At 43.5% G+C, this 72,089-nt stretch overlaps 1 protein-coding gene across 2 annotated transcripts; it reads left to right on the forward strand.

Annotated features, from left to right (window-relative positions):
• Positions 1 to 1,324: 1,324 nt before the first annotated feature.
• Positions 1,325 to 40,490, forward strand: LOC132820938 (diamine acetyltransferase 1-like). 2 transcript variants are annotated; one of them, XM_060833327.1, is made up of 6 exons: positions 1,325 to 1,506; positions 29,631 to 29,682; positions 29,762 to 29,845; positions 32,654 to 32,755; positions 36,653 to 36,693; positions 39,908 to 40,490. In XM_060833327.1, the coding sequence occupies exons 2-6, from the start codon at positions 29,652 to 29,654 to the stop codon at positions 40,076 to 40,078; spliced, it is 429 nt and encodes a 142-aa protein (XP_060689310.1). In that variant the 5' UTR covers positions 1,325 to 1,506; positions 29,631 to 29,651; the 3' UTR covers positions 40,079 to 40,490. The 2 variants fall into 2 exon arrangements, with proteins under 2 accessions (XP_060689310.1, XP_060689308.1); XM_060833325.1 differs by having other exon boundaries at positions 1,327 to 1,585.
• The last annotated feature ends 31,599 nt before the right edge of the window (positions 40,491 to 72,089 follow it).

The following is a 72,089-nucleotide window of genomic DNA, read 5'->3' on the forward strand; positions in this document are numbered from 1 at the left end:
TGCCCATTCCTCCCAACGGACTCAGGAAAGGATTCAGTACAGCATATGGACAAGAGAAGGTACAAAGGCTGCAGATTTGATCAGGAATCTTTCTAATTGCTATCCACCTCTCTCTACAAGAATCTCAGGGAGTCCCTCTCCCACTGCAACTCCCAGGTCATTTCCTACTCTATGCTACTTTCTCCCCACCCTCCTCTAGCTTATCTCGCCACCCTTCAGGCTCACTGCCTTTATTCCTGATGAAGTGCTTTTGCCCGAAACGTCGATTTTGCTGCACTTTGGATGCTGCCTGAACTGCTGTGCTCTTCCAGCACCACTGATCCAGAATCTGGTTTCCAGCATCTGCAGTCATTGTTTTTACCTCGTTGATTTTAACTGAAAATGTGTTGCTGGTTAAAGCACAGCAGGTTAGGCAGCATCTCAGGAATAGGGAATTCGACGTTTGGAGCATAAGCCCTTCATCAGGAATGAGAGAGAGTAGCCAAGCAGGCTAAGATAAAAGGTAGGGAGGAGGGACTTGGGGGAGGGGCGATGGAGGTGGGATAGGTGGAAACCTGCAATCTCCTTATTGACCTCTCCGCCCCCACCCCACTCCGGCCTATCACCCTCACCTTGACCTCCTTCCACCTATCCCACCTCCATCGCCCCTCCCCCAAGTCCCTCCTCCCTACCTTTTATCTTAGCCTGCTTGGCTACTCTCTCTTATTCCTGATGAAGGGCTTATGCTCCAAACGTTGAATTCCCTATTCCTGAGATGCTGCCTAACCTGCTGTGCTTTAACCAGCAACACATTTTCAGCTGTGATCTCCAGCATCTGCAGACCTCATTTTTTGCTCGTGGATTTTAACCCTACTGCGAATCCTCTTGCAAGGATGCCTGCCTTGAAGAAGCTTTCCTCCTCTCTCTACAAGAATCTCAGGGAGTCCCTCTCCCACTGCAACTCCCAGGTCATTTATGCTACTTTCTCCCCACCCCCACCCTCCTCTAGTTTATCTCTCCACCCTTCAGGCTCTCTGCCTTTATTCCTGATGAAGGGCTTTTGCCTGAAACGTCGAATTCGCTGCTCCTTGGATGCTGCCTGATCTGCTGTGCTCTTCCAGCACCACTGATCCCAGAAGCTGTACAGGAATGGTCAACCCTGAATTCTGTGAAATAGGACAACTGAATCCACAATTTCGCGTCTCTGCATCAGCCACACCTTGTCTTTTCCGAAGTGTCCGCGCTCAAAGGTTTCTGCAGCCTCTTAGTTTGTCCTCAAGTTCTGGGCTGGGAGGCGGAGACTTCCTTTGAGTGTTGGGAGGAGCCGAGTCTGCGGCAGATTTTATAAACAGCAGACTGGAGGAAAACGGGAGCTCACACTGGGAACGGAGTGTATAGTGCAATAACACGCTGATTTTCCCCCCCACGACACGAGGAGTGGTCCCAGGCTGACTAGTGAGACGCGGATGAGGAAAAGCCTGCTCCTACTTTACAGTTACCGCGCTCTCCAGAGAAAGGGCAAGAAAAGTAAGAGGCGAAAATGGCCAGTTACACTGTCCGACCAGCTACTCCCCGGGACTGCGCCGACATCCTCCGCCTCATCAGGGTGAGCTTCCCGTGTTGATCAGGACGAGTGCAATCCAAAAGGCGGCCTCTCGGCCCGTCCTGTCTGTGCTCGCTCTCTAAGCAGCAGTCGGCTTCCCCTCCATCCTTTTCCTCCCTCCGCCTCTGACCCTACAGTATTTTCTCCAGCTCGGAATGGTCTAAAGCTCTTTTGAAAACGTGGATTGAATTGGCCTCCAGCTCAAGTCATTGGAATCCCTTGCCTCCAGCTTACCCCCACTGGGGGAGGGGAGAGGAACCCTTGGCTTTCCCTCATGTGGTCTCGGCTCACCTTAACCAGGGAGACCCACTGAGTCTCTGCCATCCAATGAGATCATAGCTGATCCGATCGTCCCTGACTCCGTTTTCCTGATTTTGCCCTACATCCGTTGATTCCCTTGCTGATGGTAAATATCTGTCTCAAAGTTGAGTATACTTAATGATCCGGCCTTCTCTGGCAAAGCCTTTCACAGATTCACTAACCTTGAGAGAGAGAGAGAGAGAGAGGAAAATAAGTCTTCCTCATCAGTCTTAAATAAATTTCACCATTTGAGATCTTGACCTTTGTTCCTTGGTGCTGCCACTGAGTAGGTAGGGAGTGGGGAGAGCCGGAGGGAGGGAGGGAGCCACTAATGTCTCTGCAGCTGCTGTGCCAAGTCACCTAAGAATCTTATGTTTCAGTAGGATACCCACTCATTCTTCTAAACTCACTAGAACAATCCCAACCTACTCAACCTCCTCTCATAAGAAAATAACTGGAATCAACCCATTCTCCAAACTGCTTCCAATGCCAGTATATTCTTTCCTTGGATAAGGGACCCAAACTGTTCATGGCATTGCACCTAGTGTCTTTGGCAAGACTTAACTATTTTAACACTTGGAAGTAAGTGCTGGCAATTTATTTCCCTTTCCTATTACCTATAGATGCTCATGTTTTGTAATTCATTTCTCAGGACACCCAAATTTCTCTGTGTTCAGCTTTCTTTGGTCATTCACCATTTATGTAATATTCAGCTGTCTTCTTCTTCCTGCCAAAGTGCATAATCTTACATTTTCCTACATCATTATTATGCCTATTCAATCTGCTCTGACCCTCTGTAGACTCTGTATCATCATCACAACTTAACCTTCCAACCTAGTTTTGTCTCATCTGCAAACTTAGTGATATTCACTTCAGTCATCGAATCATCGATATATGTTGAAAATAATTATAGTCCCAGCACTAATCCCTGTGGTACTCCATTAGTGATAGGTTTCCATTCTGACAGAGTGTGGTGCTGGAAAAGCACAGTCGGACAGACGGCATCTGAGGTGCTGGAGAGTCGACGTTTTGGGATAAGCCCTTCACCAGGAATCCAGATTCCTGATGAAGGGCTTATGTTCGAAACGCCAACTGTACTGCTCCTCGAATGCGTCCTGACCGGCTGTGCTCTTCCAGCACCGCACTCTCTGATCTCAAGCATCTGCAGTCCTCACTTTCTCCTTTTTATTCTGACAATGCCTCCTTTATCGTAATTCTCAGTCTTCTGTTACTGAGCCAAGTATGTATCCATGGTAATAATCTACTCCAACAAACTCAAGCCTTTGTCAAGGTTCTGCATGATGTGGAAGTGCCAGAGTTGGATTGAGGTGGACAAAGTAGGAAGTCACACGACACTCTGTGATCATCCAGCTGGTTTATTTGAAATCTCGAGCTTTCATCGGTGACCTGATGAAGGTGCGTTACTCCGAAAGCTTGTTATTTCAAATAATCCTGTTGGAATATAACCTGGTTGAAAATGTGTTGCTGGTTAAAGCACAGCAGGTTAGGCAGCATCTCAGGAATAGGGAATTCGACGTTTGGAGCATAAGCCCTTCATCAGGAATGAGAGAGAGTAGCCAAGCAGGCTAAGATAAAAGGTAGGGAGGAGGGACTTGGGGGAGGGGCGATGGAGGTGGGATAGGTGGAAGGAGGTCAAGGTGAGGGTGATAGGCCGGAGTGGGGTGGGGTGGGGGCGGAGAGGTCAATAAGGAGATTGCAGGTTAGGAGGGCGGTGCTGAGTTGAGGGAACCGACTGAGACAAGGTGGGGGGAGGGGAAATGAGGAAACTGGAGAAATCTGAATTCATACCTTGTGGTTGGAGGGTTCCCAGGCGGAAGATGAGGCGCTCCTTCTCCAGCCGTCGTGTTGTTGTGTTCTGCCGGTGGAGGAGTCCAAGGACCTGCATGTCCTCAGTGGAGTGGGAGGGAGAGTTAAAGTGTTGAGCCACGGGGTGGTTGGGTTGGTTGGTCCGGGCGGCCCGGAGGTGTTCTCTGAAGCGTTCCGCAAGTAAGCGGCCTGTCTCACCAATATAGAGGAGGCCACATCGGGTGCAGCGGATGCAATAGATGATGTGTGTGGAGGTACAGGTGAACTTGTGGCGGATATGGAAGGATCCCTTGGGGCCTTGGAGGGAAGTGAGTGTGGAGGTGTGGGCGCAAGTTTTACATTTCCTGCGGTTGCAGGGAAAGGTGCCGGGGGTGGAGGTTGGGTTGGTAGGGGGTGTGGATCTGACGAGGGAGTCACGAAGGGCGTGGTCCTTGCGGAACGCTGATAGGGGAGGGGAGGGAAATATATCCTTGGTGGTGGGGTCCGTTTGGAGGTGGCGGAAATGACGGCGGATGATACATTGTATGCGGAGGTTGGTGGGGTGGTAGGTGAGAACCAGTGGGGTTCTGTCTTGGTGGCAGTTGGAGGAGCGGGGCTCAAGGGCGGAGGAGCGGGAAGTGGAGGAGATGCGGTGGAGGGCATCGTCGATCACGTCTGGGGGGAATCTGCGATCCTTGAAGAAGGAGGCCATCTGGGCTGTGCAGTGTTGGAACTGGTCCTCCTGGGAGCAGATGCGGCGGAGACGAAGGAATTGGGAATATGGGATGGAGTTTTTGCAGGGGGCAGGGTAGAGGAGGTGCACCTGCCTAAGGAACCGACTGATCCCACACGGACTCCGAACTACATTCCAACCAACAAAATTTGGACTTGCAAGGAATATAACCTGGTGTCATGTGACTTCTGACAATATTCTGCATGGTTGACTACATGGTTAGATTACATGGGATTCAGGGTGATCTTGCAAATCGGATACAAACTTTGGCTTAACAGCAGGAGTCAGAATGATGGTAAAGGATTGTTTTTCATACCAGAGAAAATTAAAAATCACACAACACCAGGTTATAGTCCAACAGGTATATTTGGACATACAAGCTTTCGGAGCACTGCACTTTCGTCAGGTAGTTATCCACTAGCTATCTGAAGAAGGAGCGGCACTCCGAAAGCTTCCAAATAAACCCCTGTTGGACTATAACCTGGTGTTGTGTGATTTTTAATTTTGTCCACCCCAGTCCAACACCGGCACCTCCACATCTTTTCATATTGGAGCTCTGTGACCAGCAGTGTTCCACAGGAATCAATGCTGGATCCATTTCTGTTTTTCATTTTTATAAATGATTTGAATGAGAATATGGAAGGCATGGTTAGTAAGTTTGCAAATGACAACAAAATTGGTGGTATAGTGGGCAGTGAAGAAAAGCAGTCTGAGAGACCTTGATCAATTGGGTCAATCCAATGAAGAATAGCAGATGAAATTTAATTTGGATAAATGCAAGGTATTGCATTTTGGTTTTATTAGAAAGGGCAGGATGTATATAATTAAAAGTAGGACCTGGGGTAGTGTTGTGGAATGGAAAGAGGTGCATGTAAATTATTCTTTGAAGTCTGTGTCACATATAGACAGGGTGATTAAAAAGGCGTTTGACAGGCTTGCCTTCATTGCTTAGTCCTTTCAGTGCAGGAGTTGGAAAGTCATGTTGAGGTTGTATGGACATTGGTAAGGCCTGTTCTGGAATATTGTGTCCAGTTCTGATCGCCCAGTTATAGGAAGAATATTATCACGCTGGACAGGGTCAGAAGAGATTTACCAGGATGTTGCTGGGACTGGAGGGTTCGAAGTTTTGGGAGAGGTTGGATTGGCTGGTCTTTTTTTCACTACAGTGTAGGAAGTTGAGGGGTGGCCTTATAGAAGTTTATAAAATTGTGAGGGGTATAGATAAGGCTGGTGTCTTTTTTCTAGGGTGGGGAATTTCAAGACTGGGGACATATTTTTAAGGCAAGAGGAAAAAAATGTTAAAAAGACATGAGGTTCGTGTGCGGAATGAATTTCCAGGGGATGTACAGATCAACATTTAAAAGACATTTCAATGAGTACACGAGGGTGGATATGAGCTGAAAATGTGTTGCTGGAAAAGCCCTTTTCCAGCAACACATTTTCAGCTCTGATCTCCAGCATCTGCAGTCCTCACTTTCTCCCAGAGGATGGATATGAGCCAAGCACAGGCAGATAGGACTAGGTTAGTTTGGGATTATGGTTGGACCAAAAGATCTGTTTCCGTGCTGTATGACTCTGATTGTATAACATCAGGGACTTGGATCTTAAGTGGCTAATGTGCAGTAACTTAATGAATGCCATTTGAAAATCCAAATATTTTACATCCATAGGTTCTCTTTTACCTACCCTTCTTGTTACCTCCTTAAAGAACTGTAATAAATTTGTCATGTATGATTTCCCCTTCATGAAGACATGCTGACTCTGCTTTATTGTAATTATGTATTGCTAAATGTTGGGTACTGTTACTTTTATTATAATACATCCGAACATTTACCCAATTGCAGTTGTTCAACTAACTGATGTATTGTTGGCTTTTTTTTTGCCTTCCTGCCTTTATGAATAAGGGTGTTACATTGACAATTTTCTAATCCTCTAGGACATTTCTGGAGTCTAAAATCTTGGAAAATGACGACCAGGGCATCTACGATCACTGCAGCTACTTCCTTTGAATACCTGGATACAGGACACTTATCAGCCTTTAGATCCATTAGTTTCTATTCTACTTTTTCTCAAGCGGGCAGCATCGTAGCTCAGTGGTTAGCACTGCTGCCTCACAGTGGCAGGGACCTGGGTTTGACTCCAGCCTCAGGCGACTGTCTGTGTAGAGTTTGCACATTCTCCACATGTCTGTGTGGGATTCCTCAAGGTGCTCCGGTTTCGTCCCACAGTCCAAAGGTGTGCAGGTTAGGTAAATTTGCAATGAGAAATTGCCCATTGTGTTCATGGATATGTAGGTTAGGTACATTAGTCAGGAGAAATGTAGAGTAATAGGGAAGTGGGTCTGGGTAGGATATTCTTCGGAGGGTCTGTGTGGACTTGTTGGGCCAAATGGGATTTTATGATTCTATACTAGCTATTGTATCTATCCTGCCCCCATCCCCACCCAGTGTTCCTTGATTGAGTATTTTTGAAAATAATGTTAGAGTCAGAGTCACAGAGATGTACAGCACGGAAACAGATCCTTTGGTCCAACCCGTCCATGCCGACCAGATATCCCAACCCAATCTAGTTCTACATGCCAGCACCCAGCTCATATCCCTCCAAACCCTTCCTATTCATATATCCATCCAAATGCCTTTTAAATGTTGCAATTGTACTAGCCTCTACCACTTCCTCTGGCAGCTCATTCCATACACGTACCACCCTCTATGTGAAAAAGTTGCTCTTAAGTCTCTTTTATATCTTTCCCCTCTCACACTAAACCTATGCCCTCTAGTTCTGGACTCCCCCCCCCCCCCCCCACACCAGGGAAAAGACTTTGTTGATTTATCCTATCCATACCCCTCATACTTATATAAACCTCTATAAGGTTATCCCTCATCCTCTGATGCTCCAGAGAAAACAGCCCCAGTGTGTTCAACCTCTCCCTATAGGAAGGAGACCAGAATTCCAACAGTGGCCGAACCAATGTCCTGTACAGCTGCAATATGACCTCCTAACTCCAGTCCCCAATACGCTGACCAAGAAAGGAAAGCATACCAAATGTCATCTTCACTATCCTATCTATTTGTCACTCTACTTTCGAGGACCTATGAACATGCACTCCAAGGTCTCTTTGTTCAGCAACACTCCGGAGGGCCTTACCATTAAGTGTATAAATCCTATTAGATTAGATTCCTTACAGTGTGGAAACAGGCCCTTTGGCCCAACCAGTCCACACTGACCCTCTGAAGAGTAACCCACTCAGAACCATTTCCCTCTGACTAATGCACCTAATACTACGGGCAATTTAGCATGGCCAATTCACCTGATCTGCACATCTTTGGACTGTGGGAGGAAACCGGAACACCCGGAGGAAACCCATGCAAACGCAGGGAGAATGTGCAAACTCCATACAGACGGTCGCCTCAGGTTGGAATAGAACCTGGGACCCTGGTGCTGTGAGGCAGCAGTGCTAACCACTGAGTCACCGTGTCGCCCTAAGATTTGTTTTTCCAAAATGCAGCACCTCGCATTTATCTAAATTAAACTGCATCTGCCACTCCTCAGCCCATTGGCCCATCTGATCAAGATCCCGTTGTAATCTGAGGTAACCTTCTTTGCTGTCCACTACACCTTCAATTTTGGTGTCATCTGCAAACTTACTAACGATACCTCTTAAGCTCACATCCAAATCATTTGTATAAATGACGAAAAGTAGTTGACCCAGCACCGATCCTTGTGGTCACAGGCCTCCAGTTTGAAAAACAACCCTCCACCACCACCCTCTGTCTCCCACCTTTGAGCCACTTCTATATGCAAATGGATAGTTCTTCCTGTATTCCATGAGATCTAACCTTGCTAACTTGTCAAATGCCTTACTGAAGTCCATAAAGATCATGTCTACCACTCTGCCCTCATCAATCCTCTTTGTTACTTTTTCAAAAAATTCAATCAGGTTTGTAAGACATGATATCCTAAGCACAAAGCTATGTTGACTATCCCGAATCAGTCATCGCCTTTCCAATATATCCAGGGAAGTTATTTGTACGGAACTGAGAAATAAGGAAGGAATGATCACCTTATTCGCAGTGTATTATAGACACCCTTAATAGTCAGAGGGAAAACAGGAAACAAATTTGTCAGGAGATTTCAGTTATCTGTAAAAATAATAGGGCAGTTATGGATGGGAATTTTAACTTTCCAAACATAGACTGGGACTGCCATAGTGTTAAGGGTTAAGATGGAGAGGAAATTGTTAAGTGTGTACAAGAAAATTTTTATGATTCAGTATGTGGATGTACCTACTAGAGAAGGTACAAAGTTTGAGCTACTCTTGGGAAATAAGGCAGGGCAGTGACTGAGGTGTCAGTGGGGGAGCACTTTGGGGCCAGCGACCATAATTATATTAGTTTTAAAGTAGTAATGGAAAAGGATAGACCAGATCTAAAAGTTGAAGTTCTAAATTGGACAAAGGCCAATTTTGAAGGTATTAGGCAAGAACTTTCAAAAGCTGATTGATGGCAGAAGTTTGCAGGTAAAGGAATGGCTGGAAAATGGGAAGCCTTCAGAAATGAGGTAATGAGAATCCAGAGACAATATATTCCTGTTAGGGTGAAAGGAAAGGCTGACAGGTATAGGGAAGGCAGGATGACTAAAGAAATTGAGGGTTTGGTTAAGAAATAGAAGGAGGCATATGTCAGGTATAGACAGGATAGATCGAGTGAATCCTTAGAGTATAAAGGCAGTAGGAGTATACTTAAGAGGGAAATCAGGAAGGCAAAAAGTGGACATGTATATAGCTTTGGCAAACAGAGTTAAGGAGAATCCAAAGGGTTTTCACAAATATACTAAGGGCAAAAGGCGCCCTATTCTCTCCCAATATACTTGGGAGAGAATAGGGCGCCTTAAAGATCAGCAAGGCGGCCTTTGTGTGGAGCTGCAGAAAATGGGAGAGATACTAAACAAGTATTTTGTATCAGTATTTACTGTGGAAAAAGATATGGAATATATAGAATGTGCGGAAATAAATGGTGACATTTTGAAAGCTGTCTATGTTACAGAGGAGGATGTGCTGAATGTCTTGAAATGCATAAAAGTGGATAAATTGCCAGGACCTGATCAGGTGTACCCTAGAACTCTGTGGGAAGCTGGAGAAGTGATTGCTGGGCCTCTTGCTGAGATATTTGCATCATCGATAGTCGCAGGTGAGGTGCCAAAAGACTGGAGGTTGGCTATTGTGGTGCCTCTGTTTAAGAAAGGTGGTAAGGACATGCCAAGGAACTATAGACTGGTGAGCCTGACGTCAGTGGTGGGCAAGTTGTTGGAGGGAATCCTGTGGGACAGTATGTACATGTATTTGGAAAGGCAAGGACTGATTAGGGATAGTCAACATGGCTTTGTGCGTGGGAAATCATGTCTCACAAACTTGATTGAGTTTTTTGATGAAATAACAAAGAGGATTGATGAGGGCAGGGTGGTAGTTATGATCTACATGGACTTCAGTAAGGCTTTGAGAAGGTTCCCCATGGGAGACTAGTTAGCAAGATTAGATCTCATGGAATACAGGGAAAACTAGCCATTTGGATATAGAACAGGCTCAAAGATAGAAGACAGAGGGTGGTGATGAAGGGTTGTTTTTCAGACTGGAGGCCTGTGAAGTGCCACAAGGATCAGTGCTGGGTCCACTACTATGCGTCATTTATATAAATGATTTGGATGTGAACATAGGTTGTATAGTTAGTAAGTTTGCAGCTGACACCAAAATTGGAGGTGTCATGGACAGCGAAGGAGGTTACCTCAGGTTATAACAGGATCTTGACCAGATGGGCTGAGAGGTGAATGATGGAGTTTAATTGAGAAAAATGTAAGGTGCTGCATTTTGGGAATGCAAATCTTAGCAGGACTTATACACTTGGGAGTGTTGCTGAACAAAGAGACCTTGGAGTGCAGGTTCATAGCTCCTTGAAAGTAGAGTCGCGGGTAGATAGGATAGTGAAGACGGCGTTTGGTATGAATTCCTTTATTGGTCAGAGTATTGAGTACAGGAGTTGGGAGGTCATGTTGCGGCTGTACAGGACATTGGTTAGGCCAAGTCTGGAATATTGTGTGCAATTCTGGTCTCCTTCCTATCAGAAAGATGTTGTGAAACTTGAAAGGGTTCAGAAAAGATTTACAAGGATGTTGCCAGAGTTGGAGGATTTGAGCTATAGGGAGAGACTGAACAGGCTGGGGCTGTTTTCCCTGGAGCGTTGGAGGCTGAGGTGTGACCTTATAGAGGTTCATATAAGTATATGGGGTATGGATAGGATAAATAGATAAAGTCTTTTCCCTGAGGTTGGGGAGTCCAGAACTAGAGGGCATAGGTTTAGAGTGAGAGGAGAAAGATATAAAAGAGACCTAAGGGGCAACTTTTTCACACAGAGGGTGGTACATGTATGGAATGAGCTGCTAGAGGAAGAGGTGGAGGCTGGTACAATTGCAACATTTAAAAGGCCTCTGGATGGGTGTATGAATAGGAAAGGTTTGGAGGGATATGGGCCGGGTGCTGGCAGGTGGGACTCGCTTGTGTTGGGATATCTGGTTGGCATGGACGAGTTGGACCAAAGGGTCTGTTTCAATGCTGTATATCTCTCTGGATGTCCCTCAGGATTCCCTCCAAAACTTGCCCACCACTGACATCAGGCTTACTGGTCTATAGTTCCCTGGCTTGTCCTTACCACCTTTCTTAAACAGTGGCACTACGTTAGCCAACTTTCAGTCTTCCGGCACCTCACCTGTGACTATCAGTGATACAAATATCTCAGCAAGGGGCCCAGCAATCACTTCCCTTGCTTTTCAAAGAGTACTCGGGTACACCTGATCAGGTCCTGCGGACTTATCCACTTGTATCTGTTTCAAGACATCCAGCACTTCCTCCTCTGTAATATGGGCACTTTTCAAGATGTCACCATCTATTTCCCTACATTCTATATCTTCCATGTCCTTTTCCAGAGTAAACACTGATACAAAATATTTGTTTTGTATCTTCCCTATCTCCTGCGGATCCACACGAAGGCCGTCTTTATGATCTTTAAGGCGCCCTATTCTTTCCCTTGTTATCCTTTTGTCCTTAATGTATTTGTAAACACCCTTTGGATTCTCCTTAATTCTATTTGCCAAAGCTATCTCATGTCCCCTTTTTACCCTCATGGTTTCCCTCTTAAGTATACTCCTACTGCCTTTACAGACTCCTCAGGATTCTTTCGATCTCTCCTGCCTGTACCTGACATATGCTTCCTTTTTTTTCTTTACCAAACCCTCAATTTCTTTAGTCACCCAGCATGAACTACAACTACCAGCCTTTCCTTTCACCCTGACAGGAATATACTGTCTCTGGATTCTCATTATCTCATTTCTGAAGGCTTCCCATTTTCCAGCTGCCCCTTTACCTGCGAACATCTGCCACCAATCAGCTTTTGAAAGTTCTTGCCTAATACCGTCAAATTGAGCCTTTCTCCAATTTAGCACTTCAACGCTTAGATCTGATCTATCCTTTTCCATCACTGTTTTAAAACTAGTAGAATTATGGTCGCTGGCCCCAATGTGCTCCCCTACTGACACCTCAGTTACCTGCCCTGCCTCATTTCCTAAGTGTAGGTCAAGTTTTGCACCTTCCCTAGTAGGTACATTCACATACTGAATCAGAAAATTTTCTTGTACACACAAAACAAATTCTTCTCCATCTAAACCATTAATAGTCCCAGTCTGGTTGGAAAGTTAAAATCCCCATTCATAACCACCCTATTGTTTTTACAGATGACTGAAATCTCCTGACAAATTTGTTTCTCGTTTACCCTCTGACTATTAGGGGGGGGTCTAAAATACATTCCCAATAAGGTGATCATCGCTTTCTTATTTCTCAGTTCCACCCAAATAACTTCCCTGGATGTATTTCCGGGAATATTTTCCCTCAGTACAGCTATAATGCTATCCCTTATCAAAAACACCACCCCCCTCCTCTCTTGCCTCCCTTTCTATCCTTCCTGTAGCATTTGTATCCTGGAACATTAAGCTGCCAGTCCTGCCCATCCCTGAACCACGTTTCCGTAATTGCTATGATATCCCAGTCCCATGTTCCTAACCATGCCCTGAGTTCATCTGCCTTCCCTGTCAGGCATCTTGCAGCAAAATAAATGCAGTTTAATTTATTAGTCCTACCTTGTTGTCTGCTTTAGCCCTGACTGTTTGACTCACTTCTTTTCCCAAATGTACCAGTCTCAGATTGATCTCTTTCCTCACTAACTCCTTGGGTCCCCCCACCACCTTACTGATTTAAGTCCTCCCAAGCAGCTCTAGCAAATCTCCCTGCTAGTATATTTGTTCCCTTCCAATTTAAATGCAATCCGTCCTTCTTGTACAGGTCACTTCTACCCCAGAAGAGATTCCAATGATCCAAAAATGTGAATGCTTCTCCCATACACCAGCTCCCCAGCCATGCATTCATCTGCTCTATCCTCCTATTCCTACCCTCACTAGCTCGTAGCACCGGGAGTAATCCAGATATTACCACTCTCAAGGACCTCCTTTTTAGTTTCCTGTCTAACTCTCTGTAATCTCCCTTCAGAATCTCAAACTTTTCCCTTCCTATATCGTTGGTTCCAATGTGGACAATGACCTCTTGCTGGCCCCTCTCCCCCTTGAGAACATTCTCTGAGACATCCTTGATCCTGGCACCAGAGAGACAACACACCATTCTGATATTTCGCCGCTGTCCACAGAAACATCTGTCTGTACCTCGGACTAGAGAGTCCCCAAATACAATCAATCTCTTTGAAGCCAACGTACCCCTCGTTCCAGTCTCGATACCAGAAACTTGGCTGTTTGTGCAACATTCCCCTAAGAATCCTTCACCCCCTACATTCTCCAATACTTGTTTGAAATGGGGATAGCCACAGAAGACTCCTGCACTACCTGCCTACCTCTCTTACCTTTCCTGGAGTAAACCCATCTATGTTACTGTATTTGAGACTTTCCCCCCTTCCTATAAGTGCCATCCATTACACCCCCTTGCTCTTGTAAATTCTTCATTGTCTCTGTCGCTCCAACCGATCCATTCAACCTGATAGGATTCCCAACCAACAGCATTTATTGCAGATATAATCCTAAACTCTCCCTAAACCCCCACATCCAACAAGAAGAGCATATCACTCTACTATGGACCATTTTTGCTTCTTCCAATCTGCAGACCCAGAAAACAGCACTGTCTTATTCCTCTACAAAACACTGCTCCAGGTTAACTTCATACTTATATTTTTAAGTTTAATCAAGAGACATATCTCAATAAAGCACAGAATCCAGAAAGAACCCATCCTACTCACTATTGCAGTCTTACAGCAAGGCTATGGGAGGGGGGGGGGAGGGTGGGGAGGGGGGGGGAGGGTGGGGAGGGTGGGGGACATGATGGCTCAGTGGTTAACACTGCTGCCTCACAGTGCTAGGGACCAAGGTTCGATTCCAACCTCGGGCGACTGTCTGTGTGGTGTTTACACATTCTCCCAGTGTCTGCGTGGGTTTCCTTCGGGGTGTTCTGGTTTCTTCTCACAGCCCAAGATGTGCAGGTTCGGTGATTTGACCATGCTAAATTGCCCATAGTTTTTAGGGATGTGTAGGTTAGTTGCATTAGTCAGGGATAAATGTGGGATGGTGAGGTGGGGTTGGGTGGGGGAGTGGATCTCGGTGGGTTGCTCTTCGGAGAGTTGGCGTGGACTTGTTGGGCTGAAGGGCCTGTTTCCACATTATAATTATAATTCTATACTTAAAACGATTCACTTATCTCTTTCTGTGCTTTGACCTCTCCCAAACAGGTTCCTCCAAGATCAGTTATGAATTTCACTGTTTGTTAATTTTCCTAGACTCACTCCGATATCCAGCGATACATGAATTCAACAGCAAAGGCACTAACTGTGCAGGTTCACTGCTTTGTCAGTTAGCAGTGTGGGGTTCTTTCTCTCTCTCTCTCTCTCTCTCTCTCTCTCTCTCTCCTGCACTGACCTGATCATGTGCTGCCTTTGTCTGTTCCTCTCCTTTTAAAAGTGCTGTTGTTTTGACTTTTTTTCTCTCCAAAGTTCCAAAACAATGCAACAGCATATAAAACAGTAATTGCTGTTTCTGGAATTCAAGGAAATCGTCTCCAACACCTAAAATACTTAAAAAAGGAGCAGCCTGTTATAGTCAGAAAGTTTTCCTGTCTTTCATGTTGGATTATCCAGAATCCTGCCTACTGTAAAGACTGCTATTTCCTGCTTCTCCACTATTATTTCTCCAGTCTTATTTTCAACGGCCCAATTTTCACTTAGCTTATTTTTCTTGTTAAAATGTTGAAGGAAGCTGTGCTATCTGTTTTGTATTACTTGCCATTTTGTCCTCAGGTTATTTTCTGCTCTTCTTGGGTCATCTTTTGTTGGTGTTTAAAACTTTCTCAATTCTCTGGTTTATCACGATATTTTTCCCACATGGTATGATTTCTTTCAATTTGATACTTTCCTTATTTGATTTGGTTTGTCAGTTTATCCACTACCTAGAATCCTTTTTCCCTCACTCAAATACACCTGCAGCGTGTCACGAGGATCTTTCAATCTTAGATCATTTAGTCAAACCTATCTCATTTATACCTCCCCAGATTGAAAAAAAATGCCTGAGTTTTGGTTGGAGTTACAACGTGTTGATCTTCAGAGGAAAAAAAACTCCTGAATAACCTCTATGAATTCTTTCTCATGGTTCCTTTGGCAATTTTATGTTAAATATGAAGATTACAGTCACCCATGATTCATGTACTGCCCTTTTGACATGCCCTCATTATTTTCCTACTGTTAGGAGGACCATATAGCAATATCATCTTCCCCCTTGTTATTTCTTACCTCCACACACATGTCTACTTCATACAATCGTAGATAATTTCTTGCATATCGTACTTATTCCATCCCATACTAATAAGGCTACCAAGCAACCTTTGCCCTCCTGCCTTTCCTTTTGAAAAGTTACAAACACCTGAATGTTTGATGCCCAACTTTGAGCTGCTTATAATCATGTCTCCTTAATGGCTATAATATTACACCCATCAATCTCTATTTGTGCCATTAATTCATTTATTTTTTTCTGAGTATTATATGCGTTTAAGTTGAGAGTCATTAATTTTGTCTTTTACCATCTTGTTTTCCCCCTTTTACTATGTATGCTATGATGTTTTAATGCTTAATCACTCAGTTCCTTCCTTTCTCACCCCGGGTGTCATTGTCAAAAATGTTTTCAGCATGCTGCCATAACTCTTTACTCTGTAAGTATAGTTCTGGTAAAAATTGATCTTTCCCAATACTGGTGCCAGTACTGGTGATTAAAACATATCTCTCCCCCACCAAAATTATTGACTTAATTTACTCTGTTAAAAATCTCACAACACCAGCAACTGACAGTGTGGAGTTTGCACGTTCTCCCCGTGTCTGCGTGGGTTTCCTCCGGGTGCTCTGGTTTTCTCCCACAGTCCAAAAATGTGCAGGTCAGGTGAATTGGCCATGCTACATTGCCCGTAGTGTTAGGGGCAGGGGTAAATGTAGGAGAATAGGTGGGTTACGCTTCAGCGGGTCCGTGTGGACTTGTTGAGCCAAAGGGCCTGTTTCCACACTGTAAGTAATCTAATCTAATCTAAAGTTTAATTGAAAGCACACTAGCTTTCGGAGCGCTGCTCCTTCATCAGGTAGTTGTGGAGGACACAATATAAGACACAGAATTTATAGCAAAAGTTTACAGTGTGATGTAACTGAAATTATACGTTGAAAAATACCTTGATTGTTTCTGGAGTCTTTCATCTGTTCGAATACCATGATAGTTTCATTTCTTTCAAGTGTAAATCACAAAATGTTTATTTAAAAGTTGCATTCTCAGGTTAACTGCAACAATTGGTGTTAGCTAGACAATATGTTGAGGGTGTTAGCCCCCTGTGTTCTCTGTCTGTGCCATCATGTTTAGACTGATTTTAATGTAAAAAGTGAGATAACAGAGTCTTACATAAATTCATGCAGTTTTTGAGCAAAGTACAATGTAACTCTAGGTACAAATTCACCCCACAAACATATATATGTGTGTGTGTGTGTGTGTGTGTGTGTGTGTGTGTGTGTGTGTGTGTGTGTGTGTGTGTGTGTGTGTGTGTGTGTGTGTGTATATATATATATAGTGCAATGGTGGTCAACTGTAGTGTGACATGAACCCAAGATCCCGGTTGAGGTCCTCCTTACAGGTACGGAACTTAGCTATCAGCCTCTGTTCATCCACTTTTTGCTGCTGCCTGTCCCGAAGTTCGCCTTGGAGGATGGTCACACAACCATTGAGTGACCATCCTCCAAGGCGGACTTCGGGACAGGCAGCAGCGAAAAGTGGCTGAGCAGAGGCTAATAGCTAAGTTCCATACCCATAGGGAGGACCTCAACCGGGACCTTGGGTTCATGTCACATTACAGGTGATCACCATTGCACTAAACAGACAGACACACTCCTATACACATACATGAACACACATATACACAGACATGCACACAGACACTCATAGACACCTTTACAGACACGCACACTCCCACACTCTCACATGCATCCTCTCAGAGACTTAGACCACTCTACACTCACGCACACATGTATACAGTCTCTCTCACAGACACTCACAACCCTCCAATCCAGACACACACACATACTTCTACAGACACACACACACTCACACATACACCCCCTCACAGATTTAAGACACTCTACACTCACATACACACACATATACACTCTCTCTTACCCTCCCATCCTCCTAACCCAGACAGACACACATACACAGACCCACATGCACGCATATATATATATATATATATATGTTTGTGGGGTGAATTTGTACTTGTAGAGTTACATTGTACTTTGCTCAAAAACTGCATGAATTTATGTAAGACTTCGTTATCTCACTTTTTAGATTAGAATCAGTCTGAACATTATGGCACAGACAGAGAACACAGGGGGCTAACACCTTCAACATATTGTCTAGCTAACACCAATTGTTGCAGTTAACTTTTATTTTAAAGTTGCATTCTCAGGTTTTGTGATTTACACATGAAAGAAGTGAAATTATCATGGTATTCAAACAGACGAAAGATTCCACAAACAATCAAGGTATTTCTCAATGTATAATTTCAGTTACATCACACTGTAAACTTTTGCTATAAATTCTGTGTCTTATATTGTGTCCTCCACAATCATCTGATGAAGGAGCATCGCTCCGAAAGCTAGTGCTTCCAATTAAACCTGTTGGACTATAACCTGGTGTTGTGTGATTTTTAACTTTGTACACCCCAGTCCAACACCACCATCTCCAAATCATAATTTACTCTGTGCCAGGTTTCCTGCAGCTGCTTCATTACCTTGGATGTTTTTTTCTTAATTTAGCTTCTAATCATCAGAAGCATCTGGGTGAACACCAATGTGATCAACAGCAACTGGATCCCTCCACTCCTCCTGCAAGTTTCCATCCAACCCTGAGGAGATTGCTAAACACTGACACCAGGCAGGCAACTTACTGCAGAGCTCATGCTCACAACTCCACAGAATAGTATCCATCCCCTAAATTATAATGTCCACTATTGCGTTTCTATTTCCTCCCACCTTTTGAATGGGTCCCTGCATTGTGGTGCCTTGATCAGTTTACTCAGCCTCCCAGTATTCCCCGCAGCTTGCAAGACCTAGTAACAATGAGATAATTGCTGGGACAGAGGCTCTTCAGGAGCCAGTTCCTGTACCTGCCTCACCTATAATCACATCCTGGTAAATTAGCTAATCTAAGGGTGTGACTACTTCCTGGACAAGAGTATTCATGTAAGATTCTTCCCCCCTCCCTGCCGTGGCACAATGTCTGCAGCTTAAACTCCAAACTCCGAACCAAATTTACACAAACTTACTGTAGCCGCAGTGACTGTGAATACCTTTCGTGTCCAGCCACCCCCACATGCTGCAACTCCAGAACATCACCCTGACCTGCTGTTTATACATTTATTTAAGCACTAAATCACACCATTATAGGTACTTTATAAAAATATTTTTAATTCACTAATCAATCCTGTACCGAAAAGCTATTTTTAAGAAAAAGGACAAAACTACAGACCTTAGTACAAACCGAATATGTTACTTTTGTTTTAAAGGACAGAAATACTCACCAATATTACACACTTGAAACTCTGATACGTTCAGATTCAGCACACCATACTAATTTGGCTACCTATATACTATTAAATCATAGCCACCTTGATTCAGTTCTTTCACTTCCTCTCAGTCCTGTTCACGTTTCTTTAATGCAGGCTAGAAGTGATCTAGTTTGTATCAATGGCACCATCCTCTATCTGTGTGCATTTCTATTGAATGGGTGGGGCTATGAAGGTACAACACATCACAGACAGTGTGTCCATACAGAGGTACTCCCAATGTTAGAAGCTGACAGACAGCAACAGAGGCTGTGGGAAGCTGGAGTAGACAGACAGCATCAGACAGAGAGGGGAGACATAGACAGGCAGCATCAAGAGATGTACAAGAGAAAGAGGCATTCCTCTGAAAACGGGATCTGTTGGAGAAAAGTCTGCTAGTTATGGAGTTAGTGAAGAGACAGCGACAGATTGGCAGGAACCTGGTGGGGTGTGAGGGAAGGAGATGGAGATACTTTTCCCCAATTCATTAACAGGCAGATCAAGAGAAATGAGGAGCAAATCCAGTGAAAGGAAGGAGGGAGGTTTCAGACAGTCAACTCAGGCTGCAGCTGAAAGAAGGAGACTATGCCGTGGAGAGGACTAAAGTAAAGACAAAGTATCAGACTTTCTGGTCAATGTTGAAGATATTTTATCCAATAGTCCCTACATTTTAAATTGCAAATATCCTGTATGCTGTTTTGTGTTTGAAGAAATTTGATTTCCAAAATATTTGTTCTCTTTGCACTTATTGTGTAAAGACAAAAGAGGTCTTCACCTTTTATTGTTTTTCATGACCTAAAGACATCTCAAAGTGCCTGACAGGAGTTCTGTTAACAAAGTTCTGAAGAAGAGTCCTATTGTTCTCAAAATTGTAACAGTTTCTGACTGCACGGATGTTGCCAGATCTGCTGAGTTTCTTCTGCACTTTATTTCTGGCCTCCGCTGTCTGCAGTACTTTTCTTTCACTTCTATGCTAAATCTGTACACCAGTAGATGAAATGTGGTGAACAGCATTGCTCATTAAGATGAACACTTAGCACATCCCTACCTTGTTCTAAAGTATCATATCCTCCAAATCACTTATGCATGTCACAACCAATAGTGGTCCCGGCACGGATCCCTGTGGGACACCACTGGTCACGGGTCTCCATTTTGAGAAACTCCCTTCCATTACTACTCACTGTCTCTTGTTGCCCAGCCAGTTCTCTATCCATCTAGCTAGAATACCCTGGACCCCATGCGACTTCACTGTCTTCATCAGCCAACTATGAGGAACTTTATCAAACATCTTACTGAAGTCAATGTATTTGACCTCTTCATCCCTTCCCTCATCAACCAAGTTTGTCACCTCTTCAAAGAATTCTATTAGGTTTGTAAGACATGACCTTCCCTTCACATAACCTTGCTGCCTATCACTGATAAGCCCATTTTCTTCCAAAAGGTATATATCTTATTCCTTAGTACCTTCTTCAGTAGCTTCGTATCACTGTCAGGCTCACAGATCTATAGTTACCTGGATTATCGCTGCTACTCTTCTTAAACAAGGGGACAACATTAGCAATTCTCCAGTCCTCTGGGACCTCTCCCGTGTTCAAGGATGCTGCAAAGATGTCTGTTAAAGCCCCAACTATTTCCTCTCTTGGTTCCTTCAGTAACCTGGGATAGATCCCACCCGAACCTGGGGACTTGTCCACCTTAATACCTTTTAGAATACACAACACCTCCTTGCTCCTTATGCCAACTTGACCTGGAGTAATCAAAGATCTATCCCTCACCCCAACATCCGCCATGTCCCTCTCCTCGGTGGATACTGATGCAAAGTATTCATTAAGAATCTCTCCTATTTCTCTGACTCTATGCATATCTTTCCTCCTTTGTCTTTGAATGGGCCAATCTTTTCCCTATTTACCCTCTTGATCCTTATATATGATAAAAGGCTTTGGGGGTTTCCATAACCCTGCTCGCTAAGGATATCTCAAGGCCCATTTTTGCCCTCTTAATTTCTCATTTCAGATTGGTCCTACATTCCTGATGTTCTTCCAAGGCTTCATCTGTCTTCAGTCACTTAGAACTTATATGCGCATCCTTTTTCGTCTTAGCTAGTCTTACAATTTCACCTGTCATCCATGGTTCTCTAATCTTGCCATTTCTATCCTTCATTTTCACAGGAACATATCTCTCCTGCACTCTAATCAACCTCTCTTTAAAAGCCTCCCACATATCGAATGTGAATTTACCTTCAAACAGCTGTTCCCAATCTACATTCCCCAGCTCCTTCCAAATTTTGGTACAGTTGGCCTTCCCCATCCCCCCTCCCCCAATTTAGCACTCTTCCTTCAGGACTACTCTCATCTTTGTCCATGAGTATTCTAAAATTTATGGAACTGTGATCTCTAATCCCCGGCTGAAACTTCAACCACCTGGCTGGGCCCATTCCCCAACACCAGGTCCAGTATGGCCCCTTCCCAAGTTGGACTACTTACGTACTGCTCTAGAAAACCCTCCTGGATGCTCCTTACAAATTCTGCTCCATCCAGGCATTTAAAACTAAGTGAATCCCAGTCATTGTTGGGAAAATTAAAATCTCCTATCACCATCATCCTGTTGCTCCTACATCTTTCCCTAATCTGTTTACATAACCGCACCCTTCCTATTTCTGAGCTCTGCCCATATTGCCTCACTGTTCAAGTCCTCCATAGTGCCCTCCTTCAGCACAGCTGTGATACCCTCCCTGACCAGTATTGCAACTCCTCCACCCCTTTGACCTCCCTCTCTATCCCACCTGAAGCATCTATACCCTGGAATGTTTAGTTGCCAATCATGCCCTTCTCTCAACCAAGTCTCAGTAGTAGTAATAACATCATACTCCCAGGTACTAATCCAAGCCCTAAGTTCATCTGCCTTACCAACTATACTTCTTACATTAAAACAATGCACCTCAGACCACCAGTCCCTCAGCATTCATCCTCTGCCTCCTGCCTACTCTTCCCCTTAGTTACACTGACTTCATTATCTTGTTCCTTACAGGCTTTAGTTACTCACTCCTTTCTGTCCACTAACCTCCTCATTTGGTTCCCATCCCCCTGCCACATTCGTTTAAACCCTCCCCATCAGCGTTAGCAAAAGCACCCCCAAGAACATTGGTCCCAGGTGTAGACCATCCAATTTGTAATAGTCCCACACCCCCGGAACCGGTCCCAATGTCCCAAAATATCTGATATCATGCCTCTGAGGTCCTACTTTTTAACTTGGTTCCTAACTCCCTAAATTCTTTGTGTAGGACCTCACCCATTTTTTACCTATATCATTGGTGCCTACGTGCACCACAACAATTGGCTGTTCACCCTCCCCCTTGAGAATGTTCTGCAGTCAATCGGAGACATCTCTGACACGTGCACCTGGGAGGAAACATACCATTTGGGAGTATCAGTCAAGACACAGAAATGCCTATTTACTCCCTTTACAATTGAATCCCCTATGACTATAGCCCTTCCACTCTTTTTTCCTGCCCTTCTGTGCACTTGCATTGCCTTCCTGCTCTTTCCCTGCCTTTTGGTCACCCATTCCCTTTCTCCCTTGGCGATCCTAATGTGTGGTGTGACCAATTCACTAAACATTGCTATCTACGACCCTCCCTCAGTATCATATATGCTCCAAAGTGAGTCCATTCCGCAGCTCCAGTGCTGTCATGAGGTCTAACAAGAGCTGGGTACACTTGCTACACGTGAAGGAGCCAGGGACATCAGCTGTGTCCCACACTGAGCAGGAGGAGCATAACACGGGTCTGAGATCTTCTGCCATTTTTAAACTTAAGCTTTACCTAAGTTGAGACTAAAGTTACGGTAAAGGTAGGAAAAGTTTTTTTTATCAACTTACCTTAACTTAACAAAACCTTTACCTTATGCACACACCATAGAGTCCTTTTTTTTTGGTTAGAGGAAGAGGGCGGGTGGGAGACACTACATGGATAGTGTCTTAGGTTCAGCTGCTGCCCGAATATATCAGCTTTTTAAAAAATTGTTTACCTTCCCGGCAGTTCCCTGGTCCTTGTTCTCTCCACCTTTGCTGCAATTAAAATGGAGGCCGCAGACTCCCGAAGGAAGCTTTTTAAACAGTTTGCTTACCATCCCAGCAACCCCGGTCTGCCCTCGCTGTAATTAAACAGGGACAGACATTGCTGGTGGTGGAATCCCGATGTGCACGTATCCCAGAATTGCACAGTATGCATTGCAACAGAATAGGTGATGCTGTAATGTTGTATGCAGGAACCTCGATTATTTGAACGAGATGGGCGGGCACTATTTCAATCAGATAATTGATTATTCGGTTAATTGATTCAATGCCTCTTCTCTGGGGCTCGGAGTTTTCTGAAATTTCTTTTTCCTCGCTCTGCCTGCCTTGCTCCCTCTCTCTGTCTCAGGGTTTGTTTCTGAGCGGACACCCAATTGTGTGTAAGAGACCTGCAGCATTGCTGAAGCCTCCCACCATCTCCAACCTTCGCCCCCACCCACCACCCCCAGTTCAATGGGATTGACACAGCAAGGACTTGTTAAGTCCGCTCCCCCCCGTTCAGGAGTCGAGGCAGCAGCATATCATGCGTGAGCCCCCGTTTCCCCTCCCACCCACCCATCTGCCACATCCCCAACCCCGTCCAACACTGTCCCCTGGCCATTCCACCACTCTCCTCACCCCCACCCCACCTCAGTCAGCCCTCATGAGCTCCCCCACCCTGTCTCCAGGGCAGCCGGACTGGACACCAACAGTCAGACTGCTGTTGCCTTTGGGGATGAGTGTCAAAATAGCGAGCGCAACCACACACACGCACACAGCCACACACGCAACTTTTTGACAAGTCCCACTTGTGTCCTGTACAGGACAATGTTGGAGAGATTATGTGGAGAAGGGGGTTAGGGTAGACCCCTGTGGAGAACTCCAGGGAAAGTGTGGGGAGAGGGTGGGAGGTCAGTCCTTTGGAGATGATGCCTGGGCTCTCATTGATGTCCAGGACTGTTCTTGGCCGCATTTTAATGAGCCGAGATAGTTTTTAATCATTGTACACAAAAGGCTCCGTCAATGTTGAAACAGCTCTTTGATGTAATGTTTCTATTGGGACCTTGAGATCATCTTCGGATAATCGAGATCCCTCTTTAACTGGTGTTTGATCCACACAAGGGCGGCACGGTGGCACAGTGGTTAGCACTGCTGCCTCACAGCGCCAGGGACCTGGGTTCAATTCCCGCCTCAGGCGACTGACTGTGTGGAGTTTGCACATTCTCCCCGTGTCTGCGTGGGTTTCCTCCGGGTGCTCTGGTTTCCTCCCACAGTCCAAAGATGTGCGGGTCAGGTGAATTGGCCATGCTAAATTGCCCGTAGTGTTAGGTAAGGGGTATATGTAGGGGTATGGGTGGGTTGCGCTTTGGCGGGTCGGTGTGGACTTGTTGGGCCGAAGGGCCTGTTTCCACACTGTAAGTAATCTAATCAAGCTTCCAGACTACTTATCACCATATTCCTCTCCTTATTCCTCATCTGACTTTCTCTTAAGTCCAGCAATGCCATGCAGATTTAACTGTCTCATTCTTTGTGAAGTGTTTTAGGAGATATCGTAAATGTGGAAGACACTGTTTAACTGTAAGTTACTTGGCCTGCGTAATTTGATCCTCTTTGTTTCCTGCGTCATCCCAAGTCCTGGGGTGGTACTCCAAACTTGCAAGCCCTGTTTGTGGAGCCACTGGACAAATGACAGATCCTACAATTTAGAAGAATATTGTTACTAGGATGTTACATTGAAAGGGAGTGTCTGGAGGCAAAGAAAGTGAGTTGTCATTTCAGGGCAGCAACTTTTTTTAAATGAGGAAGAGGTTTAAATCTGAGACTGTCATATTGAAGGTAAATAGTGTGAGGCCTTAAATGTTCTGTTCAGTGTCCATGACCAAAGCCTCTTGGAAACAGTGTACAAATGACGATCTTGTGTGTGAGAAAGAGTTTGAACTTCTCTATTTGCGGTGGCTCCCTGGTATCATTCTTTTCTGTCAGGTGGCCCTGGGTCTAACTCCCTCCCCAGCGTGTGGTAAACTTGCAGAAGGGCCGTCTTTCAAAGGAGACATTAAACTGAAGTCTTGTCTGTCTCTCAGATGTTAGTAAAGGATCCCAATTCAAAGTGCAGGGAGGTTCTTCCTGATATCCTGGCCCACATAATATTGTTTTGATCAACACCTAAGAACAGAGGGATCATTAACACTGTTCGCCGAGCTGGAAGTTTTTGTTGCAAACGTTTCGTCCCCTGGGTAGGTGACATCATCAGTGCTCTGGAGCCTCCTACGAAGCGCTTCTTTGATGTTTCTTCCGGTATTTATAGTGGTCTGTCCTTGCCGCTTCCAGGTGTCAGTTTCAGCTGTCCGCTGTAGTGGTTGGTATATTGAGTCCAGGTCGATGTGTCTGTTGATGGAGTTTTTGGATGAATGCCATGCCTCTAGGAATTCCCTGGCTGTTCTCTGTCTGGCTTGCCCTATGATAGTAGTGTTTTCCTAGTCGAATTCATGTTGCTTGTTGTCGGAGTGTGTGGCTACTAGGGATAGCTGGTCGTGTCGTTTCGTGGCTAGTTGATGTTCATGTATGTGGATTGTTAGCTGTCTTCCTGTTTGTCCTATATAGTGTTTTGTGCAGTCCTTGCATGGTATTTTGTAAACTACATTAGTTTTGCTCATGTTGGGTATCGGGTCCTTTGTTCTAGTAAGTTGTTGTCTGAGCGTGGCTGTTGGTTTGTGTGCCGTTATGAGTCCTAAGGGTCGCAGTAGTCTGGCTGTCAGTTCTGAAACGCTCCTGATGTATGGTAGTGTGGCTAGTCCTTTTGGATGTGGCATGTCCTCGTTCCGTGGTCTATCTCTTAGGCATCTGTTGATAAAGTTGCGCGGGTATCCGTTTTTGGCGAATACCTTGTATAGGTGTTCCTCTTCCTCTTTTCGCAGTTCTGGTGTACTGCAGTGTGTTGTGGCTCTTTTGAATAGTGTCCTGATGCAGCTTCGTTTGTGTGTGTTGGGGTGGTTACTTTCATAGTTTAGGACTGACTGCGACTACTGCGACCCTTAGGACTCATAACGGCACACAAACCAACAGCCACGCTCAGACAACAACTTACTAGAACAAAGGACCCGATACCCAACATGAGCAAAACTAATGTAGTTTACAAAATACCATGCAAGGACTGCACAAAACACTATATAGGACAAACAGGAAGACAGCTAACAATCCACATACATGAACATCAACTAGCCACGAAACGACACGACCAGCTATCCCTAGTAGCCACACACTCAGACAACAAGCAACATGAATTGGACTGGGAAAACACTACTATCATAGGGCAAGCCAGACAGAGAACAGCCAGGGAATTCCTAGAGGCATGGCATTCATCCACAAACTCCATCAACAAACACATTGACCTGGACCCAATATACCAACCACTACAGCGGACAGCTGAAACTGACACCCGGAAGCGGCAAGGACAGACCACTATAAATACCGGAATAAACATCAAAGAAGCGCTTCGCAGGAGGCTCCAGAGCACTGATGTCGCCTAGCCAGGGGACGAAAAGTTTGCAACAAAAACTTCCAGCTCGGCGAACAGAACCACAACAACGAGCACCCGAGCTACAAATCTTCGCACAAACCCTGGATCATTAACACGTTGCTGTTTGTTGAATTTTGCTGTGCACCAAGTGTCTATTGTTTCTTCCACTCCAAGGATATCTGCTGTTGAAGTACATCATCAACTGTACAATGTTTTCTGATTGTGAAAGATTTAATACAAATTCAAGTTTTTTTCCTGAGCCTTGAGAATAGGTAAATGGTGAAAACTGCTTAGAGCAACTTGGTGAGCAGGATTTCTTTAAATAGTAGATAGGAGAATGAAAGGACTTCAGATGCTGGAGAGTCAGAGTTGATAAAGCATGGCACTGGAAAATGCACAGCCGGTCAGGCAGCATCTGAGGATCAAGTGTTCTGAAGAAGAGTTATGCCCGAAACGTTGACTCCCTTGATACTGTCTGACCTGTTGTGCTTTTTTTTCAGTGACATGTTTTATCAAGTTTCAGCAGTAGTTATCCTTGAGCACAGTTTGAAACAACATTATCATTGCAAAACAGAGATGTAGGCTATAGATAGTAACTAGTAGACAAGGTCAGGATTGATGTCAGAAAGCACACTATAGTTCCCTTTTTTTTTGGAACCATGTTACAAGCAGGACAGTAATAAATCTTTGATTTTATTAATGGGGTCTTAGTTACCAGTGCGAGGAAGAAATTAAAGAATTTTTTCATAAACTTAATAGGCTTCTGGTGAAACTGAACTTGCTACCTGTTTGCAAAATGTCAAAGTATTTTGGTATTTGTTAGATAAACGACAATTATTACCAAGGTTGGGTGTACTTTGTGTACATCTGACTTGCTGCACACAGTGGGGGCTAGTATTCTGATGTCTGGGCCTTAAGCCTTGAATTCTGTTCCAGAACATCTTTAGCTCTCAGTTCCTTTCTATATGATGCTTCTTCCGATCTAACCTTTTTAAGCTTTGATACTCTTTTAATGATCTTATGTGGCCTGTTAACGGGAGTTGACAATCCTGTTACGATATTTTATTACAGTTGAACGTGTACAAATGCAAGTTTTTATTTTTGACCATCATTTTATGGGATGTGTTGCTGTCTAATATTTGTTTCCATCCCCAATCATAAGACCATAGGACCACAATCCCCCTGACCTGAATGGCTTGCTGGTCTTTTCAGAACCATTAGAAGTCAATCACATTGTAGTGAAGTCCAGAATCATATTAGGCCTGACCCGATGAGGATGGACAGTATTCTTTAATGAAAGGGAAATGACGTCTAAGGGTGCATGTAAGTTGTAAACCATTTTACTTAACTTAACTCCAAATGTGGTCTTCAAGAACAACTAGCATAGGTTTATTCCAAAGGAGTCATGATTATCAACATGCATAGGGTTTTTTTTGAAGAATGTGGTTAAATAGAAGAAGTCAATGCAGTTGATCCGAATACAGTTTCAGAAGGTAGATGGTGGTGAAGAAGGCATTTGCCTTCATTGGTCAGAGCACTAAGTATCGGAGTTGGGACAATATGTTGTGGTTATACAGGACATTGGTGAGGCCACTTTTGGAGTACTGTGTATTATTATGGTCACCCTGCTACACTGTAGAATATTATTAAATTGGAAAGGGTGCAGAAAAGATTTAGAAGGATGTTACCAGGACCGGAGGGTTTGAGTTATCAGGAGAAATTGGGATTTTTTTCCCTGGATCGTCGAAGGTTGAGGGCATCCTAATAGAAGTTTATAAAATCATGAGGGCCATAGATAAGGTAAATAGCAAAGGTGTTTTGCCTAGGGCAGGAGAATTCAAAATTAGAGGGCATAGGTTTAAGTTGAGAGGGGAAAAATTTAAGAGACCTGAGGAGCAACATTTTCACGTGGAGGGTAGTACATATGTGGAATGAACTGCCAGAGGAAATGGTAGATGTAGATACAGTTACAACATTTCTAAGACATTTGGACAGGTACATGAATAAGAAAGGTTTTGAGGGATATGGGCCAAATGCAGGCAAATGGGACTAGTTTAGTTTGGCAAGGTAGTCGGCATGGACTAGTTGGACCTAAGGGTCTGTTAATCTGCTGTATGACTCGATAAATCTAAAGAAAAGGGGCATTAGCAAACCAAATCGGTCTTTACCAAAATTGATGTTTACTGAAACTACTTTCAATGCATGGTTTTATTAATTGATTTTAAATTTTATCAGCTGCTGTGTTGGGATTTGAAACCCACTGTCAGAGCATTAGCTAGCATTAATTATGATTACCAGTCCATTGGAGTTACATCATGCCACAATCTTCTCCCATGTTGTAAGACACGGGTTTCCAATTTTGAGATGGGGCAGTAGTGGCAGTGGGGATGCCAATCTTGGGTGCTAAATGAAGATATCAGGTAGCCACAAGGATGTGAAAGTAGGGAATCCCTCGAGCATATTACAGGTTTGGTGATGACTATAGATTTGTATTCAAAGTTTGGGAGAAGATTTGTAGCTCGGGTGCTCGTTGTTGTGGTTCTGTTCGCTGGGCTGGGAATTTGTGTTGCAGATGTTTTGTTCCCTGTCTAGGTGACATCTTCAGTGCTTGGGAACCTCCTGTGAAGTGCTTCTGTGATGTTTCCTCTGGCATTTATAGTGATTTGTACCTGCCGCTTCCGGTTGTCAGTTCCAGCTGTCTGCTGCAATGGCTGGTATATTGGGTCCAGGTCGATGTGCTTATTGATTGAATCTGTGGATGAGTGCCATGCTTCTAGGAATTCCCTGGCTGTTCTCTGTTTGGCTTGTCCTATAATTGAGACAACACTACTATTATAGGACAAGCCAAACAGAGAACAGCCAGGGAATACCTAGAGGCCTGGCACTCATCCACAGATTCAATCAATAAGCACATCGACCTGGACCCAATATACCGACCACTGCAACGGACAGCTGGATCTGACAACCGGAAGCGGCAGATTCAAACCACTACAAATGCCGGAGGAAACGTCACAGAAGCGCTTCACAGGAGGCTCCCAAGCACTGAGGATGTCACCTAGACAGGGGACGAAATGTCTGCAACACAAATTCCCAGCCCAGCGAACAGAACCACAACATAGATTTGTATTGTTAGTTATCTTGAAACCAAATTTTGAAAAACAAAATATCTGCAAGCTAAGTGGAATAGAAGGAGAAATAAGAGGTTAACGTACTTCTCTTGGTACTATTTAAATGTGATAATTGTTAAAATCTGAGAACAGTGAGTTATGGAGCTGTTGTCAGTTTTTCCCCATCTCAATGTGTTAAGCTAGCTACCACAAGTCATTCCTCAAGCATGTAAGTTGGAATTGAACCCAGTGCTGTACTTTTATAAGAGAATAATTGAGGAGTTTTAGATCAAATATTCATGTTTGTGGTTCTTTTCTAGGAACTTGCTCGGTATGAAGAAATGGAAAATGATGTGATGTTGACTGAGAAAGGTAAATCAAATGTACTTGCAACGTTTTCCTCATAGAATCATTCAAGGTGTGGTGAACATGCTGGTAATTTGTTTTGTAGATCTGCTTGAAGACGGTTTTGGGGAGCATCCATTTTATTACTGCTTTCTTGCAGAAGTGCCAGCAGAAGATGCAACTCCTGAAGGTAGGCTTTGTTTTGTTTAGCTATTGACATGACTTGGCAGTTTTCGTTTTTGTTAATCTGTTTTAAATTTGGTGTTTAGTTGCATATCTGTTTGCAGATGTCCACAAAGGAAGTATGATTTTATATAACCCTACTGTGGCATAAATATTAACAAAAGGGCTATCAGAAAATTTGTTTTAGATCAATATTGACGTGGCTGTATACTCATGTTGGCTATAGGAGAGGTTGTGAAGGTTGTCATTCCAGCATTGATTGCAACAGGGTTCACCAGTCCTGCATATCAAACCAGCACTCATCTTGCCGAGTGAAATGTTGTTTATTTCCTTATTAACAAGAACGCTTCTTCCTTTTTCAGAGATGCAGACAAAGAATGAATATTTTTAATGTATTAAACCATATTGTTTGGTTAAGTAGTTGAGAGGCTACTAATATGAAAATATTTTTTCAACTGGTGTGTGTCTTGGTAATTATACTAATTCTTCTCATAAATATGTTGAGGCTTTTCATAGTGTCTTCCAAGTCAACATTTGAATCCAGTTTCTGCACACATTTTGAATGCAATGTTTGAACAGGATGTGCAAGTCACACGCTGAACTAACAAAACTAGATTTAATAGTATGAATGCAGAGAAACAACATCTCAATCTATTTTAAGACTAATCTGAAAGCAACTTTATGCAGCAGCAGCAGAAGATTCACATCCAAGTCTGAGTTTGCTGTGTAAGCGCATTAGTGTTCTTGTGAAGTGGTCCAAATGTTGAGCTAGATTAATTGAGTTTACTTAATTATGAAATTTACCTTTTTTATTGTTTAAATATCCACTTCTTATTTTTAATCATGTTGAACAACCTCCTTTTTTAAAACTTGACCCCCAATCTTCAGGTTACAGTCTATAGCTTTGCCATGTACATGGATCTAGGTATGTACATAGGTAGGCAGGCTGGTATCTGAAAGATCTATTAAACATTAAGTGGTCTTGATAAGGAGGTAAGGCACAGAGGGATGTGCTACTTGCAATTTTCTTTCAAAGAAGACAAAGCATGGTCGATCAGAACTGTTGCATGCACTCTCATTTCAGAGATCTCTTTAAATTGTTCGCAGGTCTCAATAAAACATTCCACCTCCTTGTGAAAACAAGGCAAAGTGATTAACTTTACAGTTTTACCAGAAATTGAAGATGGTAATTGGCAAAACAAGGATGGATTTGGGGTGGAAACATGGTACCCTTCTGATCTGCTGTGTAGAATCAAACGTTTGTTAACTTGCCATTTCAAGTATGTACTTAATGAGTAGTTTAGCTAACTTCTGATTTTAGTAGCACAGTATTTATTGAATCTTGTTGGCATGTACGTGTCTGATCTATTTTTACAGGTTTCAACCTGTCATTCCAGGAGATAGTCACCATAAAATGTTCACTTAGCTGTAAAATCCTTATTTTTGACCATTTAAATTCAGCAGTTTCTAAGCGTAGATTAAAATATATAAAATAGTATAATGGCTACATCACTAGTTATTAATAGCAAGGCATGAACTAATAATAGAGGGCAGAAGTGCAACCCATGCCATAGCATTTTGAGAAACTGAATATGATTCATGCATGTAAAATAAAACTTGGATATTGAATATCCAAACTCAGTTTTAAAAAAATGAATCTTTTGGTTAGTAATTTAGAAAAAAAAACAAAATAATTCACTAATTCTTTTTTGAACCAAAGAGGACTGTCATCCTTGGCTGCTCTCACCATTGTGACACCAGTTCAGAACAAAGTGGTCTATTTTAGTTACCTTTTTTAGGGCATCTCGGATCATTCAAATCTTGGGTCATCCAGGCATGGATAATGACTCTTGGCGTTGACAGCAACATTATATTCTACAAGTAATGTTTTAAAAGTTCTGAGGTTGAGATCTCATAAGTGGGGTAGTTCTGACCGATGTATATCCCTCCAGCAGGAATAGACAATCTGATCATTGGCCTCACTGGTTGTGTGACTTTGCTGTGAGCACACTTGCTTGTAATACCTACATCACATTGTCTCTACTCAATGGCCATGCTTGCAATGCCCTGAGGTTGGGAAAGGTGCTTAAAATGACCATGAAATCACTTCTTGTCACTGCTGTCTTTTTTTCCGAAGTGATTCAGTGCTACAACACCCATCCCACTCACCCCAAACTGCATTCTGGTATTAGCACACCCACCACCCCAGCTTTTTTACACTTTTGACAGCCGTACATTGAACCTTCTAAGTCCACACTCCAGATTTGCCTCCTAAATTTCTCAAAGGCAGCACTTGCAGTTATTTGTGAATCAGAAGCTAGTGCTCTCAGTCTGACTCAAGACTTGAGGCATGTGATCTAGCCTGACACTTCAGTGCAGTATTGAGGGAGGTGTTGGTTGGTAATAGATTCCGTCTCTTGGGTGAAATATTAAATTGAGCCCTGTCTTGTCCGTTTCGAGTGAATGTGAAAGAGCCTGTTGCACGAAACGATGAAGAAAACCCCTGACGAAATTTTATCAGGGCAGCAACATTATTGAAGTGGGTTATGAGTTGCTTATCGAGTTCACTGTGGCTATTGATCTATTCAAAAAGGCTGCAATATTTCCTATGTTGCAATGGTGACTAACTTCAATTCATTGTTTCACAGCCAATGTGGCACATCCTGAGCTCATGAAAGGCAATTTCACAATGCAAATTTATTAGTTCCCTTAAAAACTGCATATACTTAACTGAGTGCAAATGTGGACTCCACATAACGTTTTGGGGATGCATCTTTCATTCCTTAAAACTGTTGTATCTGATATCCTTTTTTAGGATACAGTATTGTGGGATATGCTATGTACTACTACTCATATGATGCTTGGACTGGAAAATCACTATATCTTGAAGATTTCTATGTAATGGAAGAATTTCGAGGTAAAGTAAAACTTTCTGTTTTGGAAAGAAGACTTGCTAAGTGATGCAAATGCCTAAGGGGGCACCCAGGTTTAATTGTCTGTATCATTAAAACTAATTTTAGCTAATGCAAGAATATCTTGCATTTATTATTGCATATTTCTCATGTGAACACATCGGAAAGACTGCAGGAAATTCATGAGAATGGTTCTGGGGATGAGGAACTTCATTTACAAAGATAGGAGTCAGGACTGTTCTCCCTCGATAGGAGAAGGCTGAGAAGAGATTTGATAGAAGTTATCAAAATAATGAGGGGTCTGAATAGAGTAGATAGGGAGAAACTATTTCCATTTGTGAAAGGATCGAGAATGAGAGGGCACAGATTTAATGCAACTGGCAAAAGAAATACATGAGAATTGAGAAAAAAATCCATTCCAGAAGTAGCTAAGGCCTGGAATACGCTGCCTGAGAAGGTAGTGGAGGCAGATTCAATTGAGGCATTCAAAAGGAAATTGGGCACTAATGTGAAAAGAGAATGAGCAGAGCTACAAGAAAAATGATACTGAACTGCTCATTCAAAGACCTGGTGCAGGCATTTGCCAATGCCCTCCTCTGAGAGCAATTCTATGATTCTTTTGATGGTAAAAATACAGATTAGATACCTCTAACATTTCTGTGTAGTAGATTTTAAGACCTCAATAGGGAACGCATGGTGCTCTGCTCTGCTTAACAATGAGTCAGAGGCCATGAGTACATATCCTGGACTAATGCTTCATTATGATGCTGACCAAGTGTTAATTTGCTGGAGATCTAGGACTCTAGAGATGTTGGTTCAATTGTTGAATGAAGGTCCTCTCTCTGCCTGCTGGCGTGGAAGTGAAAACAATTCCATGACACTTTGAAAACCCTGGCTCATATCACCAAAATGTATGAACTGGTTTTTGGTCAACTTTTCCTTTGAGCAAGGCTGCACAGTAACAAAGGCCACAGTTTTTAAAAAATGTGTTCATGGGATGTGGGTGTCACTGGCTAAGTAAGCATTTATTGCCCATCCCGATTTGCCCTTGAAGGTGTTAAGGAGGGAATTCTAGGAATTTGATCCAATGATACTTGAGGGAACAATGAGAGTTCCAGGTCAGGATGGTGAGTAGTGTGAAGGGGAACTTGTAGGTGCAGGTGTTCCCATGTATCTGCTGATCACACATTTGACAATGTCTTCTATCATTTTACTGATGGTCAAGTGTATACTAATGGGGTGGTAATTGACAAGTAGATTAAGTCTTGTTTTTCTTTGTTGGCACAACATATCTGGGCTATTTCTAAATTGTTCAGTAGATGCCAGTGTTGTAGTTTTACTGGAACAGGTTAGCTAGGAGTATGGCAACTTCTAGTGCACAAGTTGTCAGTAGTATTGCCAACATGTTATCAAGGACCAAAGCATTTGCGACATCCAGCACCTTCAGCCACTTCGTGGTATCCTGTGAGGTGAATTGAATTGATTGAAGCCTGGCATCTGTGATGCTGGGAGAAAATGAGGACTGCAGATGCTGGAGTTGAAAAGTGTGGTGCTGGAAAAGCACAGCAGGTCAGACAGCATCCAAGGAGTAGGAGAGTTGATGCTTTGGGCATAAGCCTTTCATTAGGAATTACATCTGTGATGCTGGGGACCTCAGGAGTGACCAAGGTCACTCATCCACTCAGAACTTCTTACTACAAGTTAATCCAAACACTTCAACTTCATCTTTTTTGTGCTTGATTCCCCCAGCATTGGAGATGGGGATATTTGTAGAGCTTCCCCATCCAGTCCATTATTTAACCGCAGCGCTGAGATTTGATCTAAGTGGTGGTGAGTCACTTAGCTTTTCCTATCAAGTGCATGCAAGCAGTCATAGGGTCATTGGAAACAGACCGTTTGGTCTAACTCATTCATGCTGACCTGATGTCTTAAATTAATCTAGTCCCATTTGTCCACTTGGCTCATATCCCTCTAAACCCTACCTAATCATATCTGTTTGTAGTTTCAAACCCAACTTAATGGTGACCAAAAAATACATAATTGACTGATTGTAAATGCCTTCAGGTTGTCCTAGGATATGTTTCAGTGCAATATAAATGTTTGCATTGATAACTGAACTCAGTGTCACAACACAGCCAGGTGAAGTGTGCAGCTTGAACCTATATATGTGTATTTATAAGCTATGAATTACAAATATGCACATTACTCATGTTTTTTTGGAGATGCACCAAGGCCTCTTATAAAAACACAGATGGGGGGCATCTTGTGGCATGGTGGCACTTTTGGAACAAGAGATCTGGGTTCAAGTTCCAGCTGCCCCAGAGCATCTCTAAACAGGTTGGTTTAAAAAAAAATCTATAAGCACATGTAAGTCCCCAGGTGTGGACCACTCAGTGGACATGTGAACATCCAAATGATACTCAATTAACAGTGAACACTTTCAAAGTTTGTGAGAAGATTTGTAGCTCGGGTGCTCGTTGTTGTGGTTCTGTTCGCCGAGCTGGGAGTTTTTGTTGCAAACGTTTCGTCCCCTTTCTAGGTGACATCTTCAGTGCTTGGGAGCCTCCTGTGAAGCGCTTCTGTGCTGATTCCTCCGGCACTCATCCACAAATTCTATCAACAGACACATCGACCTAGACCCTATATACCGGCCACTGCAGCGGACAGCAACTGACAACCGGAAGCGGCAGATTCAAACCAGTATAAATGCTGGAGGAATCAGCACAGAAGCACTTCACAGGAGGCTCCCAAGCACTGAAGATGTCACCTAGAAAGGGGATGAAACATTTGCAACAAAAACTCCCAGCTCGGCGAACAGAACCACAACACTGAACACTTTGTTGAACCAAATTATGGGGTGGGCACGGTGGCTAAATATAAGGTAGGGGAATGGGTGTGGGTGGGTTACTGTTTGAAGGGTCTGTGTGGATTTGTTGGGCTGAAGGGCCTGTTTTCATAATGGGAATCAAATCTAAGCGTACCTCCAGTCAAGCACTAGTCTATTATTTTCTGGCATATTTCCCAAGGAACTGTGGAGAATAAACAGAACTGATAAGGTCCTAGGGAATGTTGCTGAACAAAGAGACCTTGGAGTGCAGGTTCATAGCTCCTTGAAAGTGGAGTCGCAGGTAGATAGGATAGTGAAGAAGGCGTTTGGTATGCTTTCCTTTATTGGTCAGAGTATTGAGTACAGGAGTTGGGAGGTCATGTTGCAGCTGTACAGGACGTTGGTTAGGCCACTGTTGGAATATTGCGTGCAATTCTGGTTTCCTTCCTATTGGAAAGATGTTGTGAAACTTGAAAGGGTTCAGAAAAGATTTACAAGGATGTTGCCAGGGTTGGAGGATCTGAGCTACAGGGAGAGGCTGAATAGGGAATGTTTTCCCTGGAGCATCGGAGGCTGAGGGGTGACCTTTATAGAGGTTTACAAAATTATGAGGGGCATGGATAGGATAAATAGGCAAAGTCTTTTCCCTGGGGTTGGGGAGTCCAGAACTAGAGGGCATAGGTTTAGGGTGAGAGGGGAAAGATATAAAAGAGACCTAAGGGGCAACGTTTTCATGCAGAGGGTGGTATGTGTATGGAATGAGCTGCCAGAGGATGTGGTGGAGGCTGATACAATTGCAACATTTAAGAGGCATTTGGATGGGTATATGAATAGGAAGGGTTTGGTGGGATATGGGCCGGGTGCTGGCAGGTGGGACTAGATTGTGTTGGGATATCTGGTCGGCACGTATGGGTTGGACTGAAGGGTCTGTTTCAATGCTGTACATCTCTATGACTGATAAGATTTATAGAGACCAAAGTCCCAATGTGACCAACTCCTTCAGCATTCCCTGTCTAGTAAATTTTCTTTAGACAAATTACCTGGGCTATAGTAATGTTTTGGATTCCCTTTGCAGGATATGGAATTGGTTCAGAAATTCTGAAGAAGATCAGTCAGGTAAACAAAAAGTGATTCCTATTTACTATCTTTCAGCTTCTCTTTATAGCTACTTTTCTCAAAGAATGAGAAGGCACAAACATTTTTGTTAAGGGTGAGAGTTTTCCAAATTTTATTCTTGATGTGAGAGCATTTTTCTTTTTGTTGATATAAGGGATATGGGTGTTGCTGGCTTGGCATGCACTTATTTCCCATCGTAATCCTCCAATTGCTGTGGATCTGGTATCACGTATCAGTCAGAACAGGTAAGGTTTCCTGAGTGACAGTGGTATGTGGTTGGCATTCGACCAGCACTTTTAAAACTCAGTTTTTAGTAGATTAAAATTTCACCACATACCATGGTGGGATTCAAACCATAAAGATTAGCCTGGGGTTCTCAACTGCTGGTCACCACTTCCCATTCTGTTAGTCTTTTGGGTTTTAGCCGTCGCAATCTGAGCAAGGAAAACTAAAATAGCTTCACGAGAGTTAAGAAAAGGTAACTGAGGAAAATCATCCCAGTTCTGGTACACAAAGCCCTAGAAGGAAGTCTTTGGCCTTGATGAGTGGGAATGAAATTAATGTAATGAAGTGTGCCACAAACCAAAAGCATAGAATGTTGGAAATGGATGGAAGATACCTCCTCCTGCAAGTTCTCCTTCAAGTTCATCACCATCCTGACTTAGGATCGCTGGGTCAAAATCCCAAGACCCCCCTCGCTCGTGACAATGTGGCCACAGCCACCCACCCTGCCTCTCATTGACTGCAGCAGTTTGAGAATGAAAGAAACTCCCCCCCACTTTCTGCAGGGTAATTAGGAATGGGCAATAAATGCTAGCCATCACAAGAACTCTTAAGAAAAATGAGACTATTTTCTTCTTCTTCTTTCGTCCTCTCTGTCCCCATTATTCAAACTATTTAAATATAATGTCATGCTTCGAACAAGACAGTGTCCCTTTAATATGCAAGTTCATTTTTTCTTCCCCATTATAATTTTCCAAATTTGGTGGCTGGGTTTCAGGCAACTGGGAGCTGATCCCTTCATTGAGCTTTTCCTGGATTTTACTGTGCTGTTCATACTCGCCTCCAGGAAGATGCATTATTCATTAATAGTCCCTGTTAATCCATTACCCTCTGTGTACTATAAGTCCTTTCTACTAAGGGTCTGTTTAGAAATGAGGCCCTGGACTGTGCATATGTTATGGACAGAGGTCTTGTGACTTTTCCTGCTGTATTTCATGTTCTTTTAATGCCATATGTTGAGATTTATTCAAAAAGTACTTTGAGGCATGGAGTACATAAGTGAGTTGTTTTGCTCAATCTTTATACAATAACGACTAAGCCTTTGTTAGGGTATTGTGTTCAAATACCTGGGATGTTAAGCATTTGGGGAAAGGCGCAGAGAAGATTTTGTAGATGAGTCTTACAACATAGCAACAGGCCCTTTGGTCTACCATGTCTATGCCGACCAACAACGACAAACTAATGTCATGCTTCAAACATTGTCTTAGGACAAGACAGTGCTCCTTTAATATCCCATTTACCTACACTTGGTCCTTAGCTACTATGCCCTGGCATTTTCAGTGCTCAGCCAGATGCTGCTTCATCTTGTGAGAGTATCTGCCTCCACCATGTGCAGACAACATGTTCCATATTTCTGCATACAGTATTCCATCAGCCTCACTGATTTAGATTCCCTACAGTGTGGAAACAGGCCCTTCAACCCAACAAGTCCATACCGACCCTCCGAAGAGTAATCCACCCAGACTCATTTCCCTCTGACTAATGCACCAAGCACTATGGGCAATTTAGCATGGCCAATTCACCAGACCTGCACATCTTTGAACTGTGGGAGGAAACCGGAGCACCCGGCAGAAACCCACACAGACATGGCGAGAATGTGCAAACTCCACACAGACTGTCACTCGAGGCTGGAATCGAACCTGGCACCCTGGTGCTAACCACTGAGCCACCATGCCACCCAATATTTTACAATGCTACAAGGTATGAGACACTTCCGTTATATGGAGAATCTGGAATTGTTCTTGCTACACAAATAATTGAGATTTGATGAAACTATCCAAAAGAATGAAGAGTATAGCAGGAAACTGTTTTCACTGACAGTAAAGTTGGTTAACGGAGGACACAAATGGCAAAAGAACCATAGGGGGAAATTTCAACGTTATTTTTAAATGCAGTGCTCTGGATGATGATACCTAAAAGCTACTTCAATGGTAATTTTCCAAAGGGTATTGGAAAATATCTTGCATTAGACACCTAATTCAGCCTCAGTTGGAGTTTGGTATACAGTTCTGGGCAGCAATCTTTTTTAGATAAGGTATGAAAAATTCCAGTAAGTGCAGGAAGAGATTTATGAGAAGTTCCAGGGATTTCAGTTCTCAAAATGAATTGGAGAAACTGAGATACTTCTCCTTGCAGAAGATAAGGCTGAAAGGAGATTCAAAATCATGAGGAGTAAATGAGGAGAAAATGTCCATTCTGATCAAATCAAGAACAAGAGGGTACAGATTTTAAATCAATGTTAGAAGGAAACAAAATCTGAAAAATCCTTGTCTCTCACACAGTGCTTGGGAATACACTACCTGAGTATGGGGGGTGAAAATGTGTTGCTGGAAAAGCGCAGCAGGTCAGTCAGCATCCAAGGAGCAGGAGAATCGACGTTTCGGGCATGAGCCCTTCTTCAGGAAGGACTCACGCCCGAAACCACGATTCTCCTGTTCCTTGGATGCTGCCTGACCTGCTGCGCTTTTCCAGCAACACATTTTCAGCTCTGATCTCCAGCATCTGCAGACCTCACTTTCTCCTGAGAGTGTGTGTGTGTGTGTGTGGGGGGGGGGGGGGCAAGTTCAATCAAGGGTTTCAGAGAGGAATTGAATTATTATTTGAAGAGTACAGTTAAGGGTGAAAGGTAGGAAAATTGCATGAGGTGAGGTGCTCATTAAGAGTACCAATTATACATGATGGGACAAACCTCCTCTTGTTCTGTAGTAATTCTGTGAACTTGAAGGAAAGAAAATTACGAAGCTATGGGGATAGAGTAAGGCGGTGAGGCTAATTAGATGGCTCTACCAAAGTGCCAGCACAGATATAATGGACTAAATGGTTGCTTTCTATTGTGTGTGGATTTTTTGAAAGGAGCCATTGAATAAATTGCCATTGGATTTGTACTTGTGGGAACAAACTTGTGTTGAGAGTGAACTCTGCTGTGTCTCAGGTTGCTATGCAGCACGACTGTAGCAGCATGCATTTCGTTGTGGCAGACTGGAACCAACGTTCAATCAACTTTTACAAGAAACTTGGTGCTACTGATCTGTCTAAAACACAGAGATGGCATCTGTTTGAGATTCCAAAAAATCACTTGGTTAAAATGGCAACTGAAGAGTGAGTTGGAAGAGCAAAGTCCAGTTACAATTGTATTTCTTACCAAAGAATCTTAATTAACAAAGTTATGTAATTGTTGTAAATTTAAGACCCTAATTTGATTTGTTTTTATGCTTAATATAGAATCACTTCCTACGACAGTCATTTTGCAATGTCTTTTTTATTTAGAATCCGTTTTGCAGTCACATTTATGTTGTTGAGCCTGTGTTATTTAATCAACTATTTTGTGCAAAACATATATATAAAGAATTAGTAAATTGCAGGTTTTTGTTGCTTATGCCAATTGATAGTATTTCTGTCCTGTCGGGAAATGCTGAGCTATAAGTGTTTTAATGTGTATATATAGCTTTGTTTGGATATAGTGTTGATATTGATGAAAACTGGGTGCTAAATAAATCACTTATGTTTTACCAAAATGTTGCTTCCTTCCTGTTCGACACGTTTGCAGCTGTGATCTCCAGCATCTGCAGACCTCATTTTTTACTCCTTCCTGTTCAACTCTACCACATCTCCATTCTCTTCACTTCTTCTTTTGATTTATTGTCATGAGATTTATAATCCTGAGTCCCAGGCTAATACTCTGGGTACCGTATTCAAACTCCTCTTTGATAGAAATTGAATTTAATTCCATATTTATTAATTAAGTTTGCAAAGTTAGTCTGACAGTGACCACGAAACCAATGATTTTTGTGAAAACCCATCTGGTTCACAAGTGAAGGAATCTGCTATGCTTGCCTGGTCTGATCCATAAATGACTCCAGGTCCATAGTAATATGGCAGAGCAAGCTACTCAGCAAGAGCATGCCACTATGAATGAAACCGGATGAATCACCTGGAAATGCTGATGAGAAACCCAGCCGTGTTTATGAAAAATCCTCCTTGCTAACACTTGGGGACTCACCAAAATTGGGAGAACTGACCCACGGATAAATCAAATTATCTTAAGGCAGGAAGTATGACTATGTTTCCAGACACCACCGTCACTGTCTCTTGGTATATCATGTTCGATGGCAATGTTGACCTGCCAGAGGTTGTGGCATAATGCTACTTAGTCAGGAAGGAGTAACACTGGGAATCCTAAACATTGACTCTGGGCCCAAAAACATCTCATGGCATCAAATTAAACATGAGCAAAGCCCCTGCTAATTCCACAAACTGTCCTCACTCAGTGGATAAATTATTACTTCTCCAGGTGAGCACTGCTTTAAAGAGTCACTGAGCATGGTAAGAGCATGGTAAGCACTCTTTGGGTGGGTGGGGGTGAATATCAATGACTATCACCAAGGGTGACTTGGTAGCATCACTAGTGACCTCGTTGAGTCTTAAAGGACCGTAACTGCTAAATAAGTGCAGTAGGCCGTAAGGGAACCAAATGCGATAAAAACGTATTTTATCTCATTTTTGCTAATCTACCTGTGACTGATTGTTGAAGAAAACTCTCGAGACTTGGACCTTGCGAACTGATTAGTAACATTAGCAAATAACGTTAACTTTTCCCCAACACTGATACACATGTCTATCACCTTGCTATTCACTTTATCTATGCCTCTCATGGTTTTATAAACCTCTTTAACTTCACCCCTCAACCTCCTACATTACAGTAAAAACAACTCACTATCCAGCCTATTTTTATAACTCAGACCCACCATTCCCAGCAACATCCTGGTAAAACTTTTCTGAACTCTCTCCAGTTTAGTAATATCTTTCATAACAGCAGGACGACCAAAACTGCACAAGATACTCCAGAAGAGGCCTCACTAATGGTGCTGTGCAACCTCAACATGATGTTTCAACTCCCATACTCAAAGGTCTGAGCAATGAAGGCAAGCTTGCTAAGTGCCTTCTTAAGTACTCTGTCTACTTGTGATGCAAAATTCCAAGAATTACGTACCTGAACCCCAAGGTCTGTCGGTTCTACAACACTATCCAGGGCCCTACAAGTAACTGTATAAATCCTGCCCTTGCTTGTTTTACCAAAATCCAATACCTCGCATTTATCCAAATTTAGTTCCATCTGTCACTCCTCAGTCCATTGATCCAATTGATCAAGATCTCACAACGTTAGATAACCTTCTTCACTGTCCACTATACCCTGAACTTTGGTGTCATCTGCAAGCATATCTCCCATATTCGCAACCAAATAGTTACATACATGATAAACAAAAGTGGACCAATCACTGTGGTACGTCGCTGGTTACAGGTCTCCAGTCCGAAAAACAACCCTCCACCAATACTGTCCGCCTCCTACTGTCAAGCCAACTTTCTATCCAGTTGGCAAGCTCACCCTGAATCCCATATGATCTAACCTTCCTAATTAGTCTATCATGCAGAATCTTGTCAAAGGCTTTACAAAGTCTATGGAAGCAATATCTATCAGTCTGCCTTCATCAATCTTTTTGGTTACTTCTTCAAAAAATTCAATTTCCCTATTCCCTATCCCTAATCTGTCTTTGCTTCTCCAAATGTATGTAAATCCTATCTTTCAGAAACACTGTTAACAACCGATCCACCAAGTGGACAAGTGGTAGCAAACTCATGACAATGAATACTTACAAGCGAGAACCTATCTCCTCTTGCCACTCAATGATATTAACAATACAAAATACATGCTTTGCAGACCTTAGTTGCCCTAATTAACTGTTCCTCTCCAAAGAGAAATAGCTGACCTAGTGTCCAGTCTTCCCTTGAGAAAGAGTTTTAGGCTCCTGCATGATTTTCTGTTATTTTACTGTCACTCTTTGGACTAAGAAAATTCAGCTTTCTTATTGCTGACCATCCTGCCTGCCCATTTACCCTTGGAATCTAACGAGTCCCAATTTAGAGGGAAACAACAGTATTTATATCAGATGTTTCACTCCCTCACAATTTCCAAACAAACATGACAGACTTTTGTTTTGCGACATAGTCGCTCACATTTCAGTGACCAACTATTCTGACTTGTAATGATGCTGGTGAGTGACAAAATTTGGCCCGAAAACTTGGGGAGAAATCTCCCATTCTTAATTCAATTGTGTCATGAGATCTCTTATGTCCACTTGAAAGGGAAGAGGCAATCACAGTTTAGTTTCTCAGCTGAATATGACACCTCCAACTGTACAACACTCTCACAATACCACATTGAAAAGTTGGAATGGATCACGCGTTGAAATCTTTGGAGTGCAGCTTGAATCCATAACCTTTCAATTCGGAGGAAATGTAGGGGGAGTAGATGTGTGGTGAGTGTGCTGCCACTGAGCCAAGGCTGATGTATTTGGCGCACAATTGAGTTGTTACCATGCTTGGAAGGGTTAGTGAGTGTTGCCTCACAACCAGCAAACTTACGGCAGGACAAAATCTCAATGATAAGTTCCTTCGTTGGTCATATCTCTTGCATGGACAATCACAAAATTGCCAGGCAGATCTTCTATGGGGACCTGCCTCACAGCAAATGACATCAAGTGGTTTAAACAATACAAGGACACCCTAAAAAGGAGAAAGTGAGGTCTGCAGATGCTGGAGATCAGAGCTGAAAATGTGTTGCTGGAAAAGCGCAGCAGGTCAGGCAGCATCTAAGGAGCAGGAGAATCGACGTTTCGGGCATAAGCCCTTCTTTAGGAATCTTCTTTAGATCCTTCCTCAATCAGAGGCCAGCAACATTACAGGCCGTTCTTCTATACGGCTCATTTTGTTAGTGCAAATTGGCTTTAATGTGATTTACAAATTGTAGACATTGTTTGGATAACATGAATTTTCTACTGAATAGGTAGAACAATTTTCTTTTAGCGATTTTCTACAGCGCAAATTTCCCTTTTTCTTGGCAGCACTCTTTGTGTTTCTCCAGCTGACAGCTTTTAAAATGGCCAAATAAATCTTGTTACACAATGTTCCAAGGTATAAAATGTATTGCTTCGAGGGATAATTTTGCTCCTTGCGTATCTGGTATGCTGTTATGCAGTTGGGGTTAGAGTGGTGCTGGAAGAGCACAGCAGTTCAGGCAGCATCCGAGGAGCAGGAAAATCAACGTTTCGGGCAAAAGCCCTTCATTAGGAATACAGGCAGAGTATCTGAAGGGTGGAGAGATAAATGAGAGGAGGGTGGGGGTGGGGAGAAAGTAGCATAAAGTACAATAGGTGAGTGGGGGAGGGGATGAAGGTGATAGGTCAGGGGGGAGGGGGGAGTGGATAGGTGGAAAAGAAGATAGGCAGGTAGGACAAGTCATGGGGACAGTGCTGAGCTGGAAGTTTGGAACTAGGGTGAGGTGGGGGAAGGGGAAATGAGGAAACTGTTGAAGTCCACATTGATGCCCTGGGGTTGAAATGTTCCGAGGCAGAAGATGAGGCGTTCTTCCTCCAGGCGTCTGGTGGTGAGGGAGCGGCGGTGAAGGAGGCCCAGGACCTCCATGCCCTGTTATGCAGTTGGCATTGCTTAAATCTCCTTATACCTCTACACTGACAAGGTAACTTGATGAAACATTGGGAAATATTAGGATTTAGAAACTTAACTCCCAACTGATTAAGAGCTCCAGTAGAAAGTTCTCTGCATAGGAATCTTCCCTCATGCTCTTAGGGTTATGGGGTAGAAAGTTTGAATCTTCACAGACTGTCAAGATCCTGTATAGTTTTTACAGCGTAGATTCCAAATATACAAGTTCACGGGTTTAGAGCACAAAGCACTGGTTTCTGAAGAAAATTAAGCCATACTCATAATCAAGGGACTTTTCCAAACTGTGTTTTACCCAGGGAAAGACAAATAGGCAGGATTATTCTACTGTGCATCAGTACCCAAGCAGCTACTGCCATGGTGTCAAAAGGTCAGAGGTGAGGCTGAGGTTGTGATGAAGGTTCATAATATTGTTTAAGAGCTTGCGTTCTAAAGTGGAAGAGCAATGTAAAGCTTTAAGCTAAAATTATATTTATGTGTTTTAAGGGGAAGACCTGGTTTTTTGTTTCATTTTAGATTTATTCTGAGAGTGGTGACAAGGTATATGAGATTTTACTTGTTTACATGTATTTAAGTTGCTTTTTTCAAAGCTCGAGTGAACAGTTTGATGGATTAGGACAAAAAGGGCAGAAGGGCAAATTTCCTCATTTCCCCTTCCCCCAACATTATCCCAGTCTAAAGCCTCCAACTCGGCACCGCTCTCCTGACCTGTCCACCACCTTTGCCATCTACCTGCTCAATCCTCCTCTCCACCCAATCACCTCCTCCCTCACCTTCATCCACCTATTGCATTCTCAGCTACCTTCCCCTCACCCCACACCCCCTCCTATTTATCTCTCAACCTCCCAACCCAGTAGCCTAATTCCTGAAGGGCTTATGCCCGAAATGTTGATTCTCCTGCTCCTCAGATGCTGCCTGACCTGCTGTGCTTTTCTAGCACCACACTCGCGACTCTGATCTCCAGCATTTGCAGTCCTCGCTGTCTCCCAGTCCAGTAGGTGGAGAAGACAAGGGCGAGTTAGGGCACATGAGAGGTGATGGCCTAGTGATATTGTTGTTAGACTACTAATTCAGAAAGGAACAGTGAGGTCTGCGGAGGCTGGAGATCAGACTTGAGAGAGTGGTGCTGGAAAAGCACAGCAGATCATGCAGCATTCGAGGAGCAGGAGAATCGACATTTCGGGCCGGAGCCCTTCATCCGGAACTTCACCTACTGATTCAGAGAGCCAGGTAATGTTCTGGGGAACCTGTGTTCCAATACCACCATGGCAAATGGTAGGTAGAATTTGAATTCAAATAACCTGGGAATAAGAGTTTAATGATGACCATGAAACCATTGCAGGTTGTCAAGAAAAAAAAACATCTGGTTCACTCATCCCATTAGGGAAGGAAATCTACTGTCCTTACCTGATCTGGCCTCCATGTGATCCCAGACCCCACAGAAATGTGGTTGATTCTTAACTGTGTTCTGGGCAGTTAGGAATGTTGAATTAACACTGGTCCAGCCAGTGATGCCCATCTCCCAAGAATAAGTGCATTTTTTTTAAGGAAGTTTAGAATGCAGAGTTGAATGTACAGGTAGCTCTCCTATAACATCATAGTTGAGTTCCAGCGAAATAGAAATAACCAACATGCCCATTCTGAAAGATGAGAGACTTAACAAACAATCCAGTTCTTTTTCAATATATAATTTCAATTACTTCACACTGTAAACTTTTGCTATAAATTCTATGTCTTACAGTCTTATTCTCCACAACCACCTGCTGAAGGAACAGCATTCCAAAAGCTAGTGCTTCCAATTATACCTGTTGGGCTGTAACCTGGTGTTGTGTGATTTTTAACCAGAGGAAGGAGATCTTCACACAATGGAAAAGTGCCCCTTGAGAGGCGTTAGGCCCAGTTTATTCCACAAAACTGTGCTGAATTCAAAGAGTGAGGTGCATCAACATAGGGGAATGAATGAGATCCATGGAGTCTGGAGTATTTTTTCGATATTTTAGATGGAATGTTGTGAATTTAATATTTGCTCAGCCTTGAGGGTTCTGAAGTACAGAACGTGGAGAGCTGTGCTAATGTAATGAAATAGGTGTGCCTTGTTTACTTTTGAAAATGAGACTTTACTCCAGATAGCTACAAAGGTCCTGGAATTCCTCGCAGGGTTGGATTCACATCACAAGACTGTCATTAACTGACAATTTAACTCCATTGGCCAGTATGGAAATGACAAAATAGGAAACTGACTTACAGTCAACTGGGCAAGCAGGAGCCAGAGGAAAGCAAATGTGACAGCACTTTTTAGAATTAGAATTAGCCTTATTGTCACATGAACATAGTGAAAAGTTTACAAAGTGCTATTTACGATGCCATCTTACGTACAAATGATACCTAGGGACAGATGTTTAAGTAGCAATTCTTTGGTATAAAATGAAAGAAATTAAGAAATAAAAAAGCCGCAGAAGAATAAAATAGAAAAGTAAGGAAATAATAAGTACACAATCTGTAGTCCTTTTACCCCAATCCGTGTAACTCCGGGTATGATGGAGATAGGAAGGTGGCAGGAACTGGGTGTCAAAGGCAGAAACTCTGAGTAAGGCAGAGCCTCAGTGAACTCAGCTCTGTGCCGGACCTTGCGTTCAGTCCACGTGCATTGGCCTCACCTCAAGTCTGCATGTCAGGGTCTCACCTCACGGCTGCAATCGGACCTCCTCTTGACTTGCTTTTAGCCAATGACACCAACTCCAGAATTTCCAGCAGAGTTTGGACAAAATTCTGGGAATACGGCGAGAGGCCATCGTTCCACCCACTCTGGTTTACAGTTCTGCAGAACCACAAGCAGTGCCTGCACACAAGTGATCAGGAGGACGTTGAAATGTCAGCTGCCAAGAAAGACCAGCGGAAACTGTATCCAGTGGGAAAATTCAGCAGAACAAGTTCATCTGCCTAGTTGAGTGCATCCTGTTGCTAGCTTTCCTAGTGAGAAGTGCTGGAAGGGGAAGAGGAAGGACACTGGGGGTAGAGTGAGATACAGAAAGGTTGAACACAGCCAGTTGGAGCGCTGTAAAGTGTTGTATATCAGTGTAAGAATCTGATGGAATTAATACTGAGGAATGTCTTAAACAGCACCCATAATGTTGATATCAAGTGGGCCTCTAGGCAAAAGAGTTGAGAATGTCATGGAATGAGACCAGAGATCCAGGTCTTCCTCCTAGTCTCTGTAACATCGTCTCTCTGTCATACCAATGTAATCTGTGTCACAGCCAAGAGAGAGTTAATTTACTATTTTATTGTCTCGTAACAGACATGGTTTATCATTTGTTTCTCTAATTCCTTTCCTTTATGATACAGACATCAGTGTGTTTTGGCAAACCCTGTTTGTCAAATTCAATACTTTTTAAAATGAGCCGCAGCAAATTCCGTAGAGTAAAAACAAGGTAGGTTTTATTAATGCATGCAAAACCTAAAGGTGCAACACATGCACACACATGTACCACATATATCCAAGGAAGAAAAAAGTAGAAAGGAAAGAAGTTACAAATAAGTTAAAATCAAAGACATTGTTAATAGTTCACTTGAATTAGAGAGTCCCATAACTCAATGTCCAATGGAGTTCGTTTTGCAGAACTCCCTTTTGCAAGAGTTCAGGGGACAGTGTAACGCTGTAAACTTGGTAACTGGTTCACTCTGCAGAAGAAATACAGGATTCATTTGAGAAGTCAGACTTTTGACAGACTATTGAGATCACATACAGCAGTTACCAAAGCCTGGAGCTGCTTTTGTTGTTTTCTCTTCTGGTGTTACAAGCAGGCTGAGAAACAAAATCAAAGTTGAATAATTAAACATTTAAAAATGGAGCGACTGTTCCCAATGCATTCAAAATGATGCATAAAGCCATCTGTATGTGTGTAAATGAGTTCAATGATGTTGTGCTTTTCTCAGTCTGGCTCCTGGTGTGGATTACTTTGGAATTATCAGTTACAGTCACATGACTGGGGTTTTGGGCTGAGGCACTTTGTTAAAGGGATTGGTTTAATGACCCCTTTGATGAGCTTCAAGTTTCTTTCAAACTGTATATAATTCAAGGAGTGTGGCATTCCCGGAGGATGATGGAAGATTTCGTCCTCTCGTTACTGTTGATCAGCATGTTGTAGAAATCGTGGTACCTGGCACCATGTGGTCAGTGACATCATGTTCCTAGGTGTCCATGTTTTAAAACAAACATTTAGCAAGAGATTTAAACATCAAGTTTAGAACCGCTCCTCATGCCTTTCTGGTACAAGAGCTCTAACTAATTGTTATTATGCAATAAACTACTTCTTGGTTCTCTTGTGGTGCGGGGTAATGTCCGTACTCCTGGACCAACAGACCTTCCTGATAAAGGGCTACTGCCTGAAACGTCGATTTTCCTGCTCCTCGGATGCTGCCTGACCTGCTGTGCTTTTCTAGCATCACTCTAATCTTGATTCTAATTTCCAGCATCTGCAGTCCTCACTATTGCCAAGAGACCCAGGCTCAAGTCCCAACTGCTCAGAGGTGTGTAATAACATTGATTAGAAAAATAGATTATTTTTTTTTAAGTTTCAAGGCCCTTTTGTGGCACAGTGAGTGTCCCTACCCCTGGACCAAAAGACCCAGATTCAGGTCTCACTTGCTTCAGAGATGTGTAATAACATCTCTCTACAGATTGATTAGAAATACAAGTTAATAGAGAGAGAAAAAAAAGGTAACTATTACCTTTCAAGACAAGAGCCTCTTCTGGCGAGACCAAGAAGTGGCTTTCCTCTTTGATGTTCGACCAAGCAGGCCTTATGGATTCCTATACTTAAAGAGGACTGTGGCAGCAAGCTGAGGAACAGACTTGGTTTGAGTTGACATACGGTGAGCATATCTCCCAAAGCTCCAAGTTCATTTTAAAAATGAATAAAAACATTTACCTACCATCTTTTACTTTGGGCAGCATCCACTTCAGGAATACCTGCAATGTCATGTCTGATGTCAAGATATTGAGTTTATCTCAGAGACCCCACATCTCACTTCACCTTAGCTTCGCAGCCTATGAAGCAGATTTTAATAAATTATTATTCCCCAGCATCTACTGCTGTTTGGGGGAGAGAGAGAGACCTGGATCACTTCTATCCTTTCTATGGAGAAGTGTTCCTGGATTTCATTTCTCATCAGCCTAGCTCTGGGATGAAGATCACATCCCCTGACTCTGGATCTCCCCCACTACAGAAAGTGTTTCCTCAGAGTCTCTATGAAGTTCTGCTTTAAAGATCTCAATCAGATCATTCCTTAAGCCCTTTATACAAAGGAACAATTTCTAGCCCCAGAACATAACCTGGTCCTGGAATTATCCTGCCTTATCCACCTATCTTAGGGACATCTGCAGTTTGAACTTGGGACAGTTGATGTTTATAGCCAACAGGGAAACAAACTGTTCTTTAAATCAAAACAGAATAATGTTCCTGATAAGTCGGAAGAAAACAGTCTTATCTGCTTTTGGAACAATAAATATAGTCTCTCAAAGCATTAGTGCTTTGTCTATTTATTAACTTTGCCCCTTTTATCTGCATTGTAGAGTTTGCCCATGTAACTCTTTAAATGTTTGTTCCAGATTTATGGCTGGTCTTGTGTAATTTTATTCGAAAGATAAACAGCCACACTGAAAAATAGAATAGTCAAGATTTGCTTCTATTTTTACTTTATCCTTTCTCTTTCCGTATTCCAGTCGGCCAGGACAATGTTCAATGTGACAGTGCTGTGTTACAACTGGTGCTCAGTGTTCCACTGAAGTGAATTTGACAATTTATTTAATGCTTCCTCCTTAAGAGGTTTTCTGATTCAACGGAGAAGGGATTAATACTGGATTCTCTTCATTGTTTAAGACATTGCTCTTGACTCAGTGGTAGTAATCTCATTTCAAAGTTAGAAAGTTTTGAGGGCAAGCCATGCATTTGTTCCCTTCCAAGTCACTCACCATCCTGATTTGAAAGTATATCACCATTTCTTCAATGTTAACAGTTAAGGGAGCAGAATGTTTTTCTGTGGCTATACATGTGATTCCAGGGCGTGTTGACCCCCTGGTGCCTAGGTCAAAGATGTCACTGAGTAGCTGCAGGACATTCGTTTAGGTGGAAACTGAACAGTGTGGTAGAACATAGAACATTACAGCAGAATACAGGCCCTTCGGCCCTCAATGTTGTGCTGATCTGTGAAATCAATCTGAAGTCCATCTAACATACACATTCCATTACCATACATATGTTTATGCAATGGCCATTTAAATGGCCTTAAAGTTGGCAAGTCTACTACCGTTGCAGGCAGGACATTCCATGCCCTTACTACTCTCTGAGTAAAGAAACTACCTCTGACATCTGTCCTATATCTATCACCCCTCAATTTAAAGCTATGTCCCTCATACTAGCCATCACCCTCCGAGGAAAAAGGCTCTCACTGTCCACCCGATATAACCCTTTGATCATCTTGTAAGTCTCTGTTAAGTCATCGCTCAAACGTCTTCTCTCCAAAAAAAACAGCCTCAAGTCCCTCAGCCTTTCCTCATAAAACCTTCCCTCCATACCAGGCAACATCCTGGTAACTCTCCTCTGCACCCTTTCCAAAGCTTCCACATCCTTCCTATAATGCAGCGACCAGGACTGTACGCAATACTCCCAAGTGCGGCCGCAAACCAGCTGTCTTTACACAGAATTTGGTATTCTAATTACAAAAACGTCACATGTCCTTAATCTGATAAACAGCGATAAAATGGCAAAAGTTAACAAAGGAAGAGGAACTCATTGACAGGTCTCTGGACACTTGACTAATTAAGCTACATGCACATCAAAGTGGGAAACACTGATCCAGCCAGGCCCCGAATGGCTGATTGCTTTGGCTAGATAACCTCCCCTTTTAACAGTACACTATAACGAGAGACTAGTGTCATCAGGTAACCTTGCTCAGCTAATGTGCCCAGTATCACTGTCCTACAAAATGGCTTTTTCTTTGAAAATCATCTTAGATTCCCAAAATGCAAATTAAATTCATAACATTCCCAGATCTCGAGCTCAGAGAACAACATACAAACATTCAATCCATGACAAGTAAGTGTACACTCAAATTAGAGTATAAAGAGTTAACCTTTTCACCAACTTCCATTCTGTCTCTCTCACTCTCTCTCTTTCTCAATGTCCCTTGAACCCTTCAGTCAATAAATGTAATTTACAGAAGAATGTTTTCTTTCTCTCACTCACACATAAACATCTTGCAATTTTCTTCCTGTGTCGACTTCAGCGTTTGTGTTTTCCTAGCCTGTAAAGGTAACGAGACATTCATATTGCCCAACGGTCAAGATCTGGGAGCTGAGCTTCATAAATTCAAATCTGCCTCAGTGTGGTACACATAAAAATGTAACAGGATTGTTCTATTACATGCACATTCCACTCGGCTTATTAAATTACAGGTTATTTTCCTATTGAGTATGAGCTTTGATAAAAGTCTTCAATATAAACCAGAAATTCAGTTATCCAACTGTGCGCTGCCTCCAGTCCCCGGGGTGAGAAGGAAGTACTGCCACACGTTCCACAAGTGAACAAATGTTGTCACCTTATTTACACCGATTCATTGACACTAAAAACAAATGTCCTTAATTCTTCTGAACAAATGGGCTCTTCCACCCTCCCTGTAGTCAGGCACTTTCCCACATCTCCTTAGCAGGTGTGTAAGGCTACCAACTTTCTCATCCACACCAGGCCACATCCTAGTAAATCTCCCTGGAACCCTTTCCAAAGCTTCCACATCCTTCTTATAATGCGGTGACCAGAACTGTACACAATACTCTAAATGTGGCCGCACCAGCGTTTCGTACAGCTGCAGCATGATCTAATGGGTCTGAAACTCAATCCCTCTACCAATAAAAGCTAACACACCGTATACCTTCTTAACAACTCAATCAACCTGGGTGGCCACTTTCAAGGATTTCTGCACCTGGACACCGAGATCTCTCTGCTCATGTACACTACCAAGAATCATATCATTAACCCAGTGCTCTGCATTTCTGTTGCTCCTTCCAAAGTGAATCACCTCACACTTTTCCACATTAAACTCCATTTGCCATCTCTCAGCCCAGCTCGGCAGCTTATTTATGTCTCTCTGGAACCTACAATATCCTTCATCACTATCCACAAGTCTACCGACCTTAGTGTCATCCGCAAATTTCCTAACCCATCCTTCTATGCCCTCATCCAGGTCATTTATATAAATGATAACAACATTGGATCCATTACAGATCCTTGCAGTCGCCCACTAGTAACTGAACTCCAGGATGAATATTTCCCATCAACGTCTGTCTTCTTTCAGCTAGCCAATTTCTGATCCAAACCAATAAATCACCCTCAATCCCATGCCCCCATATTTTGGGCAATAGACTACCATGGGGAACCTTATCAAACGCCTTACTGAGGTCCATATACACCACATCAACTGCTTCACCCCCATCCACCTGGCTGGTCACTTTCTCAAAGAATTCAATCAGGTTTGTGAGGTACGACCTACCCTTCACAAAACCATGCTGACTATTCCCAATCAACCTATTCCTTTCCGATGATTATAAATCCTATCTCTTATAATCCTTTCCAACACTTCACCCACAACCAAAGTAAGGCTCACAGGTCTACAATTTCCAGGGATGTCTCTACTCCCCTTCTTGTACAAGGGGGCAACATTTGCTATCCTCTAGTCTTCTGGCACTATTCCTGTAGACAATGACAACATAAAGATCAAAGGCAAAAACCCAGCAATCTCCTCCTTGGCTTCCCAGCGAATCCTAGGATAAATCCCATCCGGTTTAGGGGACTGATCTATTTTTACACTTTCCAGAATTGCTAACACCTCCTCCTTATGCACCTCAATCCCATTAATCTACTTTAACTATAGCATTTTTAGTCAATATTTGGAAAGTTAAAGTCCCCCATAACAACTACCCTGTTACTTTTGCTCCTATCCAGAGTGAAATCCTTTCCTCTACATCTCTGGAAGTTTTCGGAGGCCTATAGAAAACTCCCAACAGGGTGACCTCTTCTTTCCTGTTTCTAACCTCAGCCCATACTACATCAGTAGATGAGTTGTCATCAAACATACTTTCTGCCACCATAATACTGTCCTTGACTAGCAATGCCACATCTCCCCCTCTTTTACCTCCTTCCCTTTTCTTATTGAAACATCTAAACCCCAGAATCTGCAACAACCATTCCTGTCTCTGCTCTATCCATGTCTCCAAAATGGTCACAACATCAAAGTCCCAGATACCAATCCATGCTGCAAGTTCACCCACCTTTTTCCAGATGCTGCTGGCGTTGAAGTAGACATACTTCAAATAACCTTACTGCCTGCTAATACGCTCTTGCAACCTTGAAACCAGCTTTATGATCTCTCTATTCTGGAGCTACAATTCAGGTTCCCATGCCCCTGCTGAATTTGTTTAAACTCTCCAAAGAATGTTAGCAAATTCCACCCCCCCCCCCCCCAAGAATATTGGTACCCCTTTGGTTCAGGTGAGGACCATCCTTTTTGTAGAGGTCTCATCTTCCCCAGAATGAGCCTCAATTATCCAGATATGGAGTAGCTCTAAACTAATTCACTTGGTTGGGGGAGGGGGGAGGAGGGAACTTGGACTGTAGTTTGAGTATACAGGAGGTTGAGAGTAGGGACGTAAGAATTAAGGTTTCAATGTCACATGAAAGCACCAGCAAGCAAGAAGTTGGTTTGAAGTGTGTCCACTTCAATGCCAGGAAAATCCGGATTAAGGTGGATGAACTTGCAGCATGGGTTGGTACCTGGGATTTTGATGTTGTGGCCATTTCAGAGATGTGGGTAGAGCAGGGTGTTATGGACTAAGCCAGACCACTCAAAATATTCTTAAGCAGGCAGCTCAGACCATAACTTTACAATTTGTTTTGGTAAGCGTACAGTGAAAATTACCCGGAGTAAGTTAGCGAGGTTGACTACTAGATTTTAAAAAACAAAAATTTATTCACAAAGAACAAGAATAAAGAACCCCTACAGAACTCAACCTATCTAACTAGACTTAATTATGCTATTCCAAATATATACAACAGTCCCAATAAGCAAACACCAGTATAAATGGGACACATACTTACAGGTTGAAATTGAAGGGCAAAAAAGAGAGAGAGTTTCCACATAGCTCCGCGTTGAACTTCCAAGTAGTTCAAGACTGAACTAAAACTGCTCAGCTCAGTTAGAGAGCTGACCACTCCCCTTTCTTTATACAGGTCACTTCTAAATCATGACCACTTTGGCCTGAAGTCTCATCTGTTTACATATAAACAAAAGGCCTCTCAAAAGCCTTTTCATCTCTGTACCAAACCAGACTGATCGGAGCCCGGCCTGGTTTATTTCCCCTTTGAAAAAAATCAAACACAGAGACTCCTTGAGCCAAGGAACAGCCTTTAGAAATAAAAAAAGGACTAGCTTTGTGATATCACCCCCCCCCCCTTAAAAACAAAGAACCATCAATACCAAAAGATGGCTTCATTTTTAACCCTTCAAAACCCAATTAGTAGCCTAAACATACATATACACTATATTAACTGTAAACATGCAAACATGCACAACCACATGCAAATTCAGGCCACGATACACCACCACCAAACGCCCCTGTATTTCATTCACATCAGCAATCACGTTTTGGCGATCTACCACATGTATAATTGTCAAGTTGAATAGCTGCAACAACAAGCTCCATCTAAACAGTCTGGCATTTTTGTCCTGAATTTTTTCCACAAATGTCAATGTGTTGTGATCAGTGTATATGATTGTCTCAGGTGAATTGCTGGTAATATCAACAGAAACATTGTAATGCTAACATCAAGCCTAAAGTCTCTTTCTCCACCATTGAATATTTCTGTTGATGAACATCAACTTCCTAGAAAAATACCTGATGGGTCTTTCTATTCCTTCGTCACCCTCCTGCAGGACCACTGCACCAACATCCACATCACTGGTATCAATAGCCACCTTGAAAGGCTTTGTGTAATTGGCTGTGGCTATTACTATGGTAGTGGTTAACACAGTGTTTAGGTTGTCAAATGCCTTTTGACAGTCCATTGTCCACTGAAACTTCTTGCCCTTTTTTTAAACAACTCGGTGAGTGGAGCAGCCACACTGCTAAAGTTCGGCACAAACTTTGGTAAAATCTACTCAACCCCAGGAACAGTTGTACTGCTTTCTTTGTCGACAGTGTGGGAAATTCCCCAATTACTTTTGTTTTCCCATCTCGTGGAGCCATTTGTCCATGTCAAATAACATGGCCCAGGAAGATGACTTGAGCTTTGGCAAAGTCACTTTTAGCTCGGTTTGCCACCAAGCCTGCCTTCCGAAGTCGCCCAACCAAGTCCGATAAATGCCGCAAATGTTCCTTCCATGAGGGCCTGAAAATCACCAAGCCATCAATATACACCATACGGTTGGGTAATTCAGCAATTACCTTATTAGTCAGTCTCGAAATTGCCTTTGTTCTCTTTGACAGAGTAGCCTCTGAGCAAGTCCAACTTAGAAATGTAAGGTGCTTGTCCCACTTTTCCACACTGTCGTCCAACTATGGAATTGGATATGCATCAGTCTTTGTAATGGTGTTGACATTGCGATAGTCTACACATAACCGTTGGATACCGTCGGACTTTGGCACCACTCACTGGAGTTCACTTTGATTATGCCATCTTGGAGCATGTGCTCTATCTCCTGAACCTGTGCCAACTTTCGGGGGCTATGCCTATAAGGATGTTGCTTAATCGGAACAGCATCTCCTATCTCTACATCATGCACAGTTAGGTTAGTACTTCCCAGTTTATTTCCGCAGATCACCCCATGTGATAGTAATAACTTACGGGCCATTTTGATTTTCTTGTGGATGGTAATTCAATATTTTATCCCAATTTTTGACAATTCCTCATTGTCCAATTTGATTTGAGGGATGTCCTATTTAGAATCTTGCAGCAGGGTGGCACAGAGGTTAGCGCTGCTGTCTCACAGCACCAGGGTCCCAGGTTCGATTCCAGTCTCGGGCGACTGTGTGTGTGGAGTTTGCACATTCTCCCTGTGTCTGCGTGGGTTTCCTCCAGGTGCTCCGGTTTCCTCTCACTGTCCAAAGACGTGCACATCAGGTGAATTGGCCATGCTAAATTGCCCATAGCGTTAGTCAGAGAGAAATGGGTCTGGGTGGATTACTCTTTGGAGGGTCGGTATGGACTGGTTGAGCCAAAGGACCTGTTTCCACACTGTAGGGAATCTAACTCGGTTCTTCCTTCTGTGTTGTAATCATGAACACTTTCTCCTTTTACTTTCCTTCCCTATCAAAATATCAGTTGAGCATATTCACATGACACACTGAGATTTCTTCCTGTCTGGAGTCCTCATCACGTCGTTCACCTCACTCAATTTCTTCTCAATTTGATACGGTCTACTAAACCGTGCTTTTAAAGGCTCACCTGTTACTGGAAGGAACACCATTACCTTATCCCCAATTGCAAAATTGCGAATTTGTGATTTCTTATAAGCTGTGGTACTTTTAAATGCTGTCGAGCCAACTCTCCAGCTCTATTTAATCACTCTCAAAAATTTGACACATGGTCCGAATGGGTGGCCTCTGAATTCTGACTTACTAATTTCTCCTAAATCAATTTTAACGGTCCTCTTACTTCATGCCCAAAAATTAACTCAAAAGGACTGAATTTGGTCGATTCATTTGGTGCATCTCAGTTCGCAAAAAATACAAACAGAACTCCCTTATCCCAATATCCGGATAATCCTGACCACAAGCCGCAACCTGATCTTTAGTGCTTGATGCCATCTCTCTAGCGCTCCCTGTGATTCCGGGCAGGGCGCAGTAGATTTGAATTGCTTTATTCTCAAGTTATCCATAACCTCCATGAATACTTTGGACGTGAAGTTGGATCCTTGATCTGACTGGATCTCTATTGGTAGGCCAGATCTCGTAGTAATTCTTCTTTTAGTTGTGACATTGTGTAATGAGATTGCCTCTGGAAATCTAGTCGACACATCCATTATTGTTAATAAATACTCATTCCTACTTTTTGTTTGAGGTAGGGGACCTACGCAACCAATCAAGACTCTTGTGAAAGGTTCCACAAATGCTGTAATAAGTATTAAAGGTGCAGGTTTTATTACTGCCTGTGGTTTTCTGATTAGCTGACATGTCTGACGCATCTGGCAAAATTCAACTATATCCTTGTGTAGTCCAGGCCAGTAAAAATGTCGCAGTATTTTAGCTTGTGTTTTCCTCACCCCTAAATGACCTCCAAGTGGTAGCTCATGCGCCACTCACAGCACTGCCTTTCTATACCCTACTAGCAAAACAATTTGATGAATCTCTGCCCAATATTCATCTACTTAAATGTGTGATGGTCCCCATTTCCTCATTAAAACATCATTTGTTAAGTAATAACACACAGGAATGCATTAACTTTTTTTTCCTCAGTAAATGCCTTTTGATATAAATGTTTTAATTCCTCATGTTTCTGCTGTAATTCAGTCAGATTAATGGATAACACAATGTCAGCTCCTTATCTGTGCCTTTTGATCCCTGCTGCCTCAGCTTGTGCCCCTGTGATCTTGTGACCGCACAATCAGCGAAATTCCTGGATATACATTTTTCATGTCTTCATCTCCGCTGGGTTTTCAACTAGAGTAGGCTACATGTCTACCGGTGAATCACTATATCATTTGCAAGGACAAATTGTATTCCTGGAGCTGTGAGTTTGTCCAGTACTCCGACCACAAATTCTCCACTCTTCTCTGGACTCTCTAGCCTGACTTTACACTGGGCTTTTGTCTCACCATGAATTCCTGTTACCAGTACCTTCTCTGGCAATAGTCTCTTAGGAGTACTTATCTCTTCATCTTCAGCATTACAGACTGAGAGGGTCCTGTGTCCCTTAATATTGTAACCTCCTTACATACTACTCCTGGCCTATGTGAATAAACTTTACCCTTGCAGATATATTTTTTAAGCAGATCTGGCATTTCCTCCTTAATCAACCTCTGATCATCTTGTACACTCTGAAGCAGTGGTCTAACTTCCCTTGTGCTTGTTGGTACTAGTCTAACACAACTCCCAGGCTTGTCTGGTTTTCCTACATCTGGCTTTCTCCCAGCCCACCAACACTGTGGTTTCGTGTGGCCCACTTTATTACAATGAAACACTGGAGCTTTTTAACTTCTTCTGCCCCCTCAAGGGTTTCTTTTTTACCCTGTGGTGAGTTATCCTTCACTGATATCTACCTTTCCCTTTCCACGTGAGGATTTCCCTTTGCCCCAATTTCTATCCCTCATGGACTGAAATTGATTCTGGAAGCCAAACTATGGTTTATGGACCTGCTCATAACCATCAGCCATTTCAGCTGTTAACCTTGCTGCTTTAACTCTCTGCTCTTCCACATGAGTTCACACTACTTCAGGCAGTGAATTTTTGAATTCCTCCAAAATAATTACCTCTCTCAGAGCATCAAAGGTTTGCTCAATTTTTAAAGCTCTTATTCCATCTATCAAAATTACTCTGTTTGATCCTTTCAAACGTAATATAGGTTTGACCAGGATCCCTCCTTAGATTCATGAAACGTTTTCTATAGACTTCTGGTACAAGTTCATATGCACTTAAAATGGCTTTTTTCACCTCGTCATACTCCCCTGATACCACATCTGATAGTGATGCGAATACCTCACCTGCCCTACCTCCAACTTTCATTTGGATCAACAAAACCTACATTGCTACTGGCCACTGCACTTGTTTAGCCACCTTTTCAAATGAGATGAAAAATGCTTCCACATCCTTCTCATCAAATCTAGGCAATGCTTAAACAGTTTCTCACTGGGCTTCTGACTGCTAGGGGCTTGCTCCTCCTCACTAAGCCTACCCATAGCCTTTATTTCCAGCCTTTTAAACTGACTTTACTTTTAAATGGCAGTTTTTGAAGTTCAAAGCACTCTCTTTTTCTTTCTATTCTGCTGATCTCTCTTTTTCCCTCTCTTCTGCTTTTAATCGTAATTCAAACTGTTTCATTTCTGCAGCCCTTTCCTTATCTCTCACCTCTAACTCAAGCTGCTTTATTTGCAGTTGAGTTCTTGCCATCTGTATTGATTCTGATGGTTTCTCCAGCAAGTTTAAGTGCTGAGCAACTGCTGTAATTATCGCTCCTTTCCTCACAGAAGCAGGTCACTCCAATTCCGGCTTCTCTGCTAATTCCTGCAGCTTGGTCTTATTCACATTTTACAAAACTTCCAAAGTCACCGCATCCACTTCTTTTGGCGACTGAAAGACACATTATTATCCCAAGCTTTGTCTACCCCACCAAACCAACACCTAAAATAAAGACACGAGCACCTACCACTCACAGTTTACAATCCTGCAAAGAGTCCCCAGTCTGTTATGGACTAGGCCAGACCATTCAAAACATTCTTAAGCAGGCAGTTCATAGCTTTACAATTTGTTTCGGTAAGTGTACAGTGACAATAACCCGGAGTAAATTAGCTAGATCGACTAATAGATTTTAAAACAGACAGAACATGTATTCACAAAATTACACAATGAAACGCAAAGAACAGAATAAAGAACCCCTGCAGAACTCAACCAATCCAATTAGACTTAATTGTGCTGTTCCAAATATACACATTAGTCCCAATAAGCAAATTCCCTTTAAAAAACAGTATAAATGGAACACATGCTTACAGGTTGAAGGGCAGTGAGAGACAGAGAGAGAGAGAGAGAGAGACTTTCCAAATAGCTCCCTGTTGAATTTCCAACTAGGTTAAGACTGAACTAAAACTGCTCAGCCCAGCTGGAGAGCTGACCACTCCCCTTTCTTTATACAGTTCTCTTCTAAAACATGACCACTTCAGCCTGAAGTTTTATTTGTTTACATATAAACAAAAGGCCCCTTATATCTCTGTACAAAACCACACTTATTGGAGCTGAAAATGTGTTGCTGGAAAAGCGCAGCAGCAGGTCAGGCAGCATCCAAGGAGCAGGAAATTCGACGTTTCGGGCATAAGCCCTTCTTCAGGACTTATCGGAGCCCAGCCTAGTTTATTGCCCCTCTGAAAAAATCAGGGACAGAGTCTCTTTGAACCAAGGAACAGCTTTCATGAAAAAAAGGGACTAGCTTTGTGACAAGGGACAGGAATGGTTATTACAGGTTCTGGGATTTAGAGTCTCACCAAGAACAGAGAGAAATGGTAAAACGGGGGGGGGGGTGGGAGGGATTGTTAGTCAAGGTTGCAGAAAGGATGTTTGCACACTTGTCTACTGACATAGTATAGGGCTGAGGTTAGAAACCGGAAAGGAGAGGTCACCCTGTTGAGAGTTTTCTATAGGTCTCTGAATGGTTCCAGCGATGTAGAGGAAAGGATTGCAAAGCTGATCCTCAATAGGAGCGAGAGTGACAGAGTAGTTGTTATGGGGACTTCAATTTTTCAAATATTAACTGAGAATACTCTCGTTCAAGTACTTCAGATGGGTCAGTTATTGTCCAATGTGTGCAGGAGGATTTCCTGACACATTATGTAGACAGGCCAACAAGGGGCTAGGCCACATTAGATTCAGTACTGGGTAATGAACCCAGCCAGGTGTTAGGTTTGGAGGTAGGTGAGCACTTTGGTGATAGTGACCATAATTCGGTTATGTTTACTTTAATGATGAAAAGGGATAGGTATATACCACAGGGTAAGAGTTACAGCTGAGGGAAAGGCAATTATGATGCAATTAGGCAAGAGTTAGGATGCATAGGATGGGGAAGGAAACTATAGGGGATGGGCACAATTGAAATGTGGAGCTTATTCAAGGAACAGCTACTGCGTGTCCTTGATAGGTATGTACCTGTCAGGCAGGGAGGTAGTTGTTAAATGCTGTGGTTTATGAAAGAAGTTGAATCTCTTGTCAAAAGAAAGATGAAGTCTTATGTTAGGATGAAATGTGAAGGCTCAGTTAGGGTGTTTGAGAGTTACGAGTTAGCCAGGAAACTAATTAACATGAGAAGTTGTTGGTGGATCGGATCAAGGAAAACCCTGAGGCTTTCTATAGGTATAACAGGAATAAAGGAATGACTAGAGTAAGATTAGGGTCAAGGATAGTAGTGGGAAGTTGTGCGTGGAGGCAGAGGAGATGGGAAAGCGCCAAATGAATACTTTTTGTCAATATTCACACTGGAAAAGGCAATGTTGTCGATGACAATACTGAGACACTGGCTACTAGTCTAGAGAGGATTGAGGTTCACAAGGAGGAGGTGTTATCAATTCTGGAAAGTGTAAAAACAAATAAGTCCCCTGGGCCAGATGGGGTCTATCCTAGGATTCTCTAGGAAGCCAGGGAGGAGATTGCAGAGCCTTTGACTTTGATCTTTACGTCTATAGGAATAGTGCCAGAAGATTAGAGGATAGCAAACATTGCACCCTTGTTCAAGAAGAGGAATAGAGAAAATCTTGGTAATTATAGCCTGTGAGCCTTGCTTCAGTTGTGGGTAAAGTATTGGAAAGAGCTAAAAGTGATAGGATTTATAATCATCTCGAAAAGAATAAGTTGATTAGGGATAGTCAACACGGTTTTGTGAAGAGTAGGTCATGCTTCACAAAATGCTTATTGAATTCTTTGAGAAGGTGACCAAACAGGTGGATGAGAGTAAAGCAGTTGATGTGGTGTATATGGATTTCAGTAAGGCATTAGGTAAGGTTCCCCACTGTAAGCTGTTGTACAAAATACGGAGGCATAGGATTGAGGGTGATTTAACAGTTTGAATCAGAAGTTGGCTAGTTGAAAAAAGACACAGGGTGGTGGTTGATAGGAAATATCCATCCTGGAGTTCCGTTACAAGTGGTGTACTGCAAGGATCTGTTTTGGCTTCATTGCTGTTTGTCATTTATATAAATGAACGGGATGACGGCATAGAAGGATGGGTTAGTAAATTTGCAGATGACACTAAGGTCGATAGAGTTGTGGACAGTGACAAAAATGTTGTCGGTTACAGAGGGACATAGATAAGTGGCCGAGTTAGGCAGAGTTTAATGGAGAAAAGTGTGACGTGATTCATTTTGGAAGGAGCAACAGGAATTCAGAATACTGGGCAAATGGTAAGATTCTTGGTATTGTAGCTGAGCAGAGAGATCTCGGTGTCCATGTACATAGATCCTTGAAAGTTGCCACCCAGGTTGATAGGGTTGTTAAGAAGGCATATGGTGTGTTAGCTTTTATTGGTAGAGGATTAAGTTTCAGAACCATGAGGTCATGCTGCAGACGTACAAAACTCAGGTGCAGTCACATTTGGAGTATAGCATACAGTTCTGGTCACCGCAATATAGGAAGGATGTGGAAGCTTTGGAAAGGGTTTAGAGGAGATTTACTAGGATGTTGCCTGGTATGGAGGGAAGGTCTTATGAGGCAAGGCCGAGGGACTTAAGGCTGTTTCATTAGAGAGAAAAAGGTTGAGAAGGGACTTAATTGAGACATACAAGATAATCAGGGGGTTAGATAGGTTGGACAGTGAGAGCCTTTTTCCTTGGATGGCGATGGTTAGCATGAAGGGACATAGCTTTAAAGTGAGGGGTGATAGATATAGGACAAATGCCAGAGGTAGTTTCTTTACTCAGAGCAGTCGGAGCGTGGAACGCACTACCTGCAACAGTAATGGACTCGCTAACTTTAAGGGCATTTAATGGTCATTGGACAGGCATAGGATAAGAATAGAATAGTGGAGGTTAGATGGGCTTCAGATTGGTTTCACAGGTAGGTGCAACATCAAGGGCCGAGGGCCTTTACAGCGCAGTAATGTTCTATGTTCTATATCCTAATCCCTCCCTCCCGCACCATCCCTGTAGCCGTGTGTTCAATTCCTTGCCTCGCTGGTATGTGGCATGGGTAACAAACCAAAGATAACAACTCTGTTTATTCTAGCTCTAAGCTTCCACCCTAGCTGCCTGAATTTCTGCCTTATGTCGCTATGCCATTTCCTACCTATGTCGTTGGTGTCTATGTGGACCATGACTTGGGGCTGCTCCCCCTCCCGCTCAACGATCCTGAAAACACGATCCGAGACATCACAAACCCTGGCACTTGGGAGGCAACACACCAACCGTGAGTCTCTCTCGTTCCCACAGAACCTCCTATCTGTCCCCCTAACTACAGAGTCCTCTGTTCCTCTTCCCCCTTTACCTTTTGAGCAACAGGAACAGACACTGTGCCAGAGACGTGTACCCCATGGCTTACCCCTGGTAAGTTGTCCCCCACGATATCCAAAACTATATGTTTGTTATTGAGGGGAATGGCCACAAGGGATCCCTGCACTGTCTGCCGGTTCCCTTTCCACCCCCTGACTGTCACTCATCTACCCAGCTGTGACTACCTCCCTGCAACTCCTGTCAAATTACCCCTGCCGTCTCCTGAATGATCCAAAATAGATCCAAGTCCAGTTCCCTAATGTGGTTTTCAAGGAGCTGGAGCTGGGTGCACTTCCTGCAGATGAAGTCAGCAGGGACACTCATAGTGACCCTTACCTCCCACATTCTACAAGAGGAGCATTCAACTGCTGTAATCTCCATTTCCACTGTTTTAATATCCCAAAGAGACTATTGAAAAAAAACTACCAACCTAACCAATCTGGCGTACACAAACCTTTTTTTTTGGTTAGAGGAGGAGGATGGGTGGGGAACACTACCTAAGTAGTGTTTCGGGTAAAGCAACTGACCAAATATATTAGTTTACTTACTCAGTAGTCCTGTGTGCTCTGCCTATTCAGGAGTTATGTCTTTAAACGATTAATTTACCTGGTCTTACAAGGAAAGGTTGAGGGACTTGAGGCTGTTTTCGTAAGAGAAACGATTAATTTACCTTCCTGGCAGCCCCTTGGTCCTCCTTCCTGCTGTAAAAATGGAGGCCCGTGGCGCTTGAGGTGCTCAGTGATGAGCACTGCCTCCTTACAGCACCAGGGACCCAGATTCAATTCCAGCCTCAGGCAACTGTCTGTGTGGAGTTTGCACATTCTCCCCGTGTCTGCATGGGTTTCGTCCGGGTGCTCCGGTTTCTTCCCACAATCCAAAGAGGTGCAGATTAGGTAAATTGGCCATGCTAAATTGCCGGTAGTGTTAGGTGCATTAGTCAGAGGGAAATGGGTCTGGGTGGGTTATTCTTGGGAGGGTCGGTGTGGACTTGTTGGGTCGAATGGCCTGTTTCCACACCGTAGGGAATCTAATCTAATCTTAAATGATCAAAGACTGGAAAGTGTTGATGTCCTAAGAAACTAGGGAAATGTTGTCATTGAAACATGCAGATGCAGAAATCAGTTAGGAAGGCAAATGAATTTTAGAAAGGCATTTGAGAAGGTTCCCCATGGTAGGCTTATGCGGAAAGTCAGGAGGCATGGGATAGTGGGAAATTTGGCCAGTTGGATAGAAAACTGGCTAACCGGTCGAAGTCAGAGAGTGGTGGTAGATGGTAAATATTCAGCCTGGAGCCCAGTTACAAGTGGAGTTCCGCAGGAATCAGTTCTGGGTCCTCTGCTGTTTGTAATTTTTATTAATGACTTGGAAGAGGGAGTCGAAGGGTGGGTCAGTAAATTTGCAGACGATATGAAGATAGGTGGAGTTGTGGATAGTGAGGAGGGCTGTTGTCAACTGCAAAGGGACTTAGATATGATGCAGAGCTGGGCTGAGGAGTGGCAGATGGAGTTCAACCCTGTCAAGTGTGAGGTTGTCCATTTTGGAAGGACAAATAAGAATGCGGAATACAGGTGTAACGGTAGGGTTCTTAGTAAGGTGGAGGAGCAGAGGGATCTTGGGGTCTATGTTCATAGCTCTTTGAAAGTTGCCACTCAGATGGATAGAGCTTGTAAGAAGGCCTATGGTGTATTAGCGTTCATTAGCAGAAGGATTGAATTCAAGAGTCGTGAGGTGATGTTGCAGCTGTACAGGACCTTGGTAAGACCACATTTGGAGTACTGTGTGCAGTTCTGGTCGCCTCACTTTAGGAAAGATGTGGAAGCTTTGGAGAGGGTGCAGAGGAGATTTACCAGGCTGTTGCCTGGAATGGAGAATAGGTCGTACGAGGATAGGTTGAGAGTGCTAGGCCTTTTCTCATTGGAACGGCGAAGGATGAGGGGTGACTTGATAGAGTTTTATAAGATGATCAGGGGAATAGATAGAGTAGACAGTCAGAGACTTTTTCCCCGGGTACAACAGAGTGTTACAAGGGGACATAAATTTAAGGTGAAAGTGTGGAAGGTATGGGGGGATGTCAGGGGTAGTTCCTTTCCCAGAGAGTGGTGGGGGCATGGAATGCACTGCCTGTGGGAGTGGCAGAGTCAGAATCATTGGTGACCTTTAAGCAGCAATTGGATAGGTCCATGGATAGGTGTTTAAGCTAGGACAAATGTTCGGCACAACATCGTGGGCCGAAGGGCCTGTTCTGTGCTGTATTGTTCTACGTTCTATGATATATTAGCCTTGGACTGACTTTGTGTAATCCACCTTGTTTGGAATAAAGATGTCTTGCTTCAAATGTATAAAACTTTGGTGAGACCACATCCAAAGTATTGCTTGGTTCCATTTACCTAAGCAAAGATGAACTTTCCATACAGAAAATGCAGCAATGATTCACCAAACTGATTTCTGGGATGAGAAGGCTATCCCATGAAGAAAGATTGAGTCGTCTGGGTTTTTATTCTTGACAGTTTAGGAGAACTATAAATCTGCAAAATTCTTAAAGGCGAGGCAGGGTAAAGTATTTTCCTGCTCACTGGGGACGTCTGTAACCAGAGGAAAGAGTGACACTGATAGCTCCTGCCTGCCACTTGCTTGGCCACGACCTCACCTCTCATCACCAAATTATCATCTCCAAGACCATCCACAATCTCATCACCTCAAGTGATCTTTCACCCTCCGCCTCCAACCTCATCGTTCCCCAAACTTGCACCGCCCAATTCAATCTCTTGCCAACAAAACCACAAACCTGAGTGCCATGGTCAACTAATTGTCTCCGCCTGCTCCTGCCCCATTGAATGTTTCTCAGCCTATCTTGACTCCGTCCTGTCCCCCTTGGTCCAGGAACTCCCTACACACATTTGAGGTGCCACCCACACTGTCCACCCCCTCCATTACTTCTAATTCCCTGCCCCACAACACCTCACCTTCACCGTGGACATCTATACCTGCGACTCCCATAAGGAAGGCCTAAGAGCCCTCCAGTTCTTCCTCTCCCACCGACCCACCCAGTCCCTCTCAACCGACACCCCCATTCAATTGGCAGAACTGGTCCTTACCCTCAACAACTTCTCCTTTCAATCCTCCCATTTCCTACAAACCTGAGGGGTGGCTGTAGGTATCCGCATGGGTCCTTGCCTGTAGCATACGTGGAATAATCCCTCTTCCACATCTACACCGGCATCAACCCCAACTTTTCCTCCATTATGTCAATTATTGTATTGGTTTTGTCTTGTGCTCCCAAGAAGAGCTTGAGCAGTTCGTTCACCACACCAACACATTCCACTGTGATCTCAAATTCACTTCCACTTCCTGGACCTCTCTTGACCAACTATGCACCAACATCTACTAAAAACCCACCAACACCCACAACTATCTTGACTACACCTCCTCCTAACCCCCTCCTGTAAAAATGAAAACCCCTACTCCCAATTTCTCTGCCTCTGCTCTCAGGATGAGCAATTCTACTCCTGCACATCATAGGTGTCCACTCACATCAAGGAGGGTAATTTTCCCTCCCCAATTATCCACAGTACCCGCAATCGTGTCTCCTCCATTTCTCACATATTCCCCCCTCAAAGCCCCCCATCCCAACAAAGATAGTATCCCCCGGTCCTCACATTCCACCCCACCAATTTCCAAAATCCAACGCATCATCCTCCACTACTTTTGCCAACTACAGTCAGACTCCACCACCAAAAATATATTTCTCTCCCTTCATCAGGAAGAGCTTTTGTCTGAAACATCGATTTTCCTGCTCCTCAGATGCTGCCTGACCTGCTGTGCTTTTCCAGCACCATACTCTCGAATCTAATCTCCAGCATTTGCAGTCCTCACTTTCACCTAACTCCTTTGTTAGATCCACACTCCCTACCAACACCCTTTCCACTCCTGACATCTTCCCTTGCTACCGTAAGAGGTGCAAAACCTGCGCTCACACCTATCCCCTCACCTCTGTCCAAGGCCCAAAAGGATCATTCCAAATCCGGCAGAGATTTACTTGTACACCCTCACCTGTTGTATCCGGTGCTGTTGATATGTTCTCCTCTATATCAGAGACCAAATGCAAACTCACGGAATTGTTCAGAGGACATCTCTGGTCTGTACGCACTAATCAATCCCACTCCCCTGAAGACATATCCATTCTGGGCCTCCTCCACCACCTACATAAAGCCACCTGCAAACTGGAGGAGGAACCTCTTTTTCCTCGAGAGCCTACAACCACATGGCATGAACATTGAATTCACCAGTTTCCAAATCTCCCATCCCCTCCCCATCTCCAACTCAGATCCGCCCCCTTGACCTGATTAAATTAGATTACTTACAGTGTAGAAACAGGCCCTTCTGCCCACCCAGACCCATTCCCCTACATTAACCCCTTCACCTAACACTATGGGTAATTTAGCATGGCCAATTCACCTAACCTGCACATTTTTGGACTGTGGGAAGAAACCGGAGCACCTGGAGGAAACCCACACAGACATGGGGAGAATGTGCAAACTCCACACAGACAGTTGCCTGAGGCGGGACTTGAACCGGGTCTCTGGCGCTGTGAGGCAGCAGTGCTAACCATTGTGCCACCGTGCCACCTATTGATAGATCATATAACAGTACAGCACAGTACAGACCCATTGGCCCTCGATGGTGTGCCAACCTTTTATCATACTATGAAACTAATCTACTGACCCACTGTACTAACTTGCATGTGCCTATCCTAACCTTGCTCACCTTGGAACCATGTCTTGTGTTATGACATGGTGGTGAACCCTGTCTTTCCTGAAGAAGGGTTCATGCCTGAAACATCGACTCTCCTGCTCCTTGGATGCTGCCTAACCTGCTGCGCTTTTCCAGCAACACATTTTCAGATGGATATTCAGATCCCAGCCTTGCTCACCTTGCTTATCTCTCCACCCCCGAGGTTCCCAGCCTCATTCCTGATGAAGGGCTTTTGCCTGAAATGTTGATTTTCCTGCTCCTCGGATGCTGCCTGACCTGTTGTGCAGCAGCACCACTCTAATCTAGCTCACCTTGCAATCATGTCTCTGAAATGGCAATTCATGTAATGATGAGTCTTTGCTATTGCTGACCTGAATGGCTTGATTTGACTTATTCTAGTTGTACACAGCTTTTGTTAAACCTCAACACTACAGTAATATAAAAGCAGAGTATTGCGGATGCAAGAGATCTGAAATAAAAACAGAAAACTCTGAAGAAATTCAATAGATCTAACAGCATCTGTGGAGAGAGAAAAATCAAGCTGATGACCTAGATTTTCTGATGGACCGTTGATTCGTCAGCACAGATGGGTGCATCAAGATCCTGTGGAATCCTCTTCATAGCAGATTCGGAGGGAATTGCCTGTAAAATTGAAATCTCTGCTGGGAATTCCCCTGCATTTCCAACCCTCTGAAAGAGTCCTTTTAAGTCATCCCTCCAGTTAAGATCTATTCAGGAAATGTCAGTCACTAAAAGATTAAAATCCTAGTCTAACTCCTGGGCAACTATTAAAATGATCCCCCTACCTAACAGAATCAAAGCCCTATTTTCCTCCAGTACCACCAACCGCTAGATCTGACAATCCCACCACGCCTACTGAGACCTTGACACCTTTCTGTGTCTGTGTGTGTGTGTGTGTGTGTGTTTATGGGGGGGGGGGGGTTGAAGAAGAGATGGTGCGACAAGGGTGTCACCCTATCAGAAACCAACATCACACCTCTCCATGCCCAAGACCTGTAAACCTCTCTCACTGCCAAAACTAGACAGCCCCTGTCTTCCCCCTTCAATCATGATGCATACCTCGACTCCAGAACACCAAGGACTGACCTGTCTGCCCTAGGCTTCTGCCGGGATCAGGTCCAACCCCAGCCACTGGACCCGATATCTCTCTCACCCCCTTGGAATCTGACATCTTTCCCTCTGACCAGACCCTCTACCCCAAGGACCTGACACCCGCCCCTTCCTACTACACCCACATGACTCAGACTTCCTCCTCTCCTTAAAGTTCTGACACATGAGCCTCTCCCCACCCATACAGACCTGAACTGACACCATTATGTCTCCTCCAGTGGGACGGCCCTCCCACAAACCCCCACGGGACTCAATACCCTCCCCCAATGGTCCTGATATCTCCCGCCCACCCAGACTTCCTTCTTCATTTACCTGTCCCTTCTCACCCGTGCCCTGACGTTTTACTCATATGGCATCTTACTTTCTTGGCACTCTGCCTATCTCCCTCCTACCATTTTGGTACTTCACTTACCCTCCATCCTTGTACTATAGTCCTACCCAGGCACTGCCCTATCCAGCTGTCACCCTTAACGCATACTTACCTTTAAATTTTCATTTAACCTATTTTTCTAATCATACCTTTTCACAGGAATTGTCAAAGTGGGTGCAGCTGGACAGGTATACCACATTATGCAGTCTATGTACCTCCTATAAAGATGGCTGCCACTGACCCAGGCCTCACCGATGCTAATACAAATGTTGTACCAGTAGTTTCCCATTCAGGCCTGACAAAGGGCTCCAGCCTGAAACATTGAGTTTCCTGCTCCTCAGATGCTGCATGGTCTGCTGTGTTTTTCCAACAACACACTCTCAACACAACATCATGCAATGGTTGCCATGTTAAGGTTGTAAGACGTGTCAGAATGTCGACATGGATACCACCATTACACATGGGGACACCACCAACCATGTATGCAGCAGGTACTCACGTGACTCGGCCTACATTTTATATCACATGCGCTGCAGGCAAGGTTGCCCGAGGCATGGTACATGGGCGAGACCAAGCAGATCCTACAAAAACGGATGAATGGACACCGCACAACAATTACCACACAGAGGTGTTCCCTCCCAGTCGGGGAACACTTCAGTGGTCAGGGACATTCGGCCTCGGATCTTCGGGGCGACCGTCCTCCAAGACAGACTTTGCGACAGGCAACAACGCAAAGTGGCCAAGCAAAGGCTGATAGCAAAGTTCGGTACCATGAGGATGGCCTCAACAGGGACCTTGGATTCAAGTCATACTACAGGCGACCCAACTACACTATTCACACAGTCACTCACACACACACACATTCTTACATACTCACACACTTACCCTCTCTCATACACACGCTCTCTCTTTCTCTCTCTCATTCATGCACAGATATATCCCCCACACTCTCACCTTCTCACAGGCTTATACCCCATCACACTCACATACACACTTTAGTAAGCTTGCACACACACTCTCTCACTCACACACACACATACATACATACACACTCTCCCTGCATGCGCACTTACCTATAGGTCTATGGGGTTAATTTGTATTTGCAAAAATATATTTACAGATACATTACATTTTGCTCAAAAAAATACACATACTTTGTAAATTCCACTTTGGAAATAGAATTCCTACAATGTGGAAACAATAGACAATAGGTGCAGGAGTAGGCCATTCTGCCCTTCGAGCCTGCACCACTATTCAATATGATCATGGCTGATCATCCTAAATCAGTATCCTGTTCCTGCCTTATCTCCATAACCCTTGATTCCACTATCCTTGAGAGCTCTATCCAACTCTTTCTTAAATGAATCCAGAGACTGGGCCTCCACTGCCTTCTGGGTAAGAGCATTCCACACACCCACCACTCTCTGGGTGAAGAAGTTTCTCCTCATCTCTGTCCTAAATGGTCTACCCCGTATTTTTAAGCCGTGTCCTCTGGTTCGGCACTCACCCATCAGCGGAAACATGTTTCGTACCTCCAGAGTGTCCAATCCTTTAGTAATCTTATGTCTCTCAATCAGATACCCTCTCAGTCTTCTAAACTCAAGGGTATACAAGCCCAGTTGCTCCAGTCTTTCAGCGTAAGGTAATCCCGCCATTCCAGGAATTGACCTCGTGAACCTATTGAGTGAACCCTCAATAGCCAGAATGTCTTTCCTCAAATTTGGAGATCAGAACTGCACACAATACTCCAGGTATGGTCTCATCAGGGCCCTGTACAGCTGCAGAAGAACCTCTTTGCTTCTATACTCAATTGCTCTTGTTATGAAGGCCAGCATGCTATCAGCCTTCTTCACTACCTGCTGTACCTGCATGCTTACCTTCATTGACTGGTGTACAAGAACACCCAGATCTCTTTGTACTGCTCCTTTACCTAAACTGATTCCATTTAGGTAGTAATCTGCCTTCCTGTTCTTGCCACCAAAGTGGATAACCGTACATTTATCCACAGGCCATTTGGCCCAAGTCCACACTAACCACCACCCACCACCCACCACCCCCCCCCCCCCCCCCAAGAGAGTATCCCACGCAGACCCATTCCTCTGCACCTATTACT

This window comes from Hemiscyllium ocellatum, chromosome 12 (assembly GCF_020745735.1).
Source record: "Hemiscyllium ocellatum isolate sHemOce1 chromosome 12, sHemOce1.pat.X.cur, whole genome shotgun sequence".
Lineage (NCBI taxonomy): Eukaryota > Metazoa > Chordata > Chondrichthyes > Orectolobiformes > Hemiscylliidae > Hemiscyllium > Hemiscyllium ocellatum.

Excerpts from the sequence above, each read along its gene's own strand:
- LOC132820938 (XM_060833325.1), top strand. The coding sequence starts at position 1,520 with ATGGCCAGTTACACTGTCCGACCAGCTACTCCCCGGGACTGCGCCGAC. Across the intron at positions 1,586-29,630 it reads ACATCCTCCGCCTCATCAGG|GAACTTGCTCGGTATGAAGA; the intron begins GTGAGCTTCCCG and ends GTTCTTTTCTAG. Across the intron at positions 32,756-36,652 it reads TGTAATGGAAGAATTTCGAG|GATATGGAATTGGTTCAGAA; the intron begins GTAAAGTAAAAC and ends TTCCCTTTGCAG.